The sequence below is a fragment of the Pinus tabuliformis genome, chromosome 9, assembly GCF_031772625.1.
Source record: "Pinus tabuliformis cultivar Carrire ecotype Pingquan chromosome 9, CPIR1, whole genome shotgun sequence".
Taxonomy (NCBI): domain Eukaryota; kingdom Viridiplantae; phylum Streptophyta; class Pinopsida; order Pinales; family Pinaceae; genus Pinus; species Pinus tabuliformis.
In genome coordinates, this window is record NC_142307.1 from 623294047 (window position 1) to 623366135 (window position 72089).

Here is a 72089-nt window from a genome sequence, read left to right on the forward strand (position 1 = left end):
TGGCCTTCCAAAGAGTTGGAATAGCTACCAGGACTCTGTGAATGGAAGGGAGAAACTGCCGGATTGGGAATGACTGTGGTCAGTATTATGCAGGAGGAGATTAGGAGGAGCACACGAGATGGTTCTTCATCCAAGAATGATGATGAAGAAAATCTAGCCTTAGCAAGTAAGGCAAGGAAAGAGAAGGGGAAGGCTTCCCATTTCAAATCGAATTCTTCTCATGGAGGGAAGAAGGGTGACATGTCTAAAGTAAGATGCTTTAATTTTTATAAGATGGGACCTTATGTGACTAATTTCCCATCGAAGAAGTCTAAGAAGGGATCCTAAGAAGGATCGGAAGGTGAGGCATTAGCCTCTTAGTTGGAAATGGACTTTACCCTCATTGCATGCATGGTGTCATTGATGATGGGTTGTGTCTAGTATCTTGATAGTGGAGCCTCATTCCACATGACCAGTGATAAAAATTTATTCAGTGCCTTGGAGGAGAAAGACCTCAAGATGCACATAGAGATGGGTGACGACAGAAGGTATAGTGTTTCAGGGGTGGGCATAGTTGCTTTTTAGAGGGAGCATGGAGCTCCTCTCACCTTGACAGATGTGATGTATGTGCCTGGATTGAAGAAGAACTTGGTATCGGTCGCGATGTTAGAGGAAAAAGGCTACGATGTTGTCTTTAGTAAAGGAAAGGAGTTCCTAAGACACATAACCACGGGTCAGACCAAGAGAATACGGATTCGGGTGAAGAATCTCTATAAACTAGAGGTAGATGATTGTGCAACATTGAGTACGAAAGCAGAATTGGTGCAAAGCCAAGACATTGGCGAGTTGTGGCACAGGCGGCTGGGTCATTTGCATCATGGGGCTTTGAAGATAATGCAGCAGATATCTATAGGACTTCCCAAAGGTAAACTTGATCAAGTTGACACATGCAAAGGTTGTACCTTGGGAAAGTACACCAAGTCATGATCGAGATAGTTGAGCAGAGGCTATCTTAGAGCGAGTTCATACTGATTTGTGTGGACCATTCTTGATGGCATCCAAAATGAAGCAAAGGTATTATGTGATTTTCATTGATGACTATTCTCGTAAATGCTGGATTTATTTCATGTTAAAGAAGGACCAAACTTTCACAAAGTTTTGTGAGTTCAAAGCTTTGGTTGAGAAAAAGTCAGGGAAGAAGATCAAGGCCTTGAGAAGCGACAATGTTGGAGAATATGTCTCTCAAGAGTTTAAGGACTTCTGTGCAGCAAAAAGAATTAAACGAGAGTTGATGGCACCTCATAACCCACAGCAGAATGGGGTGGCCGAGAGGAATAACAGAACTATTGTAGGGGCAGCATGGGCAATGTTGCATGACCAAGGCATACCACTTCACTTGTGGGCTGAGGCATGCAACACAACAGTCTATTTGCAGAATAGAAGCCCACATCACATACTTGGGATGAAGACACTAGAGGAAGCTTTCTCCGGTAAGAGACCAGATGTGGGTCACTTCAGGATCTTTGGCTCATCGGTATATTGCCATGTGACAAAGGATGCACGGAAGAAGCTTGAGTCAACAACAGAGTTGGGGATATTTGTGGGGTACACTGATACACCTCACAACTATTGGGTGTACTTGCCTACCAGTCGGAGGATAGTGGTTCACAGAGATCTCAAGTTTGATGAGCAGAAGACCATGCGAGTTTCCCTTGAGAGGGAGCTCCAACTACAGGCTGTGGAGGAACTATTGGTTCCTAAGGAGGAGGAGCCTCAGACTAATGTGGAGCAGCTGCATGCAGAGGTTCCAGGAGTGGAGACATCCACTCAAGCAGAGTCTTCCAGAGATGGACGAAAGCACACAAGAGAAGCTGACAGATTGTTGGAGGATGCAAGAGAGAATGTGGGAGCACCATCTTCTCAGTGCAGATAGAGGAGGTCACCTGAGAGGTACACTGGATACATGGCCCTTGCTGGGGAATGTGTTGAGACCGAGTCATCTTCCTTTGAGGAAGCAGTGCAACAGCCAATTTGGGTTGATGCTATGGTGGAGGAGTATGACTCCATAGTTCATAACAATGTTTGGGACATGGTTCCGAGACCAGAGAACAAGTCAGTTGTGAGTTCCTGTTGGCTTTACAAGGTAAAGCAAGCTGCTGATGGTAGTGTGGAGAAGCATAAGGCAAGATTTGTTGTCGTGGATTTTCACAGATCATGTTGCTACAATATATTTCGACAGAGGAGCAAGATGCTGACATTTTGACAAAGGCATTATCAAAGTGTAAATTCGAGTTCCATAGAGATAGGATCGGGGTGGCAGATAATCCCTTTCTTGTTGAGAGGGAGTGTTGAAATATGGAAACAAGAATATTCCAATTTAATTTGTCCTTGAATTAAATTGTGAATTAAAATCGAATTTAGTCTTAACAACTACTTGGAAATAATTAATTAATTTATTTTAAATTAATTAGTTGGAGAAATTCAAGTTAGAAGTCTTTTTGAAGTCATGCAAGAGTTATCCCTTAAATTAAGAAGACAAGATAGAGTTATATTTGAGTTTTAATTAGTTAACTCAGTTTACTGAGTTAAGTCCAGTTAAATTAGTTCCAAACTGTTTGAGGAACTAATGGTGAGTTAACAATCAGTTGATGCATTAATGCACTCAATTAGTGCTACTCTAGTTGACTGAAGATTACCGCATCATAAACTCATGCATGTATGTTTTGAGAAAGACCTAGTTGAGATTAATGTTCAAGGACAGTGTACTATCAGTTGCATGTGTTTTCTCATGGAGAAAAACTCATGCATGCAGTCAAGGATTCATCCTTGAGGATTGCATAGTTTTGAAGGCTGGTTATTCCACTTGGTAATAGGCTAAACATCCACAAGGAACAAAGCAAGGAAATAGGGGCTTGGAAGGCAGAGAGGAAGGCTGGAGAGAAGCCAAGATTGCCTGTGAGCATCTGTGAGGATTGTACTGAGAGCTGGGTAGCTGTGAGAGCTAAGGCTTTGTATAATTCTTATGTATTTCCACCATGTATGATAATACAATAGTGTGGGGTTTTTATCTGAGATTTTCCCCAAAGTATTTTCATGTGTATTGTTCCATTGATTCTTCTTCTTCTGGTTATATTGTTCAGCTCGATCTTTAAGATTCCGCAAATTTATAGTAGAAGTAGGTTATAGTATTCTACTTTGATTTATATTGCATTATCGGGTTAACCTGTCACATATTTTCTATAGGGAGGGGGGTAATGCTTACATATTGAGACAACAGGATAAAGGCATGAGCAGAGGACCATTAGATTAATGGTGTGGAAACACAAGCGAAATGATGATAATGAAGCCTCCCCTATGACGTCGTGGAGGAGGGGAGATTAGTGCTTTCACCTTCTGCCATTGATCTAGTCTTTCAACACCAATTGTTGGATGGGCGGGAAATGGTAGTGACATGTGTGAGCCATCAAACAGTGTATCCCATGGTTAATCATATGTCTTGGCATATACATTGATGAATGTTATATAGCCCATTAAAAACATATATATTGTGGTATAATAGAATGCATGGTATATATGGCTTTGTATAAAATATATATAAACATATTGTGTGTTCATATGTATGTGTATATGTGTCGGGTTAATGTATATTGTAACACATACAACACACATCGATTTGTGCATCATGGCTAATATTTACAAGAATATTTACTTGAATATATACGTTGTATATTATACACTACGTATAAAGTTTTGGAAAATGGCAGTGTCATGGGCCATATGGATTGTTTAGCTCACCACTATGGGATTAAATATTATATATATATATATATATATATATATATATATATATATATATATGTGGTGTGTGTCTTGAACATATGAGTGCCAAAACATGTTTTGATAGAGGCCTGAAGGTATATACTCATATACTATATGTGCATTATATAATATAGAACAAACATTGGATTGGCTACACACTGACAACAAATTAAGCTTACATAGCTATGAATAGGAACACCACTTGAGATATGCCTCATATGCATATGTCCTTAGGTTTTCATGAGTCCCTTCCAAACAACAACAAGGCGATAGGCCATGTGGCATAAAAGAGAAAATGACCAATTTAAATAAATAAAACTTTGAGAGAGCACAACTTATGATCCTAAAGTCCAAATTGGATGAAATTTATATCACTGGAATCATCTCCCCGATATGTAAAAGATGAATTCATATAAAGTAAGTTTTGAAGATTCGAAAGAAAGTTAAAAAAAACAGAAAAATTTAATTATCTCTTTTCTCTAACTGTACCTAGTAAATTAGATTATCAAGTGAACACTTCACCAAGGGTAAGGTGTGGTATCTACAAGTAATAACTTGATAGGATCTCCTACTTAATCATTCCTATTTTCTTTCGCCATGGGATGTCATTTGTGCTAGTGAGGGTGTTTATCCTTAAGTGAAACTAGCTTGACAATTAACTCTCTATACCCTAACCTTCTCGAGGAAATGTGTTGGGGAATGACAAGGAGTAGATTTCTTTGATACCACTAATATGGGTCAAGAGAGGAATGAGACTAAATATCATTACAACAAATAAAAATAAATTAAAGAGGGAATAATAATATGGTAAGAACTCAATTCTTTATTAAATAGCAAGAAAATGGAATATAAAACAAAGAGAACAATAATATGGTAAAGTCCAACTGTTTATTAAATGGAAAATATTTTACATCTACATCATGAAAGGAATAATGTGTCCCTTTACAAATGAAAGGCCCAAATATATAGTACTTGAGTCGTGCACTTTCATTATTTGTTTTATTTCCAAATATTGTATATATATATATATATATATATATATATATATATATTCTTCCACATTGCAAATACCATGGGTATATAGTAAACCAACAATGAGTAAAAACAATTATGGACCATGGTAATTCATTGATATCCACGTACATTGGAATCGTGAACTATTCAATTTATAAACTCTTCAATTTATGTTTTTTTGGTATTTTTAGTGCAAAATTAAGTTAAATTCAACTTGGATTCTGTCATATAAATAGAGATAAGTTTGATTCTCTTGGATCATTGTCACACACTTACTTATTCTTGTGAAAGAGAGCACAATAGTAGTCTTTCCTTGTTGGACGCAATGGATCATTAAAGCATAACAACTTGTCTTGGGGAGGATAAAATTAGCTTTGGATGATTTTCTTGGATTGATGAAGTGATGTTATGGTAAATTAATAAAGTTTATTGTGAGTATCTTCTTCCATTCTACAAAGTTTTATAATTAGGGTTTCTTTGTAGTTTTCATGTTACTTGTATTATTTTATGGATCTAAAATATCCTTTATAAAGCTTGTCACATGGTATCCATCAAGGAAACTAGAGTTGCAATTATTGATGTTGAATCTCCATTGAAATTAAAAATCACAAGAGCTTGTTGAGAATGTACTCAATCTAGCCCACTCTAATCAAGGCCCCTTGCCTTTCACCTCACCCTTCTCGACTCCATATACCCAAGGTGGATAAGACTAGCCTTTTGTGTGTCAATCTTTTTTTTTAATTCATTTTCATTCTAAACTAATGTTAGGGTTTGTAAAATTTGTATGTAATAGCTAAAATTTTCATATATATTATTGTCCTAGGTCTAGGGATTCCATATCAAAAATTGGAAAAGGAAAAGTATCATTTTTATGCAATTTTTGGCCACAAATTTAGGGCTAATGTCTAGGTTTTGCTAGCTATTTGGTGCAATTTCAACTATTGAAAATTACTAAAATCTCATCCCTTGTTTACTCTTTAAAATATATTTAAAATTTTATTTCATATCATATTTTTGGGCCTATTTGCACATAGATATCATAAGTTTGGATGTTGTAAAATTGTCTTCATATAAAGCCCTAGTTCACAATAACAATATTTAAATTTAATGGAAACATGTGTTTGGAATATATTTGAGCATAGTCGAGACTTATCTTGGACCTTTATACTTAGCTATACGTTCTTTGAACTCACCACCTCATTTTCAGGACGAACCCTTCTTTATTGAACACCATTCTAGGGTATAAATTTAGCAAGCTCCTAGGATGGTATTTAGCCTAGGATTTCTTAGGTTACATAATATCTAAGGCCCGTTATAGAAGCCTATATTGTGGGGATAATATCTATCCAAAATAAAATATGAGAACGACCACCTAAGGTGACATTAGCCACTAATCTCATTGTTGCCATAAACTTAGAGTACCTAGTGAGACTTTGGACTATGATACTAGATTTCGTAGTAACAGCTTCCTCAATAAGTTTTCACAATAAGAAAAATATATCTTTTTTCATTTTTTATAATTCTAGGAACCTAGACTTACCTCAAAGAGGTTTTGAACTAAAAATTGTCCCATATGCCTCAAAAAGGTTTTTGCCATGGAAACATTTTTATTCTCTTCCTCTCTTTTCTCTTTTTCTTTTGAAGATAGTCATGTCTTTTGCATTGGAGATAAAAATTATCTTCATTTACTTCAAATTTGAAAACCATCTTTATTACTTTCTTGGATTATAACTTTCTCTATGGAAGTAATTTCGTTTTCTTGAACATTTTAACCCGGGGTGCTTTACTCTGATTATCAAAATTCTCACAACTCTTTGAAATAATTTATTCATAGTCAAGTTGACCTTGTTGACCATTAGCAATCCATACAAAACTGTTTTTTTTAAATGCATTGTGACATTATCCAGGAAGAGAAATGTAGTGACTTTTTTTCTTTTGGTAAATTAAAAAAGATTATAAACTGTGTTTATAATACATATTTGAAAAGTATTCCTGAAATAGTGTTTATTTTAACATACTAAGGAGTGGCAACTATCCTAGACTACCCAATAATGTATCAATGATCTATGCAATATTGAATTTAACTGAATTATAAGACATTTGAAAGTGGATTTATAGAGAAATATAAACCAAAATTAGGTTTTGAAAGTATATCTTGGATATGTCAAATATACCAAGAAACCACATGTGCATTAAAATTACATTTTTCGGAATAACATTCTGATTTGATGTAAAATTCACATTCTGATTTGATGTAAAATTCACGTGATTCTGGTAGGAAAGGAGAGTATACTCGTAGAAATATCTCACTAAAATCATTTTAAAATATACCTTGGATTAATATGACATAGTCGACATGTAAAACTAGGAGAGCGCAAATTTTGGGACTAGCAATCATTGGGACTGGCAATCACTATTTTGGATGTAACTTCTTCCTATAACCTCAAAATAGAGTAATTCCAATTGGATTGGAAACTACACTTAGATTTTTTTTTTAAAGAAACGTGTCATATTTCATAGGGCTTATCATCATGTGATGAAACCACTTGCTTATAGGGAGTTATTAGACGTTAGTTTTTTTTATTTTTATTTTTGGTTAGAATTTGATAATTTTTTTCAAAAAATCAGAATGTTAGAGTGTTTGAATCATTTTTAATGATGGAAATGGATTTAGCACCATCAAGAACATCTAGGCACGCGATAGATTTTTTCTTGCCTGAATCTGATAATTTTTTTTCAAAAAATCAGAATGTTGGAGTGTTTGAATCATTTTTTTATGGTGGAAATGGATTTAGCACCATCAAGAACATCTAGGCACCCAAATCCTGAAGTTTGACAACTATAACCTAAATATTCAAAAAATTCTACTGGATTTCCTCATAATCTTTACCAAAGTTTCCATTATCTTCTAGATTAATTTGTGGGTTTTGTAAACTATGCTAATTTTTAAAAGCTCTTGGGCCAACTCATAGCTTCATGCATACAATAAGATAATTGCATTTGCTTCTTGAATTTCCATAGATTCATGCATTCATATGAAAACATATCATAAAAAAAAGTTTCTCCTATTCTTATCCAAATACTTTAGTTATCTATTATTTTAGTATCATTAATTTCCATACATGAATGGTTGCAATCATCATTTTAATAGTATAATTAATTGATAATAGCTAGGATACAATACAATACATTAATTAATAACCAAATTGAATATATTTTTGTGTATTTAATCATTCATTTCCATGATATTTTATTAACACATACATATATTAACATCAAACATTTTCAAGCTTAATTACCTCACAATTCAACCTTTTTCATTTTTAAACTAAAGAATAACCACCAATATAAACGATTTCAAGGAAAAATCCCCTTATTAACTTTCACACAACTTGGATTTCATACTCTATCTTTTCTCATAATCCCAATATGAAATCCTTTATTAACTTTCACACAACTTGGATTTCATACTCTATCTTTTCTCATAATCCCAATCAAGTTATCTTTTCTCAAAATCCCAATCAATTTCATATTGATTGATACTCATCCAAAACTACCCTTCTTGATGGAATCTTACATCTAGTTTAAAAAGTGAAGTTTACAAGTTTGTTTAGAAAATTAAACATGTTAAATATATGTAATATATTTTATCAATATTTCTTATAGATTCCAAAGGGATTACTAGCCTATTTTTTCCTTTTACAATCCAATCGAATCCCTTTCCTTTCACTTCATGTGCATACTATCTATCTCAACCAATTTTACCATAATGTAACTACCCTTTAACAATGCTAAGATCAAAATGGTCTTTAGATTAATACTTATTGCTCATTATTTCACACAACATTGTCCTCTTAACATAGTGTTCTTGCAACCCCTAAAGGTGACTACTCTCCATGCAACCAACTTGTTACACTTTGCTTAGCATGATAGTATCAAGTGTCTTGATTTCTTTACTCTGCCAACACTTTCTCCACTAAACTTCCAATCATCTCCAAATAAAAATTCAATCCATGAAAGATTCATTCATATCTAGCATTTTATGTCATCCATTTTCCTCAAGGATAAGCAACAACACATCCATTCTATTTAATTTAATGATTGGACATATATCCTTGTAGCCTCATCATATAATTATATAATTTAGTTAATGTTTGAGAGATTTATTCTTTCTCCCAATAATATCAAGGCATTAAAAACTTACCCTAACCAACACTTACTATGTTGGTCTTCATGATCATTTATGTTCAATTATTGCACCTATGAAAGAATCCATTTCACACAAATACCTCATGTTATTTCTCTCATCAAGGAAAACACTAAATTTTCCCTATCGTCCCTCAAATATATTGACATAAAGTTTTATGTTCCTATCATGGATTTTCTCTTGAAAATCAATGTAACTTTGAAAGCATCTCCATGGTTCTTATGGCAAGCTTCATAGAATCTTCCACCAATAGGTCTTCCTCTTCTATGAGAGGACTTGTTACATGCATAACACTCTCACCCACTTGTTAGGTGAATACATATCATTAACTCTATCCTAGCATACCATCATCTCCATTAGGCATGATATTTAAAATAAGGTCAGTATATAAAAAATCACACCTCACTTAAAGTGGATTGTACCCTCTACTCCACACTCACACATGTAGTGACCACTCACCCCTACCATGTAATACCCCTATTGCAATTGGTGTTTCCAACTTTATTGTTTTATGTCTACTTGTAAATATTTAAGTTGGAGACACTGGCTATGGAGCCAAGACTAAATTTGATTAACATGTGTAAATAATTGTATATAATAATAAGTAATTTTTTCTCTTGGAAATATAATTGGAAACGACATGAGTATTATGGGCTTCTTTATTGTTAGAAAAAAATTTGTTAAAGTGGCATTGTAGCAGTTGCAACACCCTCCGAAATTTTGGTTTGCATTCAATTTCAGAGCCTTCCTTGGGGTTTTCCCTTGATGTTTGCAAGCACTTGGATGGTGGAAGAGTATGAATCCAGTGTAAAGAATAATGTTTAGGAAGTGGTCCCAAGATCAATAGATAAATTAGTTATGGGTTCAAGATGGATATTTAAGGTTAAGGATGTAGAAGACAGAAGCATAGAGAATTATAAGGACATATTTGTGGACAAGGGATACTCTCAAGTTGAGGAATTTGACTATGAGGAAACCTTTTCTCCCGTAGCAAGGTATTCATCCATTGGATCACTTCCTTCATTAGCTGCGCATATGGGGTGGAAGATCCACCTGATGGACATTGTAAAAGAAACATTCCTCAATGGTGTTATTGAGGAGGAGGTGTACATCGAGAAAACAAAAGGATTTGAGACATTTGATCAGTAGTCTCATCTTTACAGACTCAAGTGAGCATTGTATGGTCTTAAACAAGCACCCTATGTTTAGTACACTAGGATTAATAACTATATCATTGATTTGGGCTTCACAAAAGGTGAAGTGGATGCAAACCTTTATCATATCTTGGTAGAAGGTAAATTGCTTATCGTTGTCTTATATGTTGATGATTTGATTTCAACTAGTGTTGAGTAGCTGATCAAATCTTGCAAGGGAATTTTAAATGAAGGACATGGGTCTCATGCACTACTTCCTTGGGTTGGAAGTATGGCAAGGTGATGGGGAAATATTTATGTCTCAAGGAAAGTATGAAAATGGGATACTACAGAGATTCCGCATGGAGATTTGTAAGCCCATGGAGACACCTCTAGCGACCAATTGGAGGAAGGAGGATGCCACTTCAGGTGAAGAAGTGGATGCTACCATTTATCAATAGCTAGTGGGTTCACTGACGTATCTTGTAAACACATGACCAGATATGTGCTATGCTGTCAACCAACTGAGCCAAGCTATGATTAGGCCAACAAATTATTTTGGAAGGTAGCTTAGCATGTTTTATAGTACCTCAAAGGCACTACCTAGTTTGGACTATGGTAAAAATGGATAGAGGGAGTGAATATGTGTGGCTTCACAGATGCAAATTGGGCAGGGAGTCCATCTCACCAAAAGAGTACATCAGGTGGAATTTTCAATGTTGGGTCCACAACGGTTTCTTGGTACAGGAGGAAGTAAATATTTGTGACGCCTCGCTCGATAAAAGAATAATACATGGTTGCAATTCAAGCAACATGTGAGGCGATCTAGATGAGAAAGATACTTATGGGACTGTTTGGTCATATGATGGATCCAAATGTGATCTATTGTGATAATCAAAGTTGCATTAAACTCTCTGAGAATCTTGTATTTCATGATCGATCCAAGCATATAGATATCTGGTATCACCATTTATGGGATTGTGTGTAGAGGTAGATAATGTTGCTAGAACACATTCTGACAGAGGAACAAGATGCTGACATTTTGACAAAAGTTTTGTCAAGAGGGAAGTTCGAGTTCCATAGGTGTAGGATAGAGGTGGTTGATAATCCCTTTCTTGCTAAGAGGGGGTGTTGAAAAATGCCTAATTTCCTAATAGGGACCTAATTTCCTCAGGAATTGTGGAAGGAAATAGGGTCTCAATCAGAGGAAGAAATTGAGTAAGTCTGGGTCAAAGCTTCTCAGTAAATAGAGAGATAGGTTATTCACTTGTTGGTTGATCTCAGATTGAGCTAACAATTGTAATACAACTCTATTAATCAGATTAATGCAAGCAGGAAAAGGGATTTTTAGAAGATTGCTTTCCCCTGGAAAAGTACTACGTGCATGTGTGTTATTTATCATTGCATGTTTGTGATTGATTTTGTAAATTGTGAATTGAAATCCACAAAGAAATAAAGTAGGATTGTGTCTTGTGATTTAGATTAAAATTTCATGATCAGTTATAATTCTACACCATAATTTCTAAATTTCTTATTTTTTGTGTATGAGTGTCCATCAAAAGTATGCAACATGGGTACTCCTTGGTTGGGGAATTAAATTCCTCATCCAACTAGTGCTCCCACTTGAAATTTGAGTAAAACCATAGGGAGATAAGCTGAAAATATGAGTTGAAAAAGTAGTTTTTTTATTTTTTAAACTTATTACTCTTTTACTACAAAAATGGTGAATCGTCCCCCATGGTTTACATCATTATCTTTAATCCTATTGGTTCTTGTAAATTTGATTTTGGTTGTACATTTTTGTTTTGAGGTCCATTTTAGACCTCAAAATTTCTTTAATGAGTGTCATCTCGGCTAGAGCATCAAGCCCTTCATGGACAAGGTACCATGTGATGTTGCTCCTCTTGAAGTTTGTGATATTTGATTAGGCCAATCATATTTGTGGAAGCGTCATGTTGTGTATGATTCCAATCCTCACACTATTATTATTACTTTGGGAAGGAAACTATAGAGGATACCAAAGGTAGCCCCACCTACCACCATATCTTTGATATCTGATAAGAAATGCAATAAGATCATCTCCTAGACTGGGAAATTTGTTTTCTTTCTGATTCATTCTCAGAGTAAGGTGAAGATTATGGCCACATCCATGGCCCCTCAAAAAGGTCCCTCCACATGATGAAAGCAAGTTGATAAGGTCGTGGAAGAATACATGGACATCTTCTCCTCACTCACAAGAGTACCCTTGCACTATTAGGTCATTCACTCGATCAATCTGACTCCTGAAGATCCTATAACGAATGGGCCAATATAATGATCTCTCTTATGGAAAATAAGGAAAACAAGTGGAAGATCAAGAAGATGCTACAAAAAAGGGGCATCTAACCAAGCTCCTCACATTGTGGGAGCCCAATTATACTTGTACAAAAGAAGGATGGGACCTAAAATCTCTACATTAATTATCAGGCACTAAATAAAATCACTATCAGGAGTAAGTACCCGATCCCATGGATTGATGATTTTATTGACCATCTCAAGTGGGCCAAGTACTTCAAAAATATTGATTTGAATTTTGGATATCACCAAGTTCCAATAGAGCCCATAGATGTATGGAAGATCACCAAGGAGGGTCCTTTTGAGTGGTTGGTCATGTCCTTTGGGTTGACAAATGCTCCTGCAACTTTTATGAGGTTGATGGATGAAATATTTTGACCTTTCACCAACTCATTTGAGGTTGTATATTTGGATGGCATCCTCATCTTAAACAAGAGTTGGGTAGAGCACTTGCGACATATTCAACAATTCCTTCAAACCCTATGGTAGCACAAGCTATGTGCCAACCTAGAGAAGTGCTCCTTTGGCATGGACCAGGTCCAATATTTGGGCTACATAATTAACGAGCAAGGTGTGCATGTGGAACTAGTTAAGATCCATGTCATTCAAGATTGGATAGCCCTAACGACTATGATAGAGATTCACAACTTCTTGGACCTTGCTAATTTCTATTGGAGATTAGCGTGTGTGTTCTCTCATATTTCTTGGCTCCTGATTCAAGTTACCAAGGGTGGATAAAAAGTGAAGTTTTCTTGGTTAGAGGCACAATAGAAGGCATTCATTGAACTAAAACACTTCCTTTTCTCTGGACTAGTCCTCACCTTGCCAGACCTACAACAACCATTTGAGATTGAGACATATGCCTCATATTATGCTATTGGTGCAGTCCTCACTCAACAAGGGCACATGGTGGCTTATCACGGCGAGACACTCTCTTACAGTGTTTGTCGGTACCCCACCTATGATAAAGAGATATACTCTATTGTGTAGGCCAGCTAACAACAAAAGAATTATATTTTGGGGAAGGAGATGATCATCCACACAAATCACCAACCTCATCAATTTATGTAGACACGGGGGAAGCTACAGAACCATCGCCATAAAAAATGGTCTACATACTTGCAACAATTCCATCTAAACATAAAGTACAAGAAGGGAAGCACCAATCATGTCGCATACTACCTTAGTCAACGACTGATTGTGGCACTGAGTACAGTTCTCAACTCTTGTGGGCATGCGACCTTTGGATGGACACAATTATATGAAAGTGACTCAAAGTTTGCTGGCACCTACAAGATGTTGATGGATAGAAATCCAATTCCAAAATTCCACCTTCAGGATGGATTGTTGTGCTATTTGGGACATATTTATGTTCCTTCAAGCGAGCATACCAAGCTGATTTGGGATGTGCATTACAGTAGGGTTGCAAGACACTTTGGTGTTGAGAAGAAAGTGGGAGTGCTGCAAAAATATTTTATTGGCCAAAACTCCAACATGATGTTGCAAAATATATCAGATCTTCCACTTCTTGTGCCATCACCAAACCAACCATTAAGAAGAAAGGCCTATACAATCCTCTACCTACTCCTAGTCAACCTTGGGAATCCATCTCCATAGACAATATGTCTGGCCTCCCTTTTACCAAGCATGGTAATGACTGTGTATTATCAATAGATTTTCTAAGATGGTTATATTAATGGCCTGCAACAAGAGCATCACAATAGAAGACACTAGCAAACTCTTCTTTGAATGAGTGTCAGTTCATTTTGGAATTCCAAAGACCATTATATCAAATAGAGATAGAATGTTCTTGAGCACATTTTGGTCAAGCCTTCGGTTGTTACTGGACACTAACCTCACCAAGTTGACTGCATTACACCCACAGACTGATGGCCAGAAAGAGGTTGTCAAGAGGATGATAATACACATACTTCCCATATACAAATCCAAACATCCATGACCATGGGATGAGAGTCTTCCCTGAGTAAAACACAACTAAAAAAGGGCTCTCCATATCTCGACTGGCCACGTCCCCTTTCAAGTCGGCATGGGATTTCAACCATTGTATCCCCTTCATGTCGTAATTCCTCTTTCGACTACACAAGCAAAATATTCACATGTTTAGTCTGAAGCTGATAAAACTCTAGAATGGCACTCCTGATAGTCAACTATTGTAGGAATGTGAAATCTTGATAGTTAAATATATTTCATCCCTGAATGTGGTGATTCGAAATAAAGGAGGATAACAAGGTGCCATTGTCACAGTCACTTCAGTATTAATTGAGGGCGATGTGCCACCATCTTCCCTCATTTTTTTGATGTGGTGGTTGGCATGACAACTATTAATATGGTAATGAATTCATTTTTAGGATGATCTTGTCCAACATGCAGTGTTTTTTCTGGTAGACTAGGTTCTAGATTCAAGAAATTTCATACTATACTCTCATGTTCGATAATGATGGTCCTCTCAACTATTCAATTTAATTATGTTCGTGAATTTCCATCCCTTGCCAAGATACTTTTCTCTCTCGATTCTCCTAGGTTCTCCTTTGAAAGCTTCCATTTGTGTGTTTTTCATTGGTTGTTTGGTAGAGATGTGCTTTGCTCATTTCATTTGTAGGTGAAGGATCATCCCCTCCCATCTTGTATTATAATTCTGGTCTTCTCATTCTTATTCTCATTTTATGGTTAGTTAGATTGAATTGGCTAATATTGCACTTTGGTGGGTTTCATGTTGAAAATCAATCTTTAATCGACTCTTATTATGTATCATTCAAGTTTCTATTTTGATGGGTGCTCAAGGTCAAGGGTAGTTTTGACTTTGCTTTGGTTTGTCAAAAAAGTGACAAGGCAATGAGCCCAATCTCAAAAAGGAGTGGGTGGGAGAGACTTACATTGAGGTTTGTGTGTTTGAGCTAAATTCCATTCATTTGGTTGGCTCTTTCACATGTAGAAACCTCTTGAAATTCAACAAGATCTATGGGTGGTAGAGGAAGAAATCATAACACAATGTGATTATTACCCTAATTTGAAGGCCATTTCCATAGTGGCTAACTGGGTCCCCAATTCTATTCACATGTAATGGTGTCAGAATCAATATTTGTACTTGATTGACCTGCATTGGTAGCTCAAATCGCTCTTGTGTAAATCCCTCCTAGAGAGGAATGACACAAAATAGGAAATCTTGTTGATGATGGATGTGCTCCAACTATATTTTAGGGATATGGAAAGGTTCTTAGCAAGGATTGAAGTTGTCATTGTCCATGGTAAAAGACATAGTTACAAATTCGTTGATCTAGTGCCAATTAGAGTGGACATTTTCACCTCTTCGTAGTTCTTTGAATGATTAGAGTTTCTTCATATATCTAGTTATTCTCTACTTGTATAGCTTGTTACTTCTAATCTACATGTTAACTGTTACTTCTACTCTACATGTTAACTCTTGATTAATTTTGGTTATTAAAATTCAAGATAATAACTTTCCTACTATTTTTTTTGGTAACTATATAGTATATATATATGTTTTGGCAAAATATCTCACGTTTTTCTAATAATCCGGCTTCCCGTTAATAAATAAAAACCAAATAGAAACCTAAAAGCAAATCAATCATTTACATTAAATAAATATAATATATACCTTTTAAAACACATATATAACCTATACACCACACATTTATAATATATATATATATATATATATATATTTTTTTTTTTTTCACAATATCGGTTGCTATTTTGTATTCAAAAAAGGAAAAAAGGAGGGAGACGGATCTCCATTTTACAGATTGTGGTTGGAAAGTGATGATCCAACAACAGATACAAATGTTTAATGAATCAGCATTACATATTGTTTCCGATGCTGTGTAAAATCGAAATGTTGTGTAGATTCAAACAAACTGGAGTAAAATGTAACAAGATATTTATAATATATATTTACAAGTTATAAAGAAAGTGCAATAAAACATACGTTCGTCAAAAGCTTAATACTCATGCCATGCTATCACCAATAAAACTAATAACTCCCTCGACGAAAAAGATGAATATGTATTCAAGAATCTACCATCACATTCTCTAAAACCGTTATTTCTCTAGATAAGTAATTTAAAGCAATATGATATCAAACATGTAATATTTCCTATTTGAGTATGTTGGAGAAATGCTTTCAAATTATTGGAAACCTATTTTTATTATTATATTGAATATAATTTTTTTAAACATCTATGTTTTATTCCTTTCAATTTAGAATATATATATTTTAACGAATTAAAAGTTTTTCATTTTTTACTTTTATGATGTAATGGATAATACTTGAATCCATTTTGTAAAGGATGAATATTTTTTTCAAAAGATATTGAGTTTGTCATGAGATCTTCTATTTTCTTTCAAAAGTTTGCTAAAGCCATGTCGACGAGGTTGATATTCTATTGATGTTATTGACTCGTACTTTTAACCTCACAAATCTTTCTTTTGTTAGCTCGGGAGGGTTATCGTGAATAGATTCATTAAGCATTTTACGATTTTTTCATTAAACTAATTTTTGGATCCCTTTCAACCTCCCAAAGAAATATTTTAAAGAAATATGCGTTGGTATCAATATGATCCATAAAATGCTATGAATATTGCACTAGAACAATTCATTAAGCATTTTACGACTTTCTCCTTAAACTAATTTTTGGATCCTTTTCAACCTCCCATAAAATACCCTAATGAAATATGCGTTGGTATCAATATCATTCATAAAATGCTATAAATATTGCACTAGAATAATTCATCATAATAGATTTGATAAATTACTAAAATCTTTATTATATCGGTTAATTTTTCTTTTATATTTTATATTCTTCAATAGTTAATTTTTTCATTCTTAAATAAATGAAATATGAGAAATAAATATAGAAGGTAAATATACACACATTCACAATAGAAACATGTTTTTTTTTGAGAAAACCTTACGAGAAAAAAATATGCTAGAAGGCGAACCTATTCTACTCCCTTTTATCTGATATGAAAATATGCAAGTAAAAAATAAGAGGTTCTTTATATGGAGTTATATGAAACTTTTGGCCTATAAGGATGCTATAGAAGCTCAAACTCCCTTATTCTTCTCTCTAACTTCCCACTCCCAATTTCTCAACTCATCATGGAACAAAACAAAATAGCATGGAATTGAACCGGGACTCCTACTAGTGGCTTAGTGTTTAATACAACTCGATAATGAACTAACAATATATTTGACTTCTTTATCTCTCAATTAGAGCTATGATTTTGGACTTAAAAAATTCTTCTTGAAATTCCACATGTGGCTATACTCATATGCAAGAGTAATGAGAGCTAACATGACATCTTCTAATATCATGGTGGTCAACATAGTATGTAAACTTGAGGGAATCATAATTTTTGCATGTGAACTTTGTGAAAATTTCGAAAATCGGAATCCTATAGCAGCATATGGAAATTATTCTCCTAATTGTTAATTAATTTTAACCATTTATTTTCTATTTCATACAACAAATACTAAATAAGTCACACTGCAACCTATACAAATAAAACTGTGGAAGAATAAATGCTGGAATAAATGCTAGCACACACACACACATCAAATAACATAATTACTTTTGGACCAATGTCCTCGGAGAAAACCCAACTTGGGAAAACGGTGGAGCAACTGAGGGTTTTAATATTAAGCAGTTGTGAAATAATCTGAATACGACTGGATGTCGAAACTAGAAATCCTATTGAGAAATACTGTTAAGAAAAATCTAGCGATGAAATTTCCTCTCTCCACAGGCAATCTCCCAACACAACCTACCTGCATAATTTCAGCCTTCTAAGGCACTACGTCAGCCTCTGTGATTCTTTGCGTAGTTGGCTAAACACCTTGCCTTCTGCTAGATTTTGATGAAGTTTTCCTCCCTTTTGTTGACCAGAAAGGCTATTCTCTCGCACTCTAGGATTCCTTCCCAACCTTTAGAACTGAAAACGTCAATCTGTCCGAGCAAATCGACTTTGCCTCTAGAGGCTACTGTGCAGATCCACATTAGCCTCACTATGGCTCACTTTCCTCTCTCCAAATACACTCACTAGATCTGGAATCCTTCCTCTGGCTCCACTATCTCTGCCCCTCTCTCACTACTTCGATCTCACTGGTTCTATCTCCAGAAACTAACTATTGCTACTCTGGAAATCGATCTGCTTAGAAATCAAATTGCTCAAGTGATTTCTCCAAGCCCCATCAACTTCTTCTTACAATGCTCTGTTGAGACTCCAACAACCAAGATTATATTTTAATCGATGGCTAGGATTAAATTGAAGTTGATCTGTGTGATTTTCTAGAACACCTTAACTTAATTAATTCCTATTAATTAGTCATATTCCCTAAGTTTAGAACTAGGAAATATTTAAAAATTGTCTAATAATTTAATTATGTCACTTCTAGGTATAATTTCCTGAAACGATTTCTAGGTTTTGGATATCTCATGCATTCTAGCCTCTCCACAAAATTTCAAGGCTAGAACAGACCCTATGCTACAAAAAATAACACTCCCTCTTAGTGAGGAATGTGTTCTAATATTTTTTCCCCTTGTAGAAACACCCTATCTCTGCATCATCTCTTGTCACAATGCTGTTGGGATGTTGCTTCCCAACAAATATTGCAAAACTATGATATGTGTTGCTTTTGTGTTGTTGTTGACCCTGTTGAACTTTTGCCAACACTGCATTGTTGGGTTGTGTTATATTCTTTCCACGACTAGCTCCCCTAGTTAACCGGGGGGTTAGATGGGGGGTGGAGCCCCCCCTTCATTGCGCCGATATGCGAAGCGGGAGGGTCACAGGGGGTTCGAGGGGGGTGGTTAGGCCCCCTCTACAGGGTCTTGGCTAGCTTCATGGGGAAAATTTTTTTGGACCCTATATTAGGTGGGGCGAACCTACTTGTTTTGTGCATGGTTTTCACACATGGTTTTGGGCGCGATGGTTTTCGGTCCATGGTATTGGATGCTTCAGAATGTATATATATGTATTGTAACATTGAAATGAACATAATGAAAAATCAAGCTGGTAGTCCCGGTTTTGGGATCCAGGGGAAAATCTCTGTGTATATGTGTTTTATGTGTTATGCTCTCGCATTGTTTATTTTCTGTTCTTAGAATTCATATGCAAGTAATTTCTGTACGGGGTTAAAACCTACATTTGGTATCAGAGTTGTTTTGGCTTCAAGGAGACACCTTTTTTGTTGAGGGGTTTTGCTCAGACCTATGGTAGACCCTGTTCAGTGGGAGATCTATGGGATCAATTCTGGTGGTGAAAGAAGATGGCGAGCAGTGGAAAGATAGAGATCAAGAAATTTAATGGTCAGCGTTTTGAGTTCTGGAAACTCAAGATGGAGGATATGTTGGCAGATAAAGATCAGTGGATCGCGGTAGATTCGGGTACTAAACCAACGGGAGTGTCCGAAGAAGTTGGATCGGAAGGCAAAGAGCACAATACGATTGTGTGTCTCAGATTCAGTATTGTTGAATGTATCAGGGGAAGCTACGGCTAAGGCTTTGTGGGACAAGTTAGGGGCTTTGTACCAATCTAAATCTCTGGTGAATAAACTGTTCCTATGGACTTTGTACCAATCTAAGTCTCTGGTGAATAAACTGTTCCTATGGAAAAGTTTTGAATCCAGAGTGCAAAGCATTGTTCATTTTCTATTCTTGTCAGGTTTTATATATTAAGAAATTTGCCTCTTAAAATCCCGTGGTTGCTCTTCAATCTGGCATATGCGTTGGTCATTTTTCTTGTCGATTCATGCTCCTTATGTGGTGTTGATTACTGTATGTTATTTCAAATCGAGAGCCATCACTATTTTTGAAGACAATTGCAATCTGTTGTAAAATCCAATTGTATTGACATATTGTGAGTGAGTGCTGATTTTTCTCTACAAGTTCATAGTTGTGATCAGTGACAATGAATAAAATAGCCAGAACTGGTGAAGTATTGGAGTTCTTAAAAACTCTGATACATTCCTCTGATCATGGTACAGTAAGAATAAGAAAAGCTTCTCTTGTTGACATTAGAACCTGTTTGCATAATGCCGATGAGAATATTGAGTTTTTGCAGCTTGAGACAAAGCTACATTAGGAAGAATTACAACAGTGGAGTCATCATTCTGAACCTGTTTCTGTTCAGAAGATTGAAATAGGCTCCCATAAACAACGAGACAATAATGTTACAGTTGTTTCAGGTTTAATACCCAATAAAGCAGTAGTTGTACATGCAGATGCAGAAACTCAGTTTGCACTTCCCAAGCCCATCATCAGACCTTGGGAACAGCTTGTCCACAACAAGCATAGAACTGGTCTTGGATATGACAAGGACTTGTCCTTTCATATTCCATACTACTCAAAGCCCATTCAGTTTCAGAGTGTTGGATTCATTCATGACAGTTCAACTGCTCCTTATGACAGTGCACCTCCAGCTGTTCCAGATTTTTCCCCTCTTCCACAGCAACAACAACAACAATAGATTGTGAAATGCCAACACTGTGAGGTCAAGTTGGCTATTTGAAAGATCACTGTTTTGATCTTCATCCATGTAAGCACTGTCATAAAACCAGTCATTCTTCAAACAGATGCTTCAAAAACAAACGTCCTGCAAGAACAAAGATTCATCTTGGATGGATCACTTCTTGGCAATGGGCATCAACAACCAAGAAGATATTCCAAGTGCATGTCAGAACTTGTTCAAGAGTATTGAACAATCTTGCAGTTGATTTTTCTCCATCATATCACCTTGTATTTGACAGGGGGGGAAATGATGGTCATCTACAAGCTTCAAAGTCACATCAAGCGAGCCTAAGTCACAACCTGCCACACCAGTTTCAGAGTTGTAGCCAGAGACAAAGATTCCTGTGAACATGCCTTCAGTTGGTAATCTGGAACACTTCCTCTAGCAGAAGACTTCAACTTCTTGCCAGTGTCAGAAGAATTCCAGGAACAAAATTGAGAACACTTCCTCTAGCAGAAGACTCCAGGTTCTTGCCGGTTTTGGAAGAGTTCCAGGAATTGCATTAAGCATTCCAGAGTTGTTGGTCATCCTTAAACCATCACAAGTTGAGACTTCCCTTTTTAGGTTGAAGTTATCCCTTTTATGCGGGGTGAGACCTCTCTTTATTGTTTGAAGGTTTCCCTCTTCAAATCAATAGGAGCACTTCCTCTAGCAGAAGACTTCAGCTTCTTGCCAGTTTTGGAAGAGTTCCGAGAACTGCACTAAGCGTTCCAGTGTTGGTGGTCATCCTTAAAACACCACCCTTTATACCAACATTTCAGAGAGCACATTTAGCCTAGTGCTGCCATGCATTTTTGCACATTTTGTATTACAGCTCTCTTCTTGGACTCATACATAACCCTTCGGATTAAGGGGAGGAATGTTGGACACCTAATCCTAAATGGGTTAGTGTGTAAGCTGAATAGACAAAGTAGTCCAAGAGACCTTGGGATGTGAAACCCAACAGTCACAACATGTACTATAAATGTAAATCATTTTTTAATAAAAATCATACTGTCATGTTTTATCTTTCCTATTTGTGGTTTCCCATGTGTGTTTAACAGATCATATGCCAAAGTTATGACCCCGGGAAGTTGATGTACCAATTTACCCAAACGGGGTCCATAGTTTGGTGTTTCATCTTCTAGGGTTAGGTTTTTGGATGATTAGGGTTTTCCATTGTTTCTCAACAATAAATAGGCCTTCGAGCCTCATTTTAACACAGTTCAGAGGCATGTAACTGCCACATCTCTTCTTAGAGATAAGATACCATCGCCCTAGCTAGTTTATTTCCATTTCTGTTTGTAAGCATATTTCAATATTTTACAGTAATGAAATGAAGTATTATTTCTATTGCATCTCTATATGTATGGTTATATCTGTAATTTGTTGTGTTCCTGTTTAAATCTGGATCAGTGGTATCAGAGCGGTCTGCTCTTTCTCTGTCTTTCTTTGCATGTCCCCAACGAGGTCGAGATATAAGGAGTTAGGGCTTGAACTGGTCGAACCTTTGCAAGACCAGCCTCGCAAATCCCGACGGCCTCCCATGGCGAATGAAAAGAAAGATGAGGGGGTAGGAGATCCTATCAAAATCTTGCTCGAAGAGGCCCTCGAGCAACAAAGGAACGCGATGATGGACAACTTTGCCTAGATCCTTCAGCGGCTACCCAGGGGTGACACATCTACTTCCAGCAGCTACTCTAGAAGCACCACACCCTTTAAGGTACAAGTTAACTTTGACATTCCCATATTTGAGGGTTAGATAGATGCAGACGTCGTAGATAAATGGTTAAATCTGCTAGAAGGGTATTTTTCTGTTCATGATTTTTCCGGCCGGGAAAAGATTACTTTCGCTCTTCTCAAAGCCACCCCCCACGTCAAGGACTGGTGGGAAACCTATTGTAAGTAGAAGGATGAAAGTATGGCCTCACTGTTTTTAGCCGCACCCACTTGGAATTCATTCTGGATTGCCATCAAGGAGCAGTACTACCCTGTTGGAAGCTATGAGGATCAATACATAAAGTGGACCATGCTGCGACAGGGAAGGGACCAAGACGTGCCAGAGTTTACCAATATTTTCCATACCCTTCGTACAAAGTTGGGTATCAAGTATTCGGAGTAGCACTTTGTACTCAAATACCACGGCTCCTTGCACATGTACATCCAGGAAGAAGTAGAATTCCTGAACATCTCCTCACTGGGCACGACATACCAATATGCCGTCAAGATCAAGCAAAAGTTTAAACAAAAGAAACGAGACTTTGGATTTGAAAATCCAAAGCAAGGGAAAGGTGCCACCAAACTGCAGAACAAAGGACAAAGCCAAGATGGGGCGTCCCAAGACAACCCACCAAAGCTGCAACCAAAGAACAATGTCGCAAAGCCGAAGAAGGACACGAGAAAGTGGTGTGAGTTCCATAAGAGCTCCACTCATAACACAAGTGAGTGTCGGGCCAAGCAGTCACTGGCGACCGAGCTAAAGTTTTCAGAATCAGATGCATGTTCCGACTCTGAGTCAGTTCCCGACAAGGGGAATGACAAAGGGAAGAAAATTATTGAAGTGGAGCCCAATGCCACCGTTGCCACCACGAAGATCCAGAAGGAGGAACCCAAAGATCCAGAGGTGGAGGAGCATCTCTTCCGCTCCCAGATGTGGGTAAAGGGATCCCCGCTACAGTTCGTTGTCAACAGTGGGAGCCAAAATAAACTCATTTCGGTAGAGGTCGTGAAGCAGCTGGGCTTACTGACCACAACACATCCACAACCGTAGACCATTGAGTGGCTTCACCAAGGACAAGATCTTCATGTGAGCCAACAGTGTCGCCTTCCATACAACATCAAGCCCTTCACGGATGAGGTATTGTGTGACGTTGCTCCCCTTGATGTTTGTGATGTATTATTAGGACAACCATACTTGTGGAAGCGACTTGCTGTGTATGAGTCAAGGCCTCGCACTATTATTGTTAAATTAGGAAATAAGTTATACAGGATACCGGAGGTAGCCCCGCCTACTGCCATCTCTCTGGTTACTACAAACAATGCAGTAAGATAATTTCAAAAATCGGGAAGTTTATTTTCCTAATGATACGCCCTCAAGGAAAGAAAAAGACAGTGGCCACGACCTCCAGACAAGGTCCCTCCATGCGACAACCACAGATGGACAAGGTCATGGAGGAGTATGAGGACATATTCACCTCCCCCGCAGGGGTGCCTCTGCACTGTCAGGTCAAGCATTCCATCGATCTGACCCCAGGTGCATTGTTACCCAATGGACCAATCTATCGACGCTCCATTCTGGAGAATGATGAAATCAAGATGAAAATTTAGGAGCTGTTGTAGATACTTTGGGAAATAAGGTGTACAGGATACCATAGGTTGCATCGCCTACCGCTATCTCTTTGGTTACTGCAAAACAATGTAGTAAGCTCATTTCCAAAATCGGGAAATTTGTTTTCCTGATGATACGCCCTCAAGGAAAGAAGAAGATGGTGGCCACGACCTCTAGACAGGGCCCCTCTACATGACAACTACAAATGGACAAGGTCGTGGAGGAGTACGAGGACATCTTCACCTCCCTTGCAGGGGTTCCTCTGCACTGTCAGGTCAAGCACTCCATCAATCTGATGCCAGGTGCGTCGCTGCCCAATGGACCAATATATCGGTGCTACATTCTTGAGAATGATGAAATCAAGAGGCAGATTCAGGAGTTGCTACAGAAAGGTCACATCTGTCCAAGTTCATCGCCCTGTGGGAGGCTGATCATGTTGGCACAGAAGAAGGATGGGACTTGGAGACTCTGTATTGACTATCGGGCAATGAACAAGATCACTGTCCATAATAGGTACCTGATCCCACAGATTGATGACCTCCTAGACCAACTAAAGGGGGAAAAATATTTTAGCAAGATCGATTCGAAGTCAGGATATCACTAGGTACCAATCGAACCCTCCGATGTGTGGAGGACTACCTTCAAAGCCAAGGAGGGCCTTTTTGAATGGTTGGTTATGCCTTTTGGGTTGACAAATGCTCCTCCAACCTTCATGAGGCCAATGGATGACATCTTGCGGCCATTCACCAACTCATTTGTAGTGGTATACTTGGATGACATCCTGATCTTCAGCCATAATTGGGAAGAGCACCTCCACCAGATTCAGTATTTGGGATACATTATTGATGAAGGGGGGTGCATGTGGATTCAGTCAAGATCCAAGTCATTCGAGATTGGCCATCTCCAACCACTCTGACAGAGCTCCACAGCTTTCTAGGTCTTTCCAACTTCTACCGCAAGTTCGTGTTGGGATTTTCTCATATCACTTGGCCCTTGAGTCAATTCACCAATGGAGGAGAGAAAGCAAAATTCTTTTGGTTTGAATCTCAATAGAAGGCATTCACAGAGTTGAAATATTGCCTCTGCTCAGCGCCAATGCTCGCATTACCAGACTTGCAACAACCATTTGAGGTCGAGACAGATGCCTTTGACTATGCTATTGGGACAATCCTCACTCAACACGGGCATCCAGTGGCATATCACAGTGAGACACTTTCAGACATAGTCCAAAAGTATCCCACTTATGACAAAGAGTTGTATTTCATTGTGCAGGCCTATCGATAATGGAAGCATTACATTCTAGGGAAGGAAACGGTCATCCACATAGACCACCGACCCCTGCAGTTCATACAGACCCAAGGGAAATTGCAAAATGATAGCCATCATAAGTGGTCCACATACCTTCAACAGTTCCATTTGAATATCAAGTATAAGAAGGGCAACACCAATAATGTTGTAGATTTCCTTAGTCGACCACCGATCTTGGCGTTAACTACCGTGCTCAACTCTTGTGGGTGCGAGACTTCTGATTGGCTACTTCTCTACAAAAGCAACCCAGAATTCGGCCACACATGCCAGACACTCTTGGAGGGTCAACATGTTCCAGATTTTCACCTCCAAGATGCCCTGTTATGCCACCTGGGTCACCTTTGTGTTCCTTCAAGCGAGCGTGCCAAGATGATTTGGGAAGCACACTACAGTCAGGCTTTTGGGCATTTCGGGGTCGAGAAAACGATGACAGTACTACATAAGTATTTATATTGGCTGAATCTTCGATAGAATGTCGGGAAGTACATTAGATCATGCACTGCCAACGCAATTTCCAAACCGACCATCAAGAAGCAAGGCCTCTATACCCTGTTGCCTACCCCTAGTCAACCTTGGGAATCCATCTCCATGGATTACATGTCGGGCCTTCCTTCTACTAAGCATGGAAATGACTGTGTTTTTATGGTCGTCGACAGGTTCTTGAAGATGGCCATTATGGTGGCTTGCAAGAAGAATATCACAGCAGAAGCCACTGCTAAACTGTTTTTTGAACGAGTGTGGGTACACTTTGGGATCCCACAGTCTATCATCTCAGATCGGGACAGCAGGTTCCTCAGTACATTTTGGTCCAGTCTCTGGTCGATGCTAGACACCAAACTCACTAAGTCCACAGATGTACATCCTCAAACAGATGGCTAGACAGAGGTTGTCAACAGGATGATTGTACACATTCTATGCATGTACAACTCAAAGAATCCACGCACATGGGGTGATAGCCTCCCCTATGTTCAACACAGCTACAACCAGGCTCTCCACAACTCGACTGGCCATAACCCTTTTGAGGTGGGCTTGAGATTCCAACCACTATGTCTCATTGATGTGGCCATGCCATTTGCAGCTACTCACGCAGATTCGGCTCATGTCCAGTCCGAAATATATAAGGCAAACAACTTCATTGAGCACATCCAACATATTCGCCAGCAGGTCCACAACATTCTGGAGAAATCAAATGCCAAGTACAAACAACAACATGATCAACATCGGGTGCCACACAAGTTTCAGGTGGGCGACAAAGTCTGGTTTCATTTGCAAAAGGAATGCCTTACTGGAGCCTATCGGAAACTCAGACCACTCCGATATGGTCCTTACACCATTACCAAGGCTGTGGGAGACAATGCATTTGAGCTCAGCATTCCCCCTTTTCTTGGCCTACACCTAGTGTTCAATGTGGACTACCTTCGACTATACTTTCCACCATTACTAGACACATTCGACATTGTAGAACAACTCACACCCACAGAGTTAAATCAAGATTGCATGGAACAAGCTGCAACTGATCGGATCATGGACACATAGATCAAGCACACTCGCCAGCAGAATATCCCACTGCATCGAGTTGTCAAAGTAGGCCAACTCCTTCACCACGACAAGTGGCTCACCAGGGACCAAGTTCAACAGAACTTTCCTCATCTCATGGAGGAACTCAATGCAATGGGGACCATTTCTTCCTGGGGGGGGGGGGGGAATGATCGAGGTGGATATTGGTGGCCACCCACCAAGTCCACTTGGATCCCCACCATTGTTTCTTTCAGCTTTTCAGTTTCCTTAATTGTAGCATAGTTTACTATTTTTAGCAGTTTTTCGGGTCCTAAACTTCCTAAGCCGTTTTGAGGCCCTAAATAACGTTTTTTGGGAAAACTGGGAGCAACATGGGTCCATGGACCAATTTTTCTCTTCCCAAAGTTGTAGTTCTCAAATAGATCTTTCTAACAAGATAGTGTGCGTCAAACGAAGATCGTATGCCAAAGTTACAACCCTGGGAAGTTGATGTACCAATTCACCCAAACGAGGCCCATAGTTTGGTGTTTCATTTTCTAGGGTTAGGTTTTTAGATGATTAGGGTTTTCCATTGTTTCTCAACAATAAATAGGCTTTCGAGCCTCAATGTAACATAGTTCAGAGGCATGCAGCCACCACATAAATTCTCAGAGATAAGCTACCATCGCCCTAGCTAGTTTATTTCCATTTCTGTTTGTAAGCATATTTCAGTATTTTACAATAATGAAATCAAGTATTATTTTTGTTGCATCTTTATATGTATGGTTATATCTGTAATTTGTTGCATTCCTGTTTAAATCTGGATCATACTATTCATTTAATTCCAAGAAGTGTTCCTCCAAGCATCAAGCCTTATAGATATCCTTATTCCCAAAAGAGTGAAATTGAACGTATGGTTGCAAAAATGCTAGGGGTTGGTATAATTCAACCTAGTTAAATTTCTTTCTTTGCTCCAGTAATATTGGTGCATAAGAAAGATGGATCATGGCGTATGTGTCTAGATTATAGGGACAAAAACAAGCTCACTGTTAAAGATAAATTTCCCATTCTTGTCATTGATGAATTGTTGGATGAATTACATGGAGAAATTTACTTCAACAATCTAGATCTTCCTTCAGGATATCATCAAATTAGAATGAAGACTGAAAAAATTCCGAAAACAACATTCAAAACTCATGAGGGCCTTTATGAATTTTTGGTCATGCCTTTTGGCCTTACTAATGCACCTTCCACATTTCAAGGTTTGATGAATTCCATTTTCAAACACTTCCTTAGAAATCTGTGTTAGTATCTTTTGATGATAACTAATATACAACAAATCTTGGAAGGATCATGTTCAACATGTTGATGGGGCGCTCAAACTATTGGAGGAGAACCAATTATATGCACAAACCTCCAAATGTTTCTTTGGAATATAGGAGGTGGAATATTTGGGTCATATTATATCTCATGAGGGTGTTAATGTGTACCCTAACAAAATTAAATTCATTAAGGAATGGAAAATCCCCACAACCATAAAGCATCTTCAAGTATTTCTTGGGTTGACATGGTATTACCACAAGTTTGTTAAGAATTATGGGAGAATAGCGACACCTCTAACATCATTACTGAAGAAAGATGCATTTTTTTGGATTCTAGAAGCTTGAACATCTTAAAGAGGAAATGTGCCAAGCACCAGTCTTAGCTATGCCAGACTTCACATTTTTTTTTTATTGTGGAATGTGATGTCTTAGGAAATGGAATTGGTGTTGCTTTAATGAAAGAAGGAAGACCCATTGCTTTCGAAATTCGTCCAATCAAAGGAAAGCATTTACACAAACCTATTTATGAGAAAGAAATGTTGGCAATACTACACGCACTGAAAAATGGAGACCTTACCTAATGGGAAGAAACTTCAAGGTAAAAGAAGATCATGATAGTCTTAAATAATTTTTGGAACAAATATTAACTTCAGAAGAGAAACAGAAATGGGTGACAAAGATGTTGGGTTATGAATTTGAAATCATATCCAAAAAAGGGAAGCAAAATATTGTTGCAGATGCACTCTCAAGAAAGGATGAGGATCTGGAGCATTTCTTTGTGTCATTTCTATTATCCAACCCGAGTGGATAGCTAAAGCAATGGATGAATGGAATAATGATGAAGAGGTGAGGTCACTTATTCAAAATTTGCAGCAAGACCTGAGTACATCTGATACATTTAGCTGGAAAAATGATTCATTATGGTACAAATATTTCTTATATCTTTGTAAGAATTCCCAACTCAAACAAAATATTTTTTTTTGGAATTGCTCACCTCTCCCTTAGGAGGGGAATCAAGGTTTTTAGAAACTTACCATAGGGTCAAGAAGGAAATTTTTTGGGATGGCCTTAAATATGATATCTAGAAGTTTATGGCAGAATGTTTGGTTTGCCAAAAAAATAAAGTTGAGACAATTAATACCTCGGGTCTGTTACAACCTTTAGCCATTCCAAGTTAGCGTTGGGAGGAGGTCTCAATGGATTTTATCATAAGTTTACCCAAGTCTAAAGGAAAGAGTATCATCATGGTGATAGTTGGTAGAATTACCAAGTATGCACACTTTTGTGCATTATTTCATCCGTTTAAAGGCAGTATGGTTGCTACTGCATTTATGGAAACAATTCAAAAGATTCATGGAAACCCAAAGATTATAATAAGTGATAGAGATCCCATTTTTACTAGGAATTTTTGGACAAAACTATTTTCTTGTTTTGGTACTCAATTAGCTCATAACTCATCTTATCATAGTCAATTTGATAGGAAAGATGAGATATTGAACAAATGTTTCTAAGGATATCTTCGTTGCTTTGTATCTGATAAACAAACACAATGGGTTGAGTGGTTACGTCTAGATGAATGGTGGTATAACACTTCCTTCAATATTGCACCAAAAACGACCCCATTTATGGAACTTTATGGATATCATCCACCATCCATCACATCATCTTTAAGAGAAAATTATAAGGTAAAGCAGTGGAAGATCACATTGAGCATCGACAACAAGTTTTCCAACTCTTAAAGGATAACCTCACTATGGCGCAAAATCGAATGAAACAACAGGCATATCAACATCGTAGTCTACAAATTTTTGATGTAGGTTACTGGGTATTTTTACGGCTACAACCATACAAACAAATGTCTCTCAAGCAAGCTAAGAAGGACAATAAATTATCACCCAAGTAATATGATCCTTACAACGTGTTACATAAAATTGGTACTATGACATAAAAATTGGAGCTTCCTGCATCTTCCAAAGTACACCTAGTTTTCCATGTTTCATGCTTAAAGAAGGTTATCGATGACAAGCTTCCAGTTCAAATAGTGTTGTGAGAACTTGACGAAGAAGGAAAAATCATACTTGAGCCAGAAGTAGTCATGGAAATAAGAACCTGACAACTATGGAATCAATCATTTTTAGAGTATCTTATTAAGTGGAAGAAATTACCCGTTGAAAATTCCACATTGGAGGATGAGAATTTTATACAGAAGCATCTAGAACTACTCAAGCATTGAGGAAAACACTTTTTTGAAGGAGAGGGGCATGTTAGGTCCCTATAATACTAGTGTAGCCCCCTTATTGTTATTGTTAGTGTGGCCCCCTTATTGTTATTGTTGTGCCAATGTAGCCCCCATATTGTTATTGTGGGGCCCCATAGAAGCCCACTATTGTTATTGTTGTGCCCTTACATTATTATTGTTATATAGGCTCTGATTATATTGTGACCCTTTAGCCTCCTATATATACAAAGGAGGTTTTTTCATTTGTATCATGCAAGAATTGTTCATTTATGTAATGTAAAGGAGATTTCCCCCCTCAAAGAGGATACTTTTTAAGTCGTTGATCTATCTTTTTGTGAGTTGGTTGCATAACATTCAGTTGCACTTCAAGATTAATTTCCCTGGATGGAGAGCATATGTCACTGCTAGATGACAGGAACACATGTCATTTAAATTATGCATTGAGAATTATAAGTGGTTCGTTCTAGGGACGAGACCCCAATTGCCCCCCTTTAACTTGGCATCAATGTGTGAGACTGATAACTGAATATGGCTACAGTTAGGTAGAAAAGCCACTCCTTCTCTCTTCGAAGAATGGGAAACTCCTTATCCTTAGGATGGTCCACCATTACATGCTTGATAAACATACGCGCATGATATACCCAATTTCACTCGAATCCCAATAGAGGATTTTTCCCTCACTATGCACAGTTCTATCTGCACTAGGGGAATCTCACAGAATCTAAAAGGTTTAGAAAAATTCATGAACCATAAGGATGGCTAAGGGAACAAGGGTTATTTTTTCTTTTACAACTTAAGGCTTCCCTAGTACCATCACAGACATAATTCCCATTGCCATGACCATGCATGACATAATTCAACAATACATTACAAAGGAATTGGCTCCCTCAACAAGGATAAATTTCCTAATAGTTTCCCGATCAACCCATCCCCACTGTGGGCAGTGCCATTAAAGCTCTCAGAGCTGACGAGAATGATAAATTGAGGACTAAAGCACCGACATACAAAAGACCAAGCTATAATCCAAGTGAAAAACAACCAAAAAGAGACTTGATAGACACTGCGACTACAAGCCATCAACCAAGAAGTTTCATGTAGTAAAACCTCTTCATATTTTGTATGGTCGACGAAAACATACCCAGTTCCTTGCAAACTGATCGGAGGGTCTAGTACAGAACATTGCTTTGGTGGTGATGTGCATGCAATAGCATGTGCGGTGGTTGTGCCACCCTCCATACCATTCCGTCATCAACTTTGCTAATTAAGACTTGAAAGATATCCCATAGGGTCTCGTTTCCCTCCATTCACCCCATTTGGAATATAATAAAATATAATACATAAATAGTATACATTAGTATCTTTTCTTTTCTATAATAATTTTTAAGTTTTTGTCGACTAGATTGGGTCGAATGAATTTTTCACCATGAAATATCTTAAAAAAACACCTTATCACTATGTATTCTACACCCATACTGATAAATAACATATATTAGTTCTTTTAGAATTTAAATAATATATATTTTTAATAAAAACCTTTGTAAAATATAATATATAAATAAAATATATCAATTCTTTGAAAAAAAAAATTATGTTGTGGTCTAAAATATATTTTAAAGGCATAAATAAATTTAACAAGTAAAGTAAATATCACCATTTATATCAAATTTCATCTTTAATAAAAATGAAAGACATATATAAATGTAAGAAAAACACTAAAACCCAGATAATCCGACATGTGATCTCTATATTTATTTCAAACTTCAACATTACATCGATGGTATGAATGCACATTATCATGGTGGGGTGAATATGCAGCCGCAAACGCAAACTATTATTGAAATTCTTAGAAAGCTCCCTAGAAATCAATTTTCATTAGATCATGAAACGATCCAGCAGACTCTTTCCCTTTAATTCATGGTTCCAGAATGTTGTCACATACTCTTCAAACTTATATCCTCGATACAAAGCTGGCTGTTGTTCATTCACCATGCTGGTTGCAGGAGCAATAAAAGCATCGTCTGAAGGCGAATAGAAAGTGGGAATTGATATGCGTGCACTCTGCATATTCGTTATTACTCGATGCTCGACGCTCCTAAATCTCCCATTGCTCACAACCTAACGCATTCAAATCACACACTAATCAAATTCTTGCATACAGAGAAAAACTAACTATATACATATGCTCATTGTTTCTAACCTGCAGCTGATCTCCCAAATTGACCACAAACGCGTTAGCCACGGGTTCTACGGCAACCCACTTTCCATTTCTGAATACTTGCAGGCCACTGACATTGCTTTGCATTAACACAGTGAGGGCACTTCCATCTGAATGATTTGGTAGACCCCGAGTGAGATCTGGGTTTGGGCATGAAGGATAGTAATTTATAGTCATCACTTGGCTATGTTTTCCAAGAATTTTATTCAAGTAATTGAAATCTAGCCCCAGAGCTTCTGAAATTGCAGCCAGCAGCCTTAATATCAATGCTCTCAACTCACCAGCGTACTTGCCAGCAATATCTCTGTAAGAAAAACTAAGTCAAACAAGTTAAACTTTTGCATGGTGGGTTAATTAGATGAATCGCTTCTAGTGCTCTATGTCTTACATAACCTGTAGGCTGCAGGTTTTTCAGGCCAAGAGTCGATGACTTCTTCCAGAGGATGACAAGGCTGCGTGAGATAGTCCACCCAGTTCAAAACCTTGTCTTTGCTGAGATTCAAGCTGGTAAAAAGCCGGACTGGCTGCTTTTCGTCCTCTGAGTAGAGGCATGCTCTGTCTTCCACTGGCATTTCGTAAAACTCTTTTGCTACCTCCATCATGTTTTTCATGACGTTCTCTGGAACGCCATGGTTCACTATCTGATATCAACAAAAAGAAAATATAATACTGAATAGTCTGCAAGTAGGATATGATAAAAAAATCAACCATATAGTATAAAACAGTGACAGGAGGGAGAATTGTTGGGTAGGGATTGAGGTGCGTGTACCTGGAAGAAACCATCCTCTTCACATGCACGTCGGATTTGTTGGACTACTGTCATTCTGTTAGGGCCGTCCATATCTTCTAGGTCTATCACAGGAATGCTCTCAGAATAAGAGACCTCACCCATCTGTGGGCGCTCATGGGGAGGCAGGACATATCTGTCCTGCACCTTGAGGTTGTTTATTCCATTGGACATGAGCTTTTGAATAGCATTACTGAGCTGTTGGGTCGGCGCATCCATTGTAAGAGACATCTTCCTCCAATGCTGCTGATGTGCAACTGTGTGATATGGGTATTTATAGAGTTGAGATGCATTGGCCAATGATTAAATTTGATCGGTTGAGGATTGAGATTATCAAATTCTCATTAATATTATGAGATTTAAATTTAATAGTGGTCGTTTCACATCAATAACAAATTGACTATGAGAACTGGGACGAATCCAAAATCCAAGTGACTCATGAAATGGTCGTTAAATATTAAATGCGTGACTCTATAACGTTGCTCATCAGCATTTTAAATTGCAGTGGGGAACGCATCACGAACGTTTTCAATTTAAAAATAAAAATAAATTTGGTGGGTGATTTCCACGGTAATAATAACTAAATCTAATATAAAGAAATGTGTGACTCTATAACGTTGCTCATCAGCATTTTAAATTGCAGTGGGGAACGCATCACGCAAGGATAACGTGGTTTTCAATTTTATATAAATTTTGAAGTCAAAGGTATATATATATATTAGTTCATTACAAGTTAAATTTGGTGGGTCATTTTCGCAGTAATAATAACTAAATTTAATATCAAAAGACAAGTTAACTTGAATTTAAATAAAAATTAACTAATTTATAATTGTGAATGCCAATATATTTACTATTTACTATTTTTATGGTAAAAGAACTCATGAACGACCATAAATTTTATCTGGAGCTTTTTTTTCCTTTGATTTATGAAAGTATTTGTGGCTGTTTCTTGAACGATTTATGAAAGTATTTATGGTTGTTTCTCGACAAGGGAAAACCATAGTTGTACTTTCTATTTTTTTATTCAAGGGATGGATCTTGGCATTTGCATGATGAGATGTCTCTGCATGTGGTTGAGTTGAGGTTGAAAGACTAGTTTATGTTGTAGAATCTTTTTGTTGCTGGGTATTTTCTAATTTGTGAGCTGAATAATTCTTAGTTCTTTTTGAAGCTTTTGGATCTTGCCATCATGGTGACTTATTCCTGGAATCCGGAGGAGGAGAGAGCCTTTGAGAAGATGGAAAAACATTATGGAGATGATTGGGTTGTTGACAATTCCTATAGTGGAATGATGCATTTTGGTTCTAACTACAAAAACATGAAGTCATTTAGCAATGTCCTACAACCCTTTGCTAAGATCAATTTCAACAAAGTCAGGTAAAGGTAAAGGTTATAGTACAAGTATTTTTGTGTCTAGGTTAATGAAACCACAGAGTGAGTTGCCCACATCACCTAAGATGTCTAGATGTAGAAAATGAAGGGGCAAATTCGGGAGTCTTACCCAAATTGGAGTCACTGTAGTTGTGAGTAAACCAAGTTTCCAGAAAAAAGCCAAAAAAAATACACCAAAAAAACCATTTCAAACAAAAAATTGATCTGTATTTAGGGATTAGGCCTCATGCACTATTTCTCTATTGCAGCCATAACCCATTAAATCTAAAGATAATGGCACACTTCAAATAATCCATGTAAGCATCCTCAGATTGAAGATGATCCACTTTAACACTTGGATATTTTCCCCTTGAACCACAATGAATGCTTAGTGAGATCTGTTTGGGAATCTAGAGTGTGGGCCTTGGCTTGAGGGTATCCTCGAAAGATTTTGACTTAAACACATGATACACCTTAGTTTTTAGCTCCACTATTTAATCTTGAAACTAAAAATATTGAAACATTCTTGACTATGCCATAATCTCAACTAATTCCTTTCATGAAGTGAGAATTTATTTTCAATCATAAATTTTGGTAAGAAGCATAGAGATATGATCAATAGCTTTCACCTAAATGAAAGTGCCCCTTGAAATTTGTTTCTCAAAAATTGGATGCAAGAAAAACTCCAAGCAAAAAATTCTTCTTCTATTTTGTAAAATTGTCATTTTAGAGTTTTTAATTTTTAATATATATTTATAATGAAATTGTAATTAATTAAATATTTAATTATTTAATCATCATGTAATTAAAAATTTAAATATATAAAACAAGAGCACTGATCGTTACTTATCAATTAATTAAATATCAATGATGCATAACGTAATCCAAGTTTGTGCATTAAAAATAATATACGGAACATAATATATTAAATTAATTTATATAAATGAATTTTTAAAATAAATATAAAAATATTTATTTATTTATTATTAATTTTGTAAAAAAATCAAATATTATAATATATTATTTTTTTAATTAAATACAATTATTAATTTTATGTTTTTAATGGAATTTAATTCAATTATATCATTTTAAATTAATAAAAAATGTTGATTTTATTTTCAACAATAAACTATAAAAATAATATAAACTAAAGGTAAGTTAGAATACATTTCTTTACTTTAATATTTTTTTATTAAATTTATTTAAAGAAAAAATAAATATTATAAGATATTTTTAAATTTTTTATTAAATTTATTTAAAGAAAAAATAAATATTATAAGATATTTTTAAATGTCCTCATATCGGGTAAGAATTATGTAGGAGTCATAGGATAATGCAAGTAGCCAAATCCAATGTTGGCCACAAGGTGAAGGTGATCATCGTAAGAGGTTTGAATTCTAATCAAACTTAGTAAATTTGCGTGCTACTTGGTCTGCAATAGAGCCCATGCACAGAGAAATAGTTAGTCCTTCCTTTTATATTATCCAACAAAATGAAGAGATACAACCTACAATAGATTCGTTGTAATTTCCTCTTCGCTTTCACACAATCTCCTCTCTCTTTCTCACTCAAAACAATAATACATATCCGCAATACAATTCCCTCATATAAAAGAGGGTTTTCTTCAAGGGAAAAAAAAACCTAAATTAACATAAATTCTATCATCAGATCATCTACCTAATGAACAACCTAGATTGACTATGAAATTACAATATTTTACAAGGCAAATTTTCATCTATTTTTAGCCTCGGGTGCGCTACCCTCAAACCCCCACCAAGGGTGGCTCCAAACATGCAGTTGCCCCCCCCCTCGTGGACACCCCAAGAAACAACAGTGGGGGAGAAATCCCCCCCATTAGGGATTGGGATCCGAACAAGGTTCAAACAAGAGCTCTGAATCAGGAAGATAATTAGGCTCCACATCCAAGAATCTCCCACTTGGAGACTAATTATATGAACTCCATCACTGCTTCACTTACTAGATAATGCTTCTACTTTGGACCTGGATGTTTCTCATCTTCATCATCATTATTGAAGACCAATTGAAACTTAGAAGAATCTTAGTTTCTCCCTAGTTACAACTTTTGTTAACATATTTGTAAGATTCTAGCTAGTGTGTATCTTTTCCAGCTTCAATTGTCCATCTTCCAACACTGGCCTTATGAAATGGTACTTGAGTTGTATATGTTTAGTCTTGGAATGAAATGTTGATTTCTTTGCAAGATGAATGACACGTTGGATGTCACTGTATAACCTTCCCATCATCCATAAATCTTTGTAACCAAATCATTTCTTTACTAGCCTTTGTAGCAGCAACGTACTCTACTTCCGTTGTTGAATGTGAAACAATGTTTTTCAATTTTGAAACCCAACTGACAGTTGTTCCACCTACAGTAAACACATACCCTGTGTTTCTCCTCATGTTATCTCTATCACCTGCCATATTTGGATCAACATATCCTTATAGAGAAATGTTTGAACCGCCAAAGCATAATGCTTGATTTTTGGTACCTCTCAAATACCTGAGAATGCACTTTACTGCCATCTAATGCTCTTTGCCTGAATTGTTCATATACCTTCTTACAACTCCCACTGCATGTATAGTATCAGGCCTTTTACAGACCATTGCATACATTAAGCCTCCAACTACTAATGCATATGGAACTTTACACATATAATCCATCTCTTCCTAAGTCTTGGGACACATCTCTTTACTTAGTTTGAAATGGCTAGCCAAAGGTGTACTAATTAGTTTTGCATTCTGCATATTAAATCTTTCCAACACCTTTTCTATGTACTCACTCTGAGACAATGTTAATTTGTGATTTTTCCTCTCTCTAGTTATTCTCATACCAAGGATTTGTTTTGCAGCACCCAAATCCTTCATTGAAAATGAATTTGCCAATTTTCCTTTGAGCACATTTATTTCCTGCATGTTATACCTTTCAAAAAGCATCTCATCTACACACAATAAAAATATAATATAGTTGCCATCATTTTTCTTTTTAAGATAAACACAATGGTCAGAGTGACATCTAGTATAGCCTTGTTCAGACATAAACCTTTCAAATTTTAGATACCATTGAATTGGAGCTGGTTTTAAGCCATATAAGTTCTTCTTCAATTTGCACACTAACTTCTCCTTCCCTTTAACCTCGTACCCTCGTGGCTGCTGCATATATATTTCTTCCTCCAAATGCCCATGGAGAAAGGTTGTCTTTACATCTAACTACTCAAGATGCAAATCTTCTACTACTACTAGACTTAAAATAGTTCTGATTGAAGTCATTTTAACAACAGAAGATTTTTTTTTATCAAAGTCTATACCTTTCTTTTTTGCAAACCCATTCACCACAAGTCTAGTATTATACCTCTATTTATCTCCATCTTCTTCCTTCAACCTGTAAACTCATTTATTCTGCAATGTAATTTTACTTGCAGGCAACTTGACTAAGTCCCAAGTCTGGTTATGCATCAAGGAGTCCATCTCTTCTTCCATGGCTTGCTCCCACTTCTTCCTGGTTTATACCTACATTGCTTCTTCATATCTTTCTAGTTCACCAGAATCAGTCAACAACACATAATATAATGAAGGAGAGTATCGTTCAGGTGGTCTACTTGTCCTAGTAGATTTTCTAACACCACTTTCGGGTTTGTGAGGTGCTTGTTGCTATTGTGGTTGTTTTTGTTGTTGTGACTACTGATCATTATGATTTTCAAGCACCTTTACTTTTTATGTGATCTCATTAAGAATGGCTTATTCTTTGTTTTCTTTTTCCTGTTTATTTCCCTACATTTGATCCTTATACAAGACCTTTTCATTGAATATGACATCTCTGATCCTAATGATTTTGTGATTGTCGTAATCATATAAGAGATAACCAAAATCATTTACACCATATCCAATAAAGGTACACTTCTTTGATTTTGCCTCAAAATTTGTTCTATTTTCTTTATTGGTGTGGACAAAGGCTTCACAACCGAAAGTCTTTAAAAATGAGTAGTTTACCTTTTTACTTGTCCATGCCTCCTCTGGAATACCACCATCCAAGGAACTTGAAGTCCATTTGTTTATTAGATAAACAACAATATCTACAACATTTGTCCAAAATTGTAAGGGAAATATTGCATGCAATCTCATGCACCTTGCACGTTCCATGATTGTCCTATTCATCCTTTCTCACACACCATTTTCTTGTGGTGTTCTTGGAACTGTCTTCTCTCAACGAATTCCATGATATGAACAGTAGTTATCAAACTCTTTTTTGCAGTATTCACCTCCATTTTCTTATTTGAGACACTTTAACTTCTTTCCTGTCTCATTCTCAACCAAAGCTTTCCATTTCTTGAAAATATCAAATACATTAGATTTATTTTGAATACAATAAATCCAATTTTTCCTAGTTGCATCATCAATAAAATTAACATAATAGTGATAGCCATTGAGAGATGACACCTGAGCAGGTCTCCATACATCTGTATGCACCAGATCTAATTTTTCACTCTTATTTTCCTTCCCAACTCTAATAAATATGACTCTCTTTTGTTTTCCATAAATAAAATTTTCATAGAAATCCAAATCAATATGCTTTAGACTTGGCAAAAAATTTCTTGAGTGAAGAATTTGCATCCCCTTCTCACTCATATTGCTGAGCCTATGATGCCAAAGTGTTGTATCTTCTCTTATGGAGGTTAAATCATTAACATAATTAGAAATATTATTGCATAAAGACAATGTACCAACCTTTTCTCCTTTTTCTATTACCAAGGCTCCTTTAGTGACCTTCTAGGTTTTTCCTGTAAAAGTAGTTACACAACCTTCACCTCCCAAATTCCCTGTTGAAATTAGATTTTTCTTTAGATCTAGAACATGCCTTACCTCTTTCAATAGGCATTGGTTTCCATTTTTATGCTTTATACCATTCCAATCATTTTATAGGGTTTATCATCACCCATACGAACCTGTTCAAAATATCCTTGAACATAGTCATGAAAATGTTTCCTATTAAGTGTGGCATGGAATGAGGCCCCTAAATATACCACCCAAGAATTAATAATATTCTCTAATGAAATAACCAAAGCATCTTGCAACACATCATCTATCACATTCGCTTGATGATTGTTCTCTTGTTGTCCATATTCTCCTTTTCCCTTATGCGATTTATAGTCTTTCTTCAGGTGTCCTTTCTTCCCACATTTCTGGCACCCTATCCTTGATTTGGATTTGGATCTTCCTTTTATTGATTTACTGCAATTTCCCGGGCTCCTTCCTCTTTCCATTTTTCTTCCCCTAGTCTCTGTAGTTAAAGCATTACATGATGTCTCACCGGAGCTTTTCCATTGCATTTCCTCACTAAGGATGGCACCAACAATATCATCAAACTTTAAATTACTAGATCCAGAGACAAAGTTACTAATGGCCATAAATAATCCATTCCAACTTTATGGTAATGCACACAGAAACAATAGAGCCCTAACTTCAGCATAAAAATTCACCCCTACAAAACTTAACTGACTGGTAACTGTATTAAACTCATTTAAAGTATCAGCAAGAGATCCATATTCTGACATATTCATATTAAATAGATGCTTCATAATAAATATTGTATTTTAGGTCGAGGGTTTTTCATACAGTTTGGCCAATGTCGTCATTAAACCTTTTGTTGTCGTTTCTTTTGAAATGTTGAATGCCATCGATGCTGAGAGACACAACAGTAAAGTTCCTAGTGCCTTTCTCTCGAGAATCTCCCATTTTGTTTCCATCATACTTGTCAGCTTCTTTAAATTTCCAGTCAATGGTGGTTACAAATAGTTCTGATACAAATAATATTCCATTTTCATCTTCCACAACTGGTAGTTTTGGCTGTTAAATTTCTCGAACCTAAACCTACCATTTTCCGCCATTGATCCCACTCGAACTAGGAACCCTTATCTCCTACGAGTTTATAGCTAAATAAACTTGTTGTAGAGGTTGCAACACCCTCCAAAATTTTGGCTTACACTCAAATTTCAGAGCCTTCCTTGGTATTTCCCTTTATTGTTACAAACACTTGAGCTCATTTCATGAGCTTTCTTAGAGTCTTTTCACCCCTTTTTCTTGTTTGATCAACTGTCATCTTTTGGCATGTTTGACTATTTTACCATGCTTGTAGACCTTTTCTGGTGGTTTCGAAGGTTGGTCTTTGTGTATTCGAGTTTTCCTAGCTATGTAAACACCCGTCACACTCATACACAAAGTTTTAAGCATTGTCACACAAGTGTCGTCACAGTCGTCCTAAAGTCTAACTCAAGTGTCACACTTGTTGCTTCTTGTTATGAGACAATCTCACATAGGGTAGTGCTTTGTCTTGTTGTTCCAATGGTCTATGTTTTCGTTTCGTCGAAGTATCCTAAGTGTGTGATCAAAATTTCAATTTCTTCACAAGTTCACTTTCCTCCCACACTTAGCCATTTCTCCGAAAATCTTCCCGACCGGGCAACTCAGTTTCACTGAACCCCGACTGAACTGCGCACTGTGTAGTATCAACCCTCAACGATGCAAACTTACTGCCTGGAAGTGCACAATGTGCAGTCACTATCCTCTAGGGAAGTTGTACTATGAAATTCCAAAGCTGAGAAGCCTCCCGTCATCCCTAGAATTGTGCAGTAACTCCTCCCAGCCTGAATTGAACTGTGCAGTTCGCAATCTCAATCCTCAAGCTTCTCCTCTTATGCATGGAACCCATCCTGCCTTGCCTCCCAGAACTACGTAGAAGTTCCCCTAGTGTCCTCCCTCAGCCGAAGCTCACTAACTTCATGAACTCCGCAGATCTGTCCTCCAGGTCTCTTTGTTGCCCAGTCCTCCTTGCTTATAAAAACTACGAAGATATGTCTCTCAGCGTCCCATCCTGCATCAGCCACTGACTGTCTCAACTATGCAATCCTATCTCCTAGTGACCCTATGAAAATTTTCCCCTTAGTAAGGACTGTTCTCAAAAGTTCCTCAGCCAAGCCTTAGTTGTGCTCTACGTAGTATCAGTGACCAACCTCTCTCCCTATCACCTAGAACTACGCAATGCGCAATTATTGGGCCCTCTTTCAACCTATCACCTGTCCCAGGCTCAGTCCATGGATAACAATGCATCATCCTAAATAGGGAGTTTTTGGATTGATTTCGTCCCTTCATGAGTGAATTGTAAGAACAGGTACACTATTAGATCATGGCAAGATGACGAAGAAGGAGAAGAAGGAGGAAACATGTTTGAAGACTCACTTATAATTGGACAGACAAAGAAATCTATTAAGAGCAAGAAAAAGGAGCACATGTATGCAACCACCTCTCAAAACCAAAGATCATTGAAGAACTCACATCATCAAGCTATGCAGAGGAGAAGAGAAAGTACATCTAAGAACACATCTATCACTCTCTAGCAACAAAAACTTGACATTTCCACCTCAGCAAGCCAGTCCATGTCAGCAATGTTATGTTAAGTTGTGTCATGAGTTATCAAAGGTCACATCACTATTATGAGCCATTTATATTGTAAATCAAATGTAATATAAAGTGGAACTCCAATGGACACACATGAATATGAAGAGTCATGTCAATTGAAAATTCATAGGACTTTGAACAGTCATGAGGGTAGTCAAAGAGTCATAAGGGTCAACCATCACCCCTTGGTTATATATACCCCCTCATTGTATGAGCAAAGGGATTTTCGCCTTGGATCCTTCCGCAAAGAATAGAGAGTTTCAATAAGTTATTTGAGGATAAAGGAGTGGATATAATGTCCCACTACTGGGGCTAGTGACCCTCATAGACGAGGTACAATGTGATGTTGCTCCTCTTGAAGTTTGTAATGTTTTATAAGGCCAACCATATTTGTGGAAGGGTCATGCTATGTATGAGTCCAAGCCTCGCACTGTTATTATTATCTTGGCAAGGAAACTATAGTGGATACTGGAGGTAGCCCCACGTACCACCATCTCTTTGATCTCTACTAAGAAATGCAATAATATCATCTCCTACACCGGAAATTTGTTTTATTTCTGATTCATTCTTAGAGTGAGGGGAAGATTGTGGCCACATCCATGGCCCCTCAAAAGGGTCCATTTGCACGGCAAAAGAAAGTTGATAAGGTCATTTAAGGATACAGGGACATCTTCTCCTCACCCATAGGAGTACCCTTCCACTGTTAGGTCAAGCACTTGATCGATACGACTCTTGAAACTCCTATACCCAATGGGCCAATATACCATGATCTCTTCTAGAAAATAAGGAAATCAAGCAGAAGATTGAGGAGCTGCTACGGAAAGGGGACATCCAACCAATCTCCTCACCTTGTGGCAGCCCAATTGTAGTTTTACAGAAGAAGGGTGGGGCCTTGAGACTCTACATTTATTACCGGGCACTAAATAAAATCACTATTAGGAATAGGTACCTGATCGCATGGATTGATGATTTTCTTGACCATCTCAAGGGGATCAAGTACTTCAAAAATATTGATTTGAAGTTCAGATACCACCAAGTTCCAATACAGCTCACAGATGTATGGAAGATGACCTTCAAATCCAAGGATGGTATTTTTGAGTGGTTGGTCATACCCTTTGGGTTGACAAATTCTCCTGCAAATTTTATGAGGCTGATGGATGACATATTACGGCCTTTCACCAACTTGTTTGTGGTTTTATATTTGGATTACATCCTCATCTTTAGTAAGAGTTGGGTATAACACTTGTGACATATTCAATAGTTCCTTCAAACCCTACGGTAGCACAAGATATGTGCCAACCTAGACAAGTGCTCCTTTGGCATGGACCAAGTCTAATATTTGGGCTACATAATTGATGAGCAAGGTGTGCATGTGGATCTAGCTAAGATACAAGTCATTTTGGATTGGCTAGCCCTGATGACTATGATAGAGCTTCAAAGCTTCTTGGACCTGGCTTATTTCTGCTAGAGATTCACGTGTGGATTCTCTCATATTTCTTGGACCTTGAGTCAAGTTACCAAGGGTGGAGAAAAAGTGAAGTTTTTTTGGTTCGAGGCACAGTAGAAGGAATTTTTTTAACTATAACATCACCTTTGCTCTGCACTAGTCCTCACCTTGCCAAACTTACAACAACCATTTGAGATTGAGACATATGCCTCAGATTATTCTATAGGTGTAGTCTTCACTTAGCAAGTGAACTCGGTGGCCTATCAAAGTGAGAAACTCTCTGATACTATTCGTAGGTACCCCACCTATGATAAGGAGATATACTCTATTGTGCAGGCATGCCAAAAACTAAAGTATTACATTTTGGGGAAGGATATGATCATCCACACAAATCACTAGCATCCTCAATTTAAGTAGACACACGGGAAGTTGCAGAACGATCGCCATCAGAAATGGTCCACATACCTACAAAAACTCCATCTAAACATAAAGTATATGAAGGGCAGCACCAATCATGTCGAAAACTACCTTATTCAACCCCAAATTGTGGCACTGAGTACAGTTCTTATCTCTTGTGGTCACGAAACCTCTAGATGGCCACAACTATATGAAAGTGTCTCTAAGATTGTTGCCCCCTACAAGATGTTGATGGATGGAAATCCAATTCCATAATTACACCTTCGGGATGGATTGTTTTGTTATTTGAGACATTTTTATGTTCCTTCAAGCATGCCAATCTGATTTGTGAGGTGCATTATAACATGGTCATAAGACACTTTGGTGTCGAGAAGAAAGTGGAAGTACTGCAAATATATTTTTATTGGCCAAAACTCCAACATGATGTTGGAAAATATATCAGATCTTGCACTTCTAGTGCCATCGCCAAGTCAACCATTAAAAAGCAAGGCCTATACAATCCTCTACCTACTCCTAGCCGACCTTGGGAATCCATCTCCATGGACTATATGTCTGGCCTCCCATTTACCAAGCATGGTAATGACTGTGTATTTTTGGTCATCAATATATTTTCTAAGATGGTTATATTAATGGCCTACAACAAGAGCATCACAACAGAAGGCACTTTGAAACTATTCTTCGAGTGAATGTTGGTTCATTTTGGGATTTCATAGACCATTATAAATAGAGATAGAAGGTTCCTGAGCACATTTTGGTCAAGCCTATGGTTGTTATTGGACAATAATCTCACCAAGTTGATTGCATTCCATCCACAGACTGGTGGCCAGACATAGGTTGTCAAGAGGATGATAGTGCACTTACTTCCAATGTACAACTCCAAGCTCTATGAACATGGGATGAGAGTCTCCCCTATGTGAAACACAACTATAAAAGGTCTCTCCATATCTCAACTGGCCACATCCCCTTTCAAGTGGGCATGGGGTTTCAACCATTGTGTCCCCTTAATGTCATAATGGCTCTTGCGACTACAGAAGAAAAATATTCACATGTTCAGTCTGACATTGATAAAACCTCTAGATTTATTGAACACATCCACCACATCTACTAGTAGGTCCATGATATCCTAGATAAACCCAATGCCAAGTACAAACAACATCATGCTTAACATTGGGTGCCACATAAGTTTCAAGTGGGCAACAATGTTTGTTACATTTGCAGAAGGAATGCCTTATTGGAGCCCATTGGAAGATTCAACCACTCTGGTATGGGCCTTACACCGTCACCAAGGACATGGGTAAAAATTATTTCGAGCTCAACATTCCCCCATTCCTTGACCTACACCTAGTGTTCAATGTGGATTTCCTTCGGGCATACTTTCCACCATTGTTGGACACATTAGATATTGTTGAGTAGTTGACACCAACATAGTTCAACCCATATTGCATTGAACATGCCACAATTGACTGGGTCATGGACATACAGATTAAGCATACTCACCGACAGAGGAACCAACTATACTGGGTTGTCAAAGCCGACCATCTCCTGCACTAAGGCAAGTGGCTCACCAGGGACCAAGTTCAGTAGAAGTTTCCCCATCTCATGGAGGTACTCAATGCAATGGGGACCATTTCATTTTAAGGAGGGAGGATTGATCCAAGTAGATATTGGTGGCCACCCACCTATAACACTTGGACCCCCAACATTGTTTCCTTAATTATAGCATAAATTTCTATTTTTGGAAAAGTTTCGGGTCCTAAACTTCCATATTCATTTTGAGGCCCTAAAATACGTTTTATGGGAAAAGAAAAAGAAAACAGAAAAGTGCTACAATTTATTTCACACATTCTTTTTTCGTCTTCTCATAGAGATCTTCAAAACGAGGTATTATGATAGCCAAAGGGAGATCGTAAGCCAAATTTATGACCCTGGGAAGTTAGTGGTTCAACTTACCCCAATGGGGCCCAAAACCATTGGCACTTCATCTCCTAAGGTTACGGTTTCACACTTATTCTTTATGATAAAAAGGTCTCTGAGCCTCATTGTAACATAGTTCACAAGGCATGTAGCCATCACATCTCTTCTCAAAGATAAGCTAACATTGCCCGAGCTAGTTTGTTCCATTCTGCATGTAAATAATTTTCAATACTTGTTATTAACTAATTGAACTTATGTTCCTTCGATGTATCTTTATGTTCTTTTTAAATATGTATTTCATTTCAGTCATTCATAAATCTGTATCATATTTCATTTTTATGTCTTAACAAAGGGAAGCCCAAGCTTCAATTGTTGGATATGCCAAGGTCATGTCCTCACATTAAGCTCATTCTTCTACCCCTTTTTGGCAAGGAAACATGCCATCAAATTGGCCTTGTGCCAAACATGGGAGAAGATTATTGCTTCTTTCTACTTGACAATGTGAGCCAATTGTTGCATGTTATGATTCAGCCTTTATCTTGTGGAGCATTTTGAGGGCAATGATCCATTGAGGAGCTTTTTAGTAGCTTAAATTATAAGTTGGGATTTGTCCTTGACTATGATTGGGTGGAGAGAATTCTTTCTGACAATGAGGAAACCTTGAATTAAGGCTTCAAGTTCAGAAGCATTGCTTCTTTCGTGTCTGATGCATCCCATGTATATTGTAATCATTTCCCCTTCCTGATTTCTTGATGACTCCACCTATTCCTACTTCATTTGGAGGCTCCATCAAAATTTAGCTTATATTGCATCTTTGATGAGGGACTCTAGGTGTACTAAATTGGATATTTAGCCTGAGGATGAGTGGTGTTCCCTTGGGGTTGGGGGGCATTAAGCTTCCACAAAGCTAGGATAACCTTTTCATTAGGGTGTCCCTAAAAGTCCTTATCCTCCCATCTGGAGAGGAATATGGTTTCCTCTAGATATTTGTGAAGGAGAACCCAGATGTTATCAGTGATTTTGTATTTATCATTGAAAATTATTTGATTTCATTCCTTCCATATTTACCAAGAAAGGAAGAATGGTGGCATAGTCTAGAGTTGATTAAGGATTGAACTTTGGCAGGGATTTTTTTCCCCAGGTTTTGATTATTTGGATAATGTTTCCTTCAACCTCATCTATGCATTGGAATCCTTGAGCTAGCTTGTTCTAGAGACTATTAGCTACATCGCAAGAATCTAGCAAGTGATTAATGGATTTTTGTTGATTTTTGCACATGCAACACCAGGAGGGTCCATAAAATCCCCTTTTGTGCAAGTTCTCCCATGTGAGAATGTAGCGCTTGGCAAGAAGGCAAGTTAAGGTGGATACTTTTGGCTAGAGATTAAGAGTCCAAAGTTGTTTCTATGGATTTGGGGTGGTTAGAGGGGCTAGAAATAAGAGATAAAATTCTTCTTTGATTGTAAAGGTTCCAATTCTTTTACAACCCCATCACAGGATGTCAGGGCCATTTTTCTTCCTTATAATACACTTGTTGAGTTCTTTCTCCAGGGCTAGCCTATTTACCTTCGAGTCTTCCTCCTTGCAGAGAATTGATGGCTTCCATTTACAGATGTTTGAGTTTTCATGCTCTGTCCAGTATTGATATACATGAATTTGTCTAGATCCTTGGGCAAGGTCTTAACTTTGAGAAAATTGGAAGGTGTTGCTAAGGCTACACAATTGTTGCTAAGATTCATCCCATAATATTACTAATTTCCCATCTGTAACTTCCTAGAAGTTGTGCATCTAAACCAATTATTTATTAAGGCTTGCTAGGTTCTAGATGAGGGATCCTTGAGCCTGTGGGGATAGTCAAATTAGATCTTTCGTGTTGGTTTCTTTGGCATATTTTTTATGCTAGAGGTGTACCCAAGGATCCGATGTATGGTTGACACATTTCCACCAAATTTTCAATCCCAATACCTTCTTAGCCTTTTTTGGATCATGTAGACTTAGTCTTCCATCTACTTTTGAGAGAAACAGGGTGTCCCATTTGACGAGAGACCATTTTTTCTTGAGATGAGAACCTCCCCACTTGAAATTTGTTTGGAGATACCTTATACTTTTTAGGAACCACTTAGGGGCTTATAGAATAGAGAAGAGATAAGAGGGAATTGATTAGAGGCCATAATTTAGGAGAATAAGACAACTAGCTATGTTCAAAGAGAAAATTGTCCAATTGTCAAGTTTTCTTCAGATTTTGTCAAGGATACCTCTCCAAGAAGAATTCTTGATGGAAGAGTCAGTTATGGGAGCTCCCAAGTATTTGGAGGGAAGGGGGCATAGGAGAAGCCAAGAATTTTGGTAATGTTTTTTTGGGTAATAAGAGGGGTGTTGAAGAAAAAGTCAAAAGTTTATGGATGTTCCAAAAGCTTATGATAATACATCTAGGATTTCACCGACTTTTTTGGTTTCCTTGAATGATGGGTCGTTCAAGAGAAGTGTTTAATCTACAAATTGCTAGTGCATGATGGTTATGTCATCATAAAGAGCCAGAACTTGTAAAGTTCCATGCTGAAGAGATACCTTGATGGGTTTTCCCAATCCTTCTGCCATGAGGATGAAAAGAAAAGGAGGGGATCACCTTGCCTGGTTCCTCAAGAGGGTTTGAAAGTTTTAGAAGGTGATCCATTTAAAATAATATAGAAAAAGGTCATGGATACAAGGGACATGACCCATTGAGTCTAGTGGGTCCTAAAGCCAAAGGATAATAGGATACTTTCCATGTAGTCCCAATTTAGTTTTTCAAAGGCTTTGGAGAGGTCAAGCTTGAGTAATATGCTCGGTCTCTTTAGGTTTTTGAGGGACTGTATTTATTCATGATATAGGATGATTCCATCTAGGATCTGCCTTCCTTCCATATAACTACTTTTCTTCGGGGATATGAGGATGGGGAGAATGGATTTAAGATGATTGGAAGTCACTTTGGAAATAAGTTTCCAAATGACATTACATACTGAAATAGGTTGGAACTTACCAAGGGAAGCCAAATTTTCCTCCTTTGGAACGAAACTAGAAAAAGTGGAATTAAAATCTGGGAGGATGCATCTATTTTCTCTTGAGTCTTCTATGATTTCAAGGATCTCAACGTGGAGAAATTACTAGCAATGCTTGAATAAGGAGACTGTAACTCCATTAGGTCCTCGGTATTTACCATGAGTCGTTTAATGGATTGCTTCATTAACCTCATTGATACTGATGGGTTTGATAAGAGCCGAGTTGTGAGTTTTAGTGACCATCTTGGGACTGTGAGTTGTGCTCTTATTGATGGATTCCGTATGGAGAGGTTGAGGGTTGGAGAGTAGATCTGAGTAGTAGCTTACTAGAGTGCCTTCTAAATCCTCTTGTTTCTCTAAAACTTTCCCATTCTCAGTGTGGAGTGATGTGATCTGATTGTGTGAGCACTGTTGTATAGTATAGTGGTGAAAAAAAGAGGTGTTGCGCTTCCCCTCCTTAACCTATCCAATCCTTGAATTTTGTTTCCAATATATCCCCTTTTTCTTATAAATATGCTCCAGTTTCCTAGTGAGAGGAGCTTCTCTATTCTTGTTTTCCTCCGTTTGATTATTAGATATGATTTCCTATTGGAGAGAGGCCATTTCGTTGTCTAGAGTGTGTTTCCCCTATAATATGTTTCCAAATTCCTCCTTGTTCCATTGTTTAAGGAAGATTTTGATCTGTTTGCGATTTTTCTGAAAAATGTAAATTTTTTATCATTTTACGTGGGTCATGCCTTGTCAACAATCCTAAATATTTCTAATGAAAATTGGATTTGAAAGCCAAAATTACTCAAATATGAACTAGCATTTGAGGGGTTTTCCAAATGTTCTCCCTCATAAGTAGATAGGCCAATGGTCATATCCTAGAAAGGGAAGGTGTTAGGTCCCTATAATACTAATGTAGCCCACTTATTGTTATTGTTATGTCCATGTAGCCCCTATATTGTTATTGTTGTTCCCCATAGAATCCCACTATTGTTATTGTTGTTCCCTTACATTATTATTGTTATGTAGGCTCTAATTATATTGTGGCCCCTTAAACTCCTATATATACAAAGGAGGTCTTGTCATTTGTATCATCTAAGAATTTTTCATTTATGTAATGTAAAGGAGGTTTCCCCCTTAAAGAGGATAATTTTAAGTAGTTGATCTAACTATTTTTGAGCTGGTTGCATAACATTTAGTTTTAGAGCTTTGGATTCTAGGGTTTCGCTGCTTCAAACAGGACATTGTGGAATTTTCACTATAACGTTTTTTCTACAAAACTTCAGAAGCTGAAATTTTGATGACATGGATCCAAAATCATGGTGAACTTTGTGCCGGAATTTCATATTTTGGTGTGCTATAGTTTCGGAGATACGATCTGAATAAGTTAGGGTTTTTTCATGCTCCAGAATCCAGTCTCAAACAAGTGACCGAGGGAAAAACGTCATAACTTTCTCTTCAAGCAACGCATTGGAATTTCATAAAAATTGAGAAAAATAGAACAAAATTTAGTTTTTTTTGTATCAATTTCAGGGCCGAAGTCTGAAACAGTAACACGTGGAATTAGATACAAGTTCGCTCTACTGAACCAATCCATAATCAGGTCATTGTGCGACATTTGACATAACATTATATTGAAGAATCCAATTTTGTTTTGACTTATAAATTTGGAAGGAAGAATCAGAGGGCTACTACAAGAAGTAATTTTAGATCTTGGATATCCAAAACTCTAGAAATACAATAGTTTAAAGATCAAGCTCCTAAAAGCAAGAAAAAGGTGTGTATTTTTTTTTTAATGGCACAACATTTTCTTGAAAAATAAGTTTGAAGTGATTACAATGGAATATTGAAGAATATATATAATTATTGGGTTCTAAAATTCCTCCTAACCAAAAAAATATACACCCATTAAGCCCTCAGAAATATCTACTATGACGCATGAAGAGGAAGAATTGCAGCATGATATATCAAAATTAGAGGACCAAGTTCAACAAATTTAGCTCTCACAAAGAGCAACCAAAGATGAACTAAAAGGGGACATGGATGGTTTAAAAGCATAAATAAAAGGTGACATGGATGGTATAAAAGGCAACATGGAGGTTTTTAAAGTATACATGGATGCGATGAATGTCAAGTTGGAAGGGTTGACAAATTTGTTGCAAGAAAGGCTTTGAGGTGGTGACAAGTTAATCATGAAAATAATAATGAGGACAAAAGCAATGTGAATTATTATTTTCAAGACTCCAATGTGGGGTTTAAGAACCACTGCATTACAAAGATAGATATGAGGAAGTTTTATGGAAAGGATCCGGTAACATGGATACTACAGATGTAGCAATATTTTAATCTACAAGATGTGGAACCCTCACAAAAGGTACATATTGAATCTTTATATTTAGAACCCAATTAGTTTGTATGGTATAGATGGATTTTATCTCATAAACCAGTTGTCACCTGGTAAATTTTTATGGAGGAAATGATAGCACATTGTGAATATACAAAGAGAAACACCTTCTTTAGCTAATTGATAAATCTCAAACAAAAGGGTTAAATGGTGGAGCACATTGAAGAATTCCAAAAATTGAATATTAGGGTAACCGATATTCTAGAGGAGAATAGGATTTATGTCTTCATAGGGAATTTAAAAGATATCATCCAACACAAGGTTTTACTTTGGGAACCTTATTCATTGAAGAAGACAATCAGGGTGGCAAGAAAACTTGAAAGAAAAATTATGGCAACAAGGAAGTCTACCAGTCACAACTATACAAATGGAAGTTTTGCTGCTCCTAGTCTTCCACAACCTACAAGGTTGAGACCACAACAATTGGATGAAAAAACAGCAAAACGGCTTTGTTACAGTTGTGATAAAAAATACACTAAAGTTCATAAGTGTGCCAAGAAGAAATTATTCTACATAGATTGTGAAGAGGAGGAAGAAAAGAACAAGAAACATCAAAAGAGGAGGATATACACTAGGAACCAACCACAGAGAAAGAAGAAATGAATCCGAACATATCTTGTAATGCATTGGCAGGAATTACCACTCCTTAAACTCTCAAGATAGAAGGATATATCAAGAAGAAAAAGGTAATAGTGTTGATTGATTCAGGTAGTACCCATAATTTTATTCATTGTAAGATAGCCAAGGAATTGAATTGCTTCATTTATCCAGCATCAGAGTGTCAAGTGATGGTTGCAAATGGAGGAACTATAAATTGATCTTGAAAGTGCCATAATATCAAGCTAACCATGGGGGAATATGCATTGAATATTCCAATGCTTTCCATTCCAATGGATGGTGTTGATTTTGTACTAGGAATCCAATGGTTATAATCTTTGGGTATGATAACTTTCAGTTTTCAAGAACTTTTCTTAAATTTTTTTTGGGAAGGAAAGGAAGTTGAATTAAGGGGTATCATAAGGAAACCAAGAAAGATAATCAGCTCTAATGGCATGACAAATCTTCTAAAGAAATAAAAACAGGGTGTAATTGCACAATTGTACTCACTAAAGGTTCAAACATCAAAATAATCTATTTCTTTAGATCTCCAAAAGTCTTGGACAATAATTCCAAGGTGTTTGAGACTCCCAAAGGCATCCCACCTATTTGTGATCATGATCATTCTATTCATTTGATTCTAGGAAGTGTTTCTCCAAACATCAAGCCTCACAAATATCCTTATGCCCAAAAGAGAGAAATTGAACGTATGGTTGCAGAAATGCTAGAGGCTAGTATAATTCAACCTAGTCAAAGTTCTTTCTTTGCTCCAGTTGTATCAGTGCACAAGAAGGGTGGATTATGGGGTATGTGCCTGGATTATAGGGAGCTCAAAAAGCTCACTATTAAAGATAAATTTCCCATTCATATCATTGATGAATTGTTGGATGAATTACATGGAGCAATTTACTTCACCAAGTTGGATCTTCGTTAAGGATATCATCGGATTATAATGAAGACTGAAGACATTCTGAAAAACAACATTAAAAATTCATGAGGGTCATTATGAATTTTTGTTCATGCCTTTTGGACTCACTAATGCACCTTCCACATTTCAATGCTTGATGAATTCCATTTTCAAACCCTTAGAAAAATTGTGTTAGTATTTTTTGATGATATACAAATCTACAACAAGTCTTGGAAGGATCATGTTCAAAATGTTGACAGGGTGCTCAAACTATTGGAGGAGAAACAATTATCTGCAAAGACATCCAAATGTTTCTTTGGAGTAAAAGAGGTGGAATATTTGGGTCATATTGTATCTCATGAGGGTGTTAAGGTAGACCCTAACAAAATTAAATCCATTAAGGAATGGAAAATCCCCATAACCATAAATCATCTTCAAGGATTTCTTGGGTTGACAGGATATTATCGCAAGTTTGTTAAGAATTATGGGATAATAGCTTCACCCCTAACATCATTACTAAATAAAGATGTATTTTCTTGGACTCCAAAAGCAATGAAGGCCTTTGAACATCTTAAAGAGGCAATGTGCCAAGCATCGACCTTAGCTATGACAGACTTCACAAAAACTTTTATTGTGGAATCTGATGCCTCAGGAAATGGAATTGGTGTTGTTTTAATGCAATAATGAAGGCCCATTTCTTTTTGAAATTCATCCAATCAAACGAAAGTATTTACACAAACCTATTTATGAGAAGGAAATGTTGGAAATACTACATGCACTAAAGTGATGGCGACCTTACTTAATGGGAAGACACTTCAAGGTAAAAACAAATCATGATAGTCTTAAATACTTTTTGGAACAAATAGTATCTTCAAAAGAGTAGCAAAAATGGGTGACAAAGGTGTTGGGTTATGACTTTGAAATCGTATACAAAAAAGTTAAGCAAAATGTTGTTGTGGATGCACTCTCAAGAAAGGATGGGGATGTGGAAGCATTTCTTTGTGTCATTTCTATTATCCAACCTGAGTGGATAATTGAAGCAAGGGATGAATGGAAGAATGATGAAGAGGTGTGGTCACTCATTCAAAAGTTGTGGCAAGATCCCAATACATCTGATACATTTAGCTGGAAAAATAATTCATTATGGTACAAAGATCGCTTACATCTTTGTAATAATTCCCAACTCAAACAAAAGATTATTTTGGAATTGCACATTTATCCCTTAAGAGGGCACTCAATTTACAATAGGGTCAAGAAGGAATTTTTTTAGGATGGCCTTCAATCTAATAGTCAGAAGTTTGTGGGAGAATGTTTGGTTTTCCAACAAAATAAAGTTTAGACAATTAAGACCTCAAGTCTATTACAACCTTTATCCATTCCATGTCTACGTTGGGAGGAGGTCTCAATGGATTTTATCACAAGTTTACCCAAGTCTGAAGGAAATAGTTTCATCATGGTGGTATTTGATAGACCTACCAGGTATGCACACTTTTATGAATTATCTCATGGTTTTAAAGCCAGTACCGGTGCTACTACATTTATGGAAACAATTCAAAAGATTCTTGGAAACCCAAATATTATAGTAAGTGACAGAGATCCTATTTTCACTAGAAATTTTTGTACGAAATTATTTTCTTGTCTTGGTACTCAATTAACTCATAGCTCATCTTATCATCCTCAATATCATGTCCAAACTGAGATAGTGAACAAATGTTTGGAAGGATATTTTCGTTTCTTTGTATATGATAAACAAACACAATGGGTCAATTAGTTACCTCTAGCTGAATGGTGGTTTAACACTTCCTCCATATTGCAGCAAAAATGACCCCATTTCTGGCACTTTATGGATATCATCCACCATCCATCACATAATATTTAAGAGAAAATTCTAAGGTTCAAGCAGTGGAAGATCACATTGGGCATCAACAACAAGTTCTTCAACTCTTAAAGGATAACCTGACTCTGGCGTAGAATCGAATGAAACAAAAGGCTTATCAACATCGCAATGAAATAATTTTTGATGTAGGTGACTTGGTATTTTTATGGCTACAACCATACAAACAAATGTCTCTCAAGCAAGCTAAGAATGGCAATAAATTATCACCCAAGTACTATGGTACTTACAAGGTTTTTCAAAATATTGATACTATGGCTTACAAATTGGAGTTGCATGCATCTTCCCCAGTACACCCAGTTTTCCGTGTTTCATACTTAAAGAAGTTTATCGGTGACAAGGTTCCAGTTCAAATAGTGTTTCCAAAACTTGACGAAGAAGGGAAAATCATATTTGAGCCTATAGCAGTCATGGAAACAAGAACCCAACATCTACATAATCGATCAATTTCAGAGTATTTACTTACCTGTTGAAGATTCCACATGGGAGGATGAGAATTTTATACAGAAGCATCCAAAACTACTCAAGCATTGAGGAAAACATTTTTTTGAAGGAGAGGGACATGTTAGGTACCTATAATACTAGTGTATCCCCCTTATCGTTATTGTTATGCTTATGTAGCCCCCCACATGTTGTTATTGTTGTGCCCCATAGAAGCCCATTATTGTTATTGTTGTGCCCTTACATTATTATTTTTATGTAGACTCTGATTATATTGTGATCCCTTAGACTCCTATATATACGAAGGAGGTATTGGCATTTGTATCATCCAATAATTATTTATTTATGTACTGTAAAGGATGTTTGCCCCTCTAAGAGGATAATTTTTAAGTCATTGATCTATATATTTTTGATCTAGTTGCATAACAGAAGGATTTGCACTAATAATTCATTGCCATAGGTGAGAAATTGATTCAACACCAAGAAACGATACAGCCTAAGGAGATTTTCACCAATCCACCCCATATATTGTTCCATGTTAAGAGCCCATTGGTGGTCCTCATGTCCACCATGAATTTTTCCTCGATGAAATTTTGTAGATCCTCTGTTTCAGGTTCCAAGTGTTGTCTTCCACCTTGCATTTCACTCAAAGAAGTGATCATATTAATGTCCCCTCCAATTATCCATTTGTGGGAATCCATATCTTATTGGAGGGAATGGAGATGCTTGAGCATTTCTTGTTTCCTAGCAAATTTTTTAGGCCCATACACATTAGAGAGATAGACATGCAGGTTCATTCCTAGCAAGTGAAAAGAAATAGAAAGAACTGAAGTTTCCTGAGACATGATTTCTATGTTGATCGCAGATGGATCCCAGGAAATATCTAGGCCTCTCAATGCTCCTTCTACATCTACTACTATGGTTGTATCATTTTTCCATTATTGAGACATGATAGATTCAAAAACAAAGCTAAAGCATTTGGTTTCTTGAATAAGCAAGATTGTTGGAAGATCCTGCTAGATCTTCTGACAAAGAATACGATGTTTAGAGGGCTTGTTTAGACCCCTTATGTTCCAGGAAATTACCTTCATGATGAGATGTTACTTTGGTTAGTGCAGATCTCTGAGATCTACTTGTATTATCCTGAATTGACCAACTTCCTTCCCAAGATGTTTATGCATTGGAGGGATGATTTTATGCCTATTTTCTTGAATTCTTTGCCACTTTTTTTCCCTTCTTTCATGATGATGGCCTAAACACCTAGTTATTATGAGGCTTTTGATTTTTGTATCACTACTTCCAGAAGACTGATTTTCTTGGGGGGGATGGTATCTAGTTCATTATGTTGACATGCATCCTCAATGGTCATTAGATCTAACACTTCTTTGCTAGCGAACTCATCCTCCTCTACCATGTGGGTGTCCTTTAGTTGTTGTGGCTCTAGTTTTGTTGTAGCCTCACTTGGGGTGGATTAAAATTTTCCATGCCTATTCTCTTCCATATATTTCTTTTCAAACATGTTTAGGTGGTTTTCTAAGATGTTCTCCTACTATGGACTATTAGGTTCTTCTGATAGATTTCCTAGAACTTCGAAGCTACTGTCAATTTCTTGTCTTTTGGGAGTGGCTACGATTGTAGACTTCTTGTTGTGGTGATTCTTGGAGGATATTTTTGTGAATCCATCTCAATCCATTGTTTCTAAATCTTTTGGATCCTTCTTTGGGTCATGGAGGGGCCAGTCATGGTAGATATTTCCATGCTTGTGATATTTTCTGCAACATAATGGGATGTGATCATAGTCCAAGGTTTGATACCAGTCTCTAGCTTCCAATTTCAAAGCAATGGATTTAGGGAGTGAACCTAATATTTTTATGTAGACTCAAATCCTTGCATATGATATATATAAGTAGTGCTTCGTTTGTTATGAGGGGCATATGAAATGTCCAAGCTTGATTCCAATGTCTTGTAGGGTTTCTAGATACTAATATTTGTATGGAAAGGAGTACATGCATATCCATAAATGGGCCCAAAAGAATTATTCCTCATTTGGGTTAAAGCGCTCCACTCATTGTCGCATATACAGCCAAAAAAGTTGAAGAAGTAAGGTACTCCATCCATGATCGCCATCTGGTATTTTAGACGAGAAAAGATCATCGTGAAGAAACACTTGGTTCCTAATTTCACTTCATAGTGAGCATTGGGTTTCTAACATTGTGCTATCCAGTTGAGAAGATATTTTTTCTTGGGTTAAATTCCAACGACTTGCATATTAGGGCATGGTCCTTCATGAATTGGATGTTGCCATTCAATCTAGCAGGAGGGATGTGAATCCTTGGAATTTCAGAAAATTTGGCTATGCATGTATTGGTATCCTTTTGAGATGTGGAAGCCTAGTGATTCTTGGCCTCTATCATCTATTGTGTCAGACAAAATTTTGTCAGCATTATTATTTTTTCATGGGTCCTAGATTGCAAACGAGGTTTGGGTTACGAATTGATTGGAGGGGCCTAGAGGTCCTCCTTGCAAGGATGCCATTCCATGGGGCATGCTCAGGCACTAATTCTAGAGGGTTGTGAGAATAAGGGAGAGAGTTCTAATAGGGTGCGTAGAGTGACAATCATGGGTATGTGCAGGGTCACAGAGTGGAGGGCGTAGAGTTGAGAAAATCCATTATAGTTCACTTTATTGATATAACTTTATTTATTATTATTGTTTGATATAATTTTATATTTTACAAACATTGCAACATCTCCCCCATACTGGGCTGTAGAGTGCCTCTTAACAAAATCATATTACTAAGAAGTAGCATATATCCATTTTAACTCTGGATTTATCAAGAACAAAGAGAAATCAAATCTTTGGAGGTCGCTCTCAAAACTTGATAAACTCGAAGTTTTTTTTTCAACAATAATGAGTACATTCCACTAGGCACAATCAGTAACTTCGTACCGGAGACTTGAACCCACACTACCTGTGACATAAATCGTGAACCATACCACTTGAGCTAAGTTCCTTTGACATCTGATAAACCCAAAGTGTGTGTGTATATATATATATATATATAAACGCTTACTCATTGTTTCTCTATTTAGGAATAAAATCATCTTTTACTTTTTGGGTTTTTACTTATTGTTTCTCTATTTACCAATAAAATACTACATGCCCGATATGACATGTGTTGATATAATATTTTTTAATTACTTAATTTGAGATAATTTATTTTTTAAAAGTGTAGTTAACTTGGAGATAAATATTAATCCTCGATATGTGAATAGTACTATGAATATTTTGGTATATTCTATGGAGGTTAAATCTATATCATCCATTTAATAATTACTAATAATTAAATTAAAATTTTGGAAAACTTATTCTGAAATAAAATACATATTATCATAATTATCTTTTAAATATATACACACAAAATTGTTTTAAAAATATCGAAAATACATAATAAGATATAATACATAAATAACATATATTATTATTATTATTAATGTTTTTGTGGTAAATTTTGCTTTCTCTATTTACTAATAAAGATATATTTAAACTTTTTGATTTTCTATTTACAAATAAAATGATCTTTTAAATTTATATATACAAAATTGTTTTCAAAAGTTTAATATATATATATATATATATATATATATATATATATATATATATATATATATATATATATATATATATATATATATATATAGATATATATATATATATATATATATAATTTTGGGTGGTGTTTCCTACCATTAATAAAAATAAATTTATAAGTGTGCGACATTTAATAATTTATGTGGTCTCAACATGCCCATTGGGAAACCAAGTCTGTTGATCACCTATTAACTAAGTAACCAGTCCAAAATTTAAGAGTTTTCAAAAGTATCAAAATGACTAGAGAAAAAACATGTACATCCATCCATTTATCATTACTAGACCTGTAAACTAAGCCAACAAACCAAACAGTAAATTGATTATTCATTTGAGGAGTCAACTGGGGCAGGGTCCTTAGTGCTAGAATATGTTTCTTTGTCTGAGCCATTATGTTGTCCAATCGAATCATCTAAAGCCTCAGGAGTTGTATGTCACGCCTTATCTCAGTCAGATTAGTAGTGATGCCTTCAACATCAGGCGAATTCTCAACCAAAATCCTTGCGGACAAAGTCTTATTCTTCTAGTAAATATGTAGTCTCTGTCTAAAGAATGTCCTTTAGCCTCTGGTGTGTCCTGGGTCCTCCACTAAGTCCCTAAATTCTCTTAGTATGTTTGCATCATATTGTGGCCTTCTTTCTCTTCCTACATCGATCTCCAAGTGTTCCAATACATTTCTTGCGTTAGACGAAGTGGTTGCTTGATATCTCAGTTCGCCCTCACGATCGTGGTCATGGACCCTACCACATCCTCTTCCATGGCCCCGTCTGCCACCTCTATGCCCCATACAATTTGCGTGAGAGAGCTCCCAACCAAGCCATGTTTCCTTGTTTTGGAAGGTAGTCCACTCTATGATTCCCCTAAACTTTGCCTTTTATGTCTTTGCCTAAGTAGAATAGACATTGTTTATGCCGCCAGTAAATAACACTTCATTTGCACTTCAAGATTAATTTCCTTGGATGGAGAGCACCTATCACTGATGGACGACAGAAACACATATCATTTAAATTATTCATTGAGAACTGTAAGTGGTTCAGTCTCTTGACAAGACCATAGTTCCCCCCCTTTAACTTACTGGGCATCAATGTGTGAGACATATAACTGAATATGGTTACTGTTGGGTAGAAAAGGCACACCTTATCCTTCAAAGAGTGGGGAACTCCTTATCCCTGGACTGGTCAACCATTACATGCTTGAAAAACACAGGAGGAGGATAGACCTAATTTCCCTCGGATCCCAACAAAGGTTTTTTCCCTCACTATGCATAGTTCTATCACAATAGGGGGAACTCATGGACTCTAAAAGGTTTAGAAAATGTCATGACCCATAAGGATGATTGAGGGAACAAGGGTTATTTTTTATTTTACGACTTAAGGCTTCCCTGGAATCATCCCAGACATAGTTCCCACTACCATCGACATACATGACATAATTCAATAACATGTTACAGAGGAATTGGCTCCTTCGACAAGGAGAAAATTCTTAATAGATACCTAACCATTTACCATACCCATCCCCACTGTTGGCAGTGCCATTAAAGCTCTTACAACCTACGAGAATGATAAATTGAGGACTAAAGCACCAACAGACAAAAGACCAAGCTCTAATCCAAGTGAAAAACAACCAAAAAGAGACTTGATAGAAACCACAAATACAAGCCATCAACCAAGAAGTTTCATGCAGTAAAACCTCTTCAGATTTTGCAAGATGGTCAACAAAAACATACTCACTTCCTCGCAAACCGGTTGGAGGGGCTAAGTGGCAGGTCCCTCAATCTCGTTGCTGTCCTGAAACAGTTTGGCCAAATGAAAAAATTATCCACCATGCTTTCCTAATGTTTCCTCTGCACTTAGGCAATTATTGAGTAATAGCCCTCCCCTCCCACATGGTAAGTTCCTTAATCGCCACTAGTGCCTCCATCACTTACCACATCTGACGTTGTAATAGCCTAGTACACAACATTCCTTCAATGGTGATGTGAATGTAATAGCATGTGCGGTGGTTGCGCCACCCTACAAAGTGTTCCATCATCAACTTCGTTAATTAATGCTTGACACATATCCCATAGGGTTTCATTTTCCTCCATGTAGCCCCATCGCGGATATAATAAAATAGTATGCATTAGTTTGTTTGTTTTCTTTTTTTCCCTATAATAATATTGAGATGAAATTATATTTTTGTGCATTTTAAATGTATAAATAAAATGTATGCTTATAATTTTGGCAAATCTTTAAGGTAATGTGAGCCTTGAAATGATTGACAATCTTAATCTTTGTTTTGAGTAGCCACCACTTAGGGGTATCTAAGTTGTCAAAATCTAGCATGGCTTGATCTAAACAATAACCTTTTCACCATAAAATACCTTAAAAGAACAACTTATCACCATTTATTCTACACTCCATGAACATAAATAACATATGTTAATTCTTTTTAAATTTAAATAATAATTCTTTTTAAATTTAAATAACAATTATTTATTATTCCATATTATGATTTCAATTATCAAAGAAAAAGTTTTATATGGTTTTTTCATATTAGATTAATAACTAATGTTTGTTTTATTGGTCTCGGGAGTTATTTCAATCAATTACATTTTTTTTTGAAAATAAACATAACAAAAACTAACTTACTTATCAATTAACTAACCATTTATTTATATAATTATAATTAGAGAAATAGGCCTATTAATAACTAATTGATTCATACTCTTGATTATTAAATTCAAACTTTGGTAATAAATATAACAAAATTTTGGTAATAATTATAACAAAAAATTACTTTTCATTTCCCCTTCCCTAGTCCAATAAGATTGGCTAGTCAAATTTAACTATTTCTAAGTCAAACCCAGTGCATTTCCTAGTCAAATTTAGCCATTGGAAGATCTGCTCTCCCTATTTAACATGCAACCATGATCTGATTCTTGTCATGACGATGAACCATACTCGTTGGTTGGTTCCAAACGCGTCGACAAAAGTATTACCTCTCCCTATTTAACATGCAACCATGATGTGATTCTTCAACTTGTCGTGACGATGAACCAGTTAGTTCCAAAAACATCGACAAAAATATTATAATATGATCTCCACCGAACAATTCTTCTCAAAAAAATAGTTCTTTTATAAAAATCTTTTTCAAATATAATAATTAAAAAACATTTATCAATTTTTCTAAAATTTAATCCATAAATTTTTTAATAAAATGATAAATGTTTTTATATGGTTTAAAATATATTTTAAAAACATAAATAAATTTAAATGTAAAGTAAATTTCACCATTTAATTTCTAATTTCAGCCAACCCCTTATATCAAATTTAATAAAAATGAAAGACATATAACTAGCATTTGCACCTTATGTTGCAAAGGAAACACCGTAAGGCATAGAGTGGGGAAGAATAGGGACATGTATAGAGTGGGGAAGAATAACATAGAGTGGGGAAGAATAGGGACATGTGAATGGACATTGTTGAAAGCAAGGGTGGATGATAATGAGTTACAATTGCAATAGTTAGTTATGTGTATTCTGAAAATGGATATTTTGTAAATAATAATAGATTGTGGAAGAATAGCGACATGTGAATGGAGATTGTTGAAAGAAAGGATGGATGATAATGAGTTAGAGTTGAAAGTATTAGTTATGTGTATTTTGAATATGGATATTTTGTAAATAATAGTAGTGTGTGGAAAAATAGCAACATGTGAATGGACATTGTTGAAAGCTAGGGTGGATGATAATGAGTTATACTTGAAATGATTAGTTATGTGTATTCGAATATGGCTATTTGGTAAATAATAGTAATGTCTTGTAGAGGTTATCCATTATCCACGTTGTTGTTTTTGTTTATGTGAACTGTTTTTGTACATTATTTTAAAGTTTAAGTTTGTTTTTTTTTTGTGTCTTCCGAGATGTAATTTTTCCATATGCTACCTATTTATGGTGTTATTAGAAAATACTATTATATTGTAATGGAAGAGGTGAAAGAAACGATATGACATTGTGAACAACATCATGGTCGTCGTTCCATATTTGAAAATGCATGAAAAATTGTTGGAGCCATGATGATAATAATAAAAATTCCAACATGATTTTGAAAAGGTTTAGCTAAATTTTTTGAAAATGTGGATTATAGTTGTCATGTTTTAGAATTTTGAGTGTCTTAATTTTGCACAAAAAATGATAGAAATTACAGCATGATTTTGAAAAAATCCAGCTATTTTTTTTGAAAATGTCAATTAGAGCGGTCAAGCTTTAGTATTTTGGGTACCCAGGCATTCATAATGGATGCTAAATCCATTTCCGCCATCCAAAAACAATTTAAACACTCCCACAGTCAAATTTTGGAATTTGCCGTCCAAACAAAATTGTGACCTCTTTAGATAAGACTGGAAAAAAATGGTCTACCTTTGTGTGGGAAACATGATTGAACATCAAAGTTTCAAACGAATGCGTACACGCATAGAGGATTATTATGGAAGATTCCTTCTTCAGGGAATCGTAATATAAGCCATGAGGATATTAAATGTCCTTAAAAACTAAAGCACGAAACTTGGGAGCTTCAAGACCAGGAATGGAATTTGGTATTTGGTAACATTTTATAAGGGAAATATGATTGAACATCAAAGTTTCAAACGAATGCGTACACGCATAGAGGATTATTATGGAAGATTCCTTCTTCAGGGAATAGTAATATTTTCAAACGAATGCGTACACGCATAGAGGATTATTATGAAAGGTTCCTTCTTCAGGGAATAATAATATAAGCCATGAGGATATTAAATGTCCTTAAAAACTACAACACAGAACTTGGGAGCTTCAAGACCCAGGAATGGAATTTGGTAACATTTTTAAATGGAGTTTCCAATACAAACTGACGGGAATCACCCACAAGCTTTCAAGTTCATGGCCCCTAAATTTTTGCATTCTTGATAATTTTTTCTCACTATTTCAATGTCAATTTGATGATGCTTCCAAAAAAAATTACAAAACGATTTTATAAGTTTTAATTTCTATCTATAAAATAGCGACTCCATCATGAGGAATAGAGAACTTGCGAGCTTCGAGACCCAGGAATGGAATCTGGTAACATTTTAAATCGAGTTTCCAATACAAGCTTTCTCAATCTGACAGAATCACCTTCAAGCTTTCAAGTTCGTGGGCCCTAATTTTTTTGCATTCTTGATGATGTTTTCTCACTGTTTCAATGTGAATTTCATGATGCTTCCAAAAAACTATAAAACAGTTTTAAAGTGTTAGTTTTTATCTATAAATTAGCTACTTCATCATGGAGAATACACATTTGTTAGGTATTATTTTGCATTTCACATCATGTTGTATTATGAGTCATTGTGTAAGTAAAGCAACATTGTGAATCTAGTGTGAGGAGGACCAAGGTGTATTTAGTAGTCACAATTGATTAAGGGATGAGGCACATTGAAGAGTCATAGATAAGAGAGATGCATTGAAGAGCATTTTGGTAGTACATCATGAGAAACTGTGTGAGGCATTTTGCCACCATTTGGTCATCTCAACATATTTGTTACTTTCTGAAACTAGCATTTCCCAGGTATGCTTGTCGAGTAAAGTTTGTTATGTGATTCACTATAGTGTTGTAAGTTACACTGCATGGTTTCTTAAATTCTGCTATGGTTTTACTAATTCCTTATATGGTCTGCTAAAGCCAAAATATTATAGTTTATGACATGACGTGTGAAGTTTACTTTTTAGGCTTTAGATATAGAAAACAGTAGCTGAGTTTTGTTACTTGTTAACTGTTGAATAGTTGGGTATACTAACATGTGAAGTTTACTTTCCAGGCTTTAGTTATAGAAAACAATAGCTGAGTTTTGTTACTTGTAACTTGTTGAATAGTTGAGTATTCAAATTTAGATGAATATATTACTGTAAGTGCTAGTATGTGGTTGGGCACATCATCATTTAGAAAGAAGAAACAAACGACACAGCAAAAAGAGTTAGCACCCGTCTTAATTCCGAAGGTTGAAGTTCAACAAATTAGATGTGTAGCCAGCTCATTGAAATAGGATTTAAGTTTGGAACTCATAATTTTAAGCCAAGTTCCCCAATTTGAAATAAGCATCCACCTTCAACACGCACATAAATTCTATGGTGGGATGGGAAAAATTACAAGAAAAATATGTATGTATTAAGAATAATTGATGATATAGCCGTGGGTTGTTCTCAATGGTGATAGTCAGCAACATTTCATTGTATTATTCCCATACAAGGGGAGGCCACACTTGATGCCGAGTTAATAAAAAATTTGCTGGTATAATCACCTTACTTACAATGACAATAAACACTATTACACTAGTAGCACATCAAATCATATCTAAACACTAGTACACAAGAAGTTTATTATATCACAGTAAATGTAACCCACATGTCTAATTCAACTCCATTACCAGTAGTTAATTCTATCAATTTGTGATGCTTATATGACATATATTGTCTAAAATGATGCAAGCATAAAAGTTCAATGCAGTACTGCAAGCCTCCTGGTCTGGTTGAACTCGTTATGTCAATTTGTGATTCTTATATATCATATAGTCTTTAAGGAAGCGACAAAGAAAACTTTAGTACAGTCTCGTAAGCCTCCTGCTTTAGTTGACATTCCATTCATTTACATTCCAAGGAAAATTGTAAAGTTATAACAAAAATTGTAAGTCGGTTTGGACGGCCTAACACTCGACATATCAAATCAGCAAAGGTAATTACTAAAATTCAAGTTATAAAGTCCCAAAGCCGTTGGCATTGCTGCACTATGAAAATTATTGATCTTAGTGAAACTGCATATTTATGATACAAAGAAAGTGTAGATACAATATGATCTTTGGATGATAAGCCTTCACCTAAAGGCTAAAGTTTCGACACATCCTTAGCCTGAGATATATCTAAATAGAATGGACAAAATAAGCTTTAAAACATGACATTCACTAAACTCGTACTTTGAAACCAATTTCAAAGTATTCTCAGTTATTAACTTGCATATCTACAAGCATACAGTGCAACAGGGTAAGTATAAACAGGGCAGGCCACAACAGAAAAGGTTTGAAGCTGATGCAGCTTCTCTTGGTTACAGAGCCTCTCTTCACTTTGTCCGTTGTATGATAAGTACATTTAGAAAAGCTATCAAATTGATCAACTGGAAATCCAGCATACCATTACATTTCCTCGAAGAGCTACTTAATCCTAATCCACATCTGAAACCATTAACAACTCACAACCAGTGCAACATAAATGTCTGCCAAATCATGGAAATACATGTAAACAAAGAAAACTACTATGCTAGGCATACTAAGCAACCTGGAGTGCTTTGATTATAGTTCACCTTAAAACTGTTTGACAACTTTAGATGAACATATTACTGTAAGTGCTAGTATGTGGTTGGGCACATAATCATTTAGAAAGAAGAAACAAATGACACAGCAAAAAGATACAACATCCGTCTTAGTTCCCAAGGTTGAAGTTCAACAAACTAGATGTGTAGCCAGCTAATTGAAATAGGATTTAAGTTTGGAACTCATAATTTTAAGCCAAGTTCCCCAATTTGAAATAGGCAACCACCTTCAACATGCACATAAATTCTATGGTGGGATGGGAAAAATTACAAGAAAAATATGTATGTATTAAGAATAATTGATGATATAGTCGTGGGTTGTTCTCAATGGTGATAGTCAACAACATTTCATTGTATTATTCCCATACAAGGGGAGGCCACACTTACTGTCGAGTTAATAAAAAATGTGCTGGTATAATCACCTTACTTACAATGACAATAACCACTATTACACTAGTAGCACATCAAATCATATCTAAACACCAGTACACAAGAAGTTTATTATATCAGAGTAAATGTAACCCACATGTCTAATTCAACTCCATTACCAGTAGTTCATTCTATCAATTTGTAATGCTTCTATGACATATATTGTCTAAAATGGCGCAAGCATAAAAGTTCAATCCAGTACTGCAAGCCTCCTGGTCTGGTTGAACTCATTCTATCAATTTGTGATTCTTATATAACATATAGTCTTTAAGGAAGCAACACAGAAAACTTTAGTACAGTGCCGTAAGCCTCCTACTTTAGTTGACATTCCATTCATTTACATTCCAAGGAAAATTGTAAAGTTATGTAAGTTGGTTTGGATGGCCTAAGACCCAACATATCAAATCAGCAAAGGTAATTACTAAAATTCAGGTTATAAAGTCCCAAAGCCGTTGGCATTGCTCTACTATGAAAATTATTGATGTTAGTGAAACCGCCTATTTATGATACAAAGAAAGTGTAGATACAATATGATCTTTGGATGATAAGCCTTCACCTAAAGGCTAAAGTGTCGACACATCCTTAGCCTGAGATATCTCTAAATAGAATGGACACAATAAGCTTTAGAACATGACATTCACTAAACTCGTACTTTGAAACCAATTTCAAAGTATTCTCAGTTATTAACTTGCATATCTACAAGCATACAGTGCAACAGGGTAAGTATAAATAGGGCAGGCCACAACAGAAAAGGTCTGAAGCTGATGCAGCGTCTCCTGGTTACAGAGCCTCTCTTCACTTTGTCCGCTGTATGATAAGTACATCTAGAAAAGCTGGCAAATTGATCAAATGGAAATCCAACATACCATTACATTTCCTTGAAGAGCTATTTAATCCTAATCCACATCCGAAACCATTAACAACTCACAACCAGTGCAACATAAATGTCTGCCAAATCATGGAAATAGATGTAAACAAAGAAAACTACTATGCTAACCATAGTTAGCCTATGTGATGAAACAATATCACCAAAAGTTCAAACTAAGCATGTTACTAATAAAACTGTTGGCTAAACCTATAAACAATCTTAATCATCCACTTCTACCTACATTCTTAGTATTAGGCCTTTACCAACAGGTGTGTGATTAAGTTGTTTCTCAGCTTTCATCAGCTACTAGGTTTGACAGAAAAGAAGTGCAAATTTCCCGCCTCCACTATCTAACAGATCTGCTAATTTCTTAATCATTCAAAACTTGAATAGGGCCAATATATTGAAATAAAACCATGAGAGCCTCAGAACTTGTGCCCTCATTTATAAGCTATCTTAACCAAGCCATTTCTTTTGGTAATCCAAATAACAAAAAAACCATTCCATTTCTTTCCTTTAAAACAGATATTTTCATCCAACAAATTCTAGTGGCACGGAGATGCATATTCATTGACTTTTACCATTCATGCCAGTCTAGGTATGCAGAGGCTGACTCATTGAAATCAGATATTTCTTTCAGCAAAATATAACGGTGTGATGAATATGTTGGCAACGATTAAATGACCCCTGGTCCACTGCAAGGAGGAGAACATGATTCAATAGCTATTCGAAGGCTCTGCATGTACAAATCTAGTACACAATTTTCTTCTGCCCAAGCTGCGTTTATGGTTGTGATTATCACATTCTTGTTAGGCATTGAAGTTTTTTCTAGATCATTCCCTAAATCAATGGCAGTTACAGATGAATTCAACTCTTAACTCTGCAAGAGATTGGCTCTTAATTGAACTGTAATAGCCATGGAAATTTATTTATAAAAAGTATGCCATCAACTACACAATTGATATCTACACAAACAGTAGGCTAGAAAACAAGAATTTTAATTTATAAGATCCAATTTACATGGTTGGTCAACATGTAGAAACCCCTTGTGTCATCGCTCTGTCCAAGTGGGGAATAGTAATATGATAGTGGAATCACTATTGTGAATATGCAAAGACATAATACTATGGCATGCTTATAGATCGTTGTTGGCTGAATGACTTGCAATTGGCTTTCAAGCTACTAGTTCACCATAAGTTGGATCTACAAAATATTAGTTGGATCTGAAGAACAAATAAAGCTATGATAAAAGGTCCAAATTTCTGAAATTATTAGTCTCTTCCTTCCCCACCTTTCCATTGTTATTATTATTATTATAATACTAATAATAATAATATTATTATTACTAGATAGCTCCCTGGATGCCGTCAAACAATTAATATTTATTTTATTAGAACAAATCAAGGTACGGATAGAAAGCTAAAATTTCTGAAATTATTAGTTTCTTCCTTCCCCTTTTTTTCCCTCTTAGCATTATGACACTTCCTATCACATCCTACAGTGGATTGAACTTGCAAGAAAATTTGAGGTGAACCTTATACCTCTGCCTCTTCTATTCATTTTTGTATAGGAGGAGGTATATACATCTTCAGTTCATATTTCTAGTCATTGTCAACACCTGATACATGCTTTTGTATACAGGGAATTAAATTTTCATCATGTTTGAACTCAACTATTTGCCTTCCAAGGCTGGCTAAAATGGTTGTTGGGCTGAGGGCCTCCACTGCAAATATTTTTATTGACAATGGCCCTTACAGAGAGTTTATTTTCAAGCATTTTCAAGTGGCTTATGTCGATGAAGAAAGTGCAGCAGTAGTTCTAGTAAGTTGATCAGTCTATAAAAGAAATTCCCATATGAAGCCCTGAGTAGGCTATGAGTAAGACTTCTTTCCTCTACATAAGAGTTCATTAGATAACGTGTTCTACAAACCCCTCTCACATACTCAACTGCATGACTGCCCTATTCAAGAATCTAGCTATTCCAATAAGCATGTGAATGAAAATCACCTATACAATTTACCAATTACAACAACAACCAACCAACAAAAAAAAAATGTACTCAGCAGACTAAGGCAACAAATTGGTCAAGTAATAATCCTCAAAAGGGCCAATATACTGGGACTCTCCATTCAACTAGGTATTACCACCTATATTTTATCCTGATTTAACTATATTTCCAGTAACAATTCACCAAACCGTAGTCAGCCTATGTGATGAAACAATATCACCAAAAGTTCAAACTACGCATGTTACCAATAAAACGGTTGGCTAAACCTATAAACAATCTTAATCATCCACTTCTACCTGCCTTCTTAGTATTAGGATTTTACCAACATGTGTGTGATTAAGTTGTTTCTCATCTTTTATCAGCTACCAGGTTTGACAGAAAAGAAGTGCAAATTTTCTGCCTCCACTATCTAACAGATCTGCTAATTTCTGAATCATTTAAAACTTGAACAGGGCCAATATATTGAAATAACACCATGAGAGCCTCAGAACTTGTGCCTCCATTTATAAGCTATCTTAACTAAGCCATTTCTTTTGGTAATCCAAATAACAAAAAAACCATTCCATTTCTTGCCTTTAAAACAGATATTTTCATCCAACAACTTCTAGTGGCATGCAGAGGTAGATTCATTGAATTTTACCATTCACGCCAGTCTTGGTATGCAGAGGCAAATTCATTGAAATCAGATATTTCTTTCAGCAAAATATAGTAGTGTGATGAATATGTTGGCAATGATTAAATGACCCCTGGTCCATTGCAACAAGGAGAACATGATTCAATAACTATTCGAAGGCTCTGCATGTACAAATCTAGTACACTATTTTCTTCTGCCCAAGCTGCATTTATGGTTGTGATTATCACAGTCTTGTTAGGCATTGAAGTTTTTTCTAGATCACTCCCTAAATCAAAGGCAGTTACAGATGACTTCAACTTTGAACTTTGCAAGAGATTGGCTCTTAATTGAACCGTAATAGCCATGGAAATTTATTTATAAAAAGTATGCCATCAACTACACAATTGATATCTATAGAAATAGAAGGCTAGAAAACAAGAATTATAATTTAGAAGATCAAATTTACATGGTTGGTCAACATGTAGAAACCCCCTCCACTGCAACTATGTTTATTGACAATGGCCCATATAGAGAGTTTATTTTCAAGCATTTTCAAGTGGTCTCTGTTGATGAAGAAAGTGCAGTAGTAGTTCTAGTAAGTTGATCAGTCTATAAAACAAATTCCCATTTGAAGCCTTGAGTAGGCTATGAGTGAGACTTTTTGCCTCTACATAAGAGTTCATTAGATAATGCGTTCTACAAACCCATCTCACATACTCAACTGCATGACTGCCCTATTCAAGAGCCAGCTATTCCAATAAGCATGTGAATGAAAATCACCTATACAGTTTACCAAATACAACAACAACCAACCAACAAAAAAAAAATGTACTCAGCAGACTAAGGCAAAATACTGGTCAAGTGATAATCCTCAAAAGGGCCAATATACTAGGACTCTCCATTCAACTAGGTATTACCACTTATATTTGATCTTGATTTAAGTATATTTCCAGTAACAATTCACCAAACCGTAGTCAGCCTATGTGATGAAACAATATCATCGAAATTTCAAACTAAGCATGTTACCAATAAAACTGTTGGCTAAACCTATAAACAATCTTAATCATCCACTTCTACCTGCCTTCTTAGTATTAGGCCTTTACCAACAGGTGTGTGATTAAGTTGTTTCTCATCTTTTATCAGTGACCAGGTTTGACAGAAAAGAAGTGCAAATTTCCTGCCTCCACTATCTAACAGATCTGCTAATTTCTAAATCATTCACACCAGTCTTGGTATGCAGAGGCAAATTCATTGAAATCAGATATTTCTTTCAGCAAAATATAGCAGTGTGATGAATATGTTGGCAACGATTAAATGACCCCTGGTCCACTGCAACGAGGAGAACATGATTCAATAACTATTCGAAGGCTCTGCATGTACAAATCTAGTACAATATTTTCTTCTGCCCAAGTTGTGTTTATGGGTGTGATTATCACAGTCTTGTTAGGAATTGAAGTTTTTTCTAGATCACTCCCTAAATCAAAGGCAGTTACAGATGAATTCAACTCTGAACTCTGCAAGAGATTGGCTCTTAATTGAACTGTAATAGCCATGGAAATTTATTTATAAAAA

The 72089-nt window shown here is 36.5% G+C and overlaps 1 protein-coding gene across 1 annotated transcript; it reads right to left on the reverse strand.

Annotated features, from left to right (window-relative positions):
* Nucleotides 1-32581: 32581 nt before the first annotated feature.
* LOC149150143 (protein DMR6-LIKE OXYGENASE 1-like) lies at nt 32582-33903 on the reverse strand. Its single transcript, XM_089443451.1, has 4 exons — nt 33694-33903; nt 33318-33565; nt 32907-33228; nt 32582-32824 (listed from the first exon to the last, which is right to left on the reverse strand). The coding sequence occupies exons 1-4, from the start codon at nt 33883-33885 to the stop codon at nt 32582-32584; spliced, it is 1005 nt and encodes a 334-aa protein (XP_089299577.1). The 5' UTR covers nt 33886-33903.
* Between the last annotated feature and the right edge of the window lie 38186 nt (nt 33904-72089).

Coding starts and splice junctions, on each gene's coding strand:
- LOC149150143 (XM_089443451.1), bottom strand. CDS start 33,885: ATGTCCAATGGAATAAACAACCTCAAGGTGCAGGACAGATATGTCCTG. Junction 33,566..33,693: donor AAGAGGATGGTTTCTTCCAG/GTACACGCACCT, acceptor TGTTGATATCAG/ATAGTGAACCATGGCGTTCC. Junction 33,229..33,317: donor GAAAAACCTGCAGCCTACAG/GTTATGTAAGAC, acceptor TTTTTCTTACAG/AGATATTGCTGGCAAGTACG.